Source organism: Cibotium barometz, chromosome 38, assembly GCF_041138505.1.
Source record: "Cibotium barometz isolate CiBa-2024 chromosome 38, ASM4113850v1, whole genome shotgun sequence".
NCBI classification, from domain to species: Eukaryota; Viridiplantae; Streptophyta; class Polypodiopsida; order Cyatheales; family Cibotiaceae; genus Cibotium; species Cibotium barometz.
In genome coordinates, this window is record NC_141083.1 from 265,602 (window position 1) to 337,690 (window position 72,089).

Here is a 72,089-nt window from a genome sequence, read left to right on the forward strand (position 1 = left end):
GGTCATATTAGGCCTTAGCTAGCCCACCTCAATTGAGTAGTTGCCCATAAAACCTTGAGAAAGACATTTGTGTGCCTACAAAACAATTGAGCCCCCTCAAATCACATTTATCTCATCATCTCCATCTCTTTTAAAGAAGATACGACTGGAATCTACAATAGAATATGTCACCCAACCATAATCACTTCCATAGTAGCAAAATAATCAACATATAAACAAATATGTAGATTACTACATTAAAAGAGGTTTTCACATTGGATATGTAAACAAATGAATAATTGATATTGAGGCTACTTGCACTTTTATACAAACATCATCATAGTTGATGAAAACTATACACCTTTCCCTTAAAAGTTATGATGTTTTCAAAAGACTTGATGTGTAGGCAGGCATGTCAAGGATAGGGCTCGAATAGCTAAAATAGATGGTAGACACTTTACCATCATAGGTGGTGTGACCTGTAGAGGCTAGTCAATTATGTTTCTACACACAACTCCACTACTAAAGGATGACAATAGCAAGGATGTGCTAATAAAGATCAATATAGATATGGTGATAAGTGCCAATAAAGATCAATATAGATATGGTGAGAAGTTCCTTGAACCTACCAGTTTTAATAATAACAACATTATAAGCTTACAAAGAAAGACAAACTGAATCCCACAATAATTAAAAGGGGATTTGAGATTGATATTTTGAAGCCAAAATATAAACTACTAAGAACATGAGCTCTCCATTTATTCATTATCATCTGATGTGTAGTGATTCCTTTCATGAGTATGATGTTAAGTCTGATTTTGGTATTATTATTGTAAGAATCTACCAATCAAATGTGCAATGATTCTTTTCATGAATGTGACATTAAGTATGATTTTGGTATTACCATTGTAAGAATCTACCAATCTGGTGTGCGCTGATTCCTTTCATGAATATGATGTTAAGTCTTCTTGATCATATTGTTTAATTACACAACACTGAGAGAGAGAGAGAGAGAGAGAGAGAGAGAGAGAGAGAGAGAGAGAGAAATTGTCAATTCTCCACGAGTGTAATTGCCTAGAAGATATATAGGTGATAGATGTTGCTATTTGGTGATTCTAACCTGATCCTCTCTAGGGAGGAGTAGACGGATGGTTGGTGAGCTAAACCTCAAGAGAGCATAATGAGCACCAAGTAACAAGGATGGGTGCTAGCTAGTCTTGAGGAAAAGCTTTACCGATGAAAGAACATCTACATTTTAGCAACTTTGATGGGGAAGAAAAATCATCATCAACAATAAGACGAAATAAGAAAAGCAAGAAAACTCTTTGAAAATGGAAAGGGAAGGTTTGTAATTATCCATTCATGATGTTAGAGTTCTATTGGGAGTCGTTTATTATTACAGTAGATTGTTGCCAGAGTAAGCATAAGTTACGGCTATGTTGGCATAAATAATTAGGGAGAATATAAGGAGTTAGTAGGTAGCTTTGAAAACTACATTATAAACTAGGACTAGATCTTTAGGAACAAGGAATAGGAGTATTAAAGAGAAATATAGCTAGATACAAGGAACGATACTAACTTCTTTAAAAAAGAGGTAAGAATATATGTGTGTAATAAGATTTCTGAAAAGATGCAAGGGGGGAGAGAGCTTGAGCTCTTGCAAGCACACACACACTCACACAAACCCTAGAAGAGAACACACAAGGTGAGAGGCTGAAAACTCTTCTTCTTCTTCACACAACAAAAGAGGTCTAACAAAGAATAAAGTGACTAACACACATAATAGAGTATATACAAGTGGTCCATAATGTGAACATGCTAAGAGGAGTGGGTAGATGTGGACTAGTCGGTGTAGTCCAACTGTAGAATCTCTCATGAAGATATGTCGGTGCCAGCTACCAAATCCACCAATGATGTAAATGTCGAACGGTCATATAGGCGCCTCGTGAGTGTTAGTTCATGTTGAGCTTGACATCTTAACACTCCCCCTTAATCTCAACTCCAGCTCATGAACTCCAAGCATATCTTGAAATCTATGCAGCTTCTTAGCTCCCAAGGCCTTCGCGTGAAGATGTCAGCTACATGATCCTGTGTGTGCTAACGTAGGCCAAGTTGATGTCACCTGCTAAGACTCTCCCCCTAATGAAGTGGTAATGTACCTTAATGTGTCTGTGCATGAAAAACTAGGTTCCTGGCCAACTGTATATTGCTATATGACAACCTTACTCTCCACATGCAACCCCAAATAAGCACAAGTAGTTTGCGTAACCAAGCAACCTCACATGCTACCATCGTAGCTCCTGTATGTACTCTACCTCTATACTTGACAAGGCAACTGTGGGATGCTCTTACTGCTCCATGTCACAACAGCACTCCCCAATGAAAACATAAATCCATTGGTCTGCGATGCTACCTGCCTAATATGCATCTATGTACCCATATAGCTCCAATGGTACACCTGCTGCATAAAATAATGCATAATCAACAATGGCCCTCAACTATCGAAGCATGTGTCACACACTGTCAAGATGTGGTTTGCGTGGAACCTGCATAAATTAGCTCTCTAAGCCAACAATGTAACTCAAATCTGGTTGCTGATTGTGACATAGATCAAACTCTCCACAATCTTCCTGTACATAGTGGGATCCTCCAACACATAACCTGCATCTACACTAAGCTAGCCATTTTGATCTAATGGCACCGAGGTTGGCTTGCAATCAGCCATCCTATACTTGGACAACATGTCCAATGCATACTATCTCTATGACAGGTAAATACTCTCAGGTGTGCGAATGACCTCAATTCCCAAAAAGTAGCGCAGATCTCCCAAATCCTTTATCTTAAACTTTCTTTTGAGAAGACTTTTTACATGCTAAATCTCATCCAAGTTGTCACCCCCAACAATAAGATCATCTACATAAATGGTGATGATCACAATACCCTTATCACTCTTACGCACATACAAGGAGTGATCTGCATCTGCCATATGAAAAACCAATAGTGGTGGCAAGATACTTAACAATCTTGGCATGCCATGCTTGTGGAGCTTGCTTTAGCCCATACAAGGCTTTACGAAGCTTACATACATACTTCAGGTGACCTGTATTCTCAAAACCTAGTGTGGCTGATCCATATACACCTCTTCTTGTAAGTCACCATGCAAGAACACATTTTTTACATCCATCTGATGTAAAAACCAGCCTTTAGCTGCAACCACCATAATTACAACTCTCACAGTTGCCATATTTGCAGCTTGGGAAAATGTCTCCTCATAATCAATCCCATGTGTTTGCACATATCCTTTGGCTACCAATCTAGCCTTGTACCTGCTTATGCTACCATCACTGTTATGTTTCACCTTATACACCTACTTACAGCCAATAGATTTCTTGCCTTCAGGCAATGGCACCAAATCCCAAATCTCATTTCCATACAATGCATCCATCTCCTCATTCATAGCTTTCTCCCAACACACATTTCTAATAGCCTCATGAAAACATGTGGGTTCTACAACCTGCACAACTTTTTCCATATAAGCATAGTGATGTGCCACACATAACCATCATAAGTCAACCTCTGCACAGGGTTTTTGACTCTTCTAGATCTTTGTAACTTTGCATTCATGGCTTCCATAGCCATCTTCACACTAGGTGTCCTCATTTGCTGGAACCCCAAGCTCCTCACATCAAGGCTCATCTTCGAGCCACTAGAATCTCCATCAACAAGAGAATGCCTTCAGAAATATCAGGCATACCAAGGGGCTTAACCACTTTCACTTTGCCTTTATGTGATACCAACTACATTTTCAGGAGTGGTATTATGACGTAGCCTGGCACTCCATGGTCTATCAATAGAATCGCTAGATGAGGACTCTCCTGGTCCACTCAATGACTGTGATTGCTAACTTGCATTCTGTGTAACCACATTTCCACTTACATCAGTCCCAACAACATCTTTTTCAGTACCATACCAACTACTCATCTCATCAAATACAACATCTCTGCTTACCCTCAATTCATGTCTACTAGGATTATAATAGCTATATCCCTTTTTCTCAAGGGAATACCCAATAAACACAAATTTTTTTTGCTTTTGGATCCTAGCTTAGTGCGCAACTCATTTGGCACATGCACATATGCAATACATCCAAAGACTTTCAAGTGGGACAAATCAGGTTTCTTGCCAGTAAACTTTTCCTCTGGCATTACATCATGTATGGTTACAGTAGGAGTCATGTATGGTTCATGATATAAACTATTATAGACACAGCCTCAGTCCAATTGACTATGTGGCATATTCTTCTCTACCATCAATGCTCATGCTATCTCTGTAATGTGGTTGTTTTTTTGCGTACTCCATTTTGATGTGGAGTGTATCTTCATGTAAGTTGTCTGTGAATGCCATTCTTTTGCAAGAATTCAAAGAACTCATTGGAGAAGTATTCTCCCCCTCCATCTGACCTTAGGCACTTCACGTGCTTCCCTGTATGTTTTTCAACCAACTCTGAAATTCTAAAAATGAGTGAACACTTCACTCTTCTACTTCATGAAATACACCCATACTTTTCTCATGTGATCATCAGAGTAAATGTTACGTAGTACCTATAACCACTCATAAACATAGTCTTACTTGGCCTAGATAAACTAAGCTAAACCTTGAATGAACAAGGTGGTGAAGCTTATTTATAAATGACCATATAAGGCTGACATTACTCAAAGTGCTTATGCACAAGGGCCCCCAAACAAACCTTCCTTTCAATTGCAATGTTTTAGAATCTTCTCTTTGTCTTGACATCCATGTCTTCCATGTCTTGACATCCATGTCTTTTAAGACTATACTGAAAAGGATCATATAGGCATTTATGGTGGTTGTCTCTTCATTATTCTAAGGTTATAAGGTTAGATTCCTCTATGAATTAGTCATGAAAACTAGCCTACAAATAGTCGATATCTATGCTAGATTCCCATGTTCTCAGTTTGAATCAATGTTAGAAACCTTATGGTGTATGGTGCACACTGGCACACCAGTGGAATGGAGTCAATTCCCAATAGGGCCAAACTTTGTATTTGCATCAACAAATGCACATAAATTTGCATTGTTTTCTACATTAAGTTGTAATCTACACTCAATCTTGTCCATGCTTTATCAAGACAACACATTTGTGATCTTGTTTGCTTAAACTTTCACAAGACTAACACTAATCTTTGGAGATTAGTATCAATCCACTTGATTACATTGTAAACAATCTAATTTGAGTATAATCTTCACAAATCACTGTAATTTAATATTTCTTTGTAAACATTTCTTGGTATTTTTAATTATTTCTTGATATTTCAATTGTTTCTTATAAGAGTTCAATAAGAGCTGTAACTAATAGCAAAGAGATGCAAAGAATGTGTAGGATTTTGATAAATATCACTCACACCTATGAATCTTTGCACCACTCTTGTTCTCTGCACGTGAATCTTTAATTTTACACTAATCTTAAAACAGGTCTTCATAAATCTTCAACTCTGCACTTGAATCTTTAACTCTACACTTGAATCTTTAACTCTGCACTTGAATCTTTAACTCTACACTTGAATCTTTAACTCTGCACTTGAAACAGCACAACAAACTATATTCTACAGAGCTGTATTCTACACACTTTCTTGAAATTACACCAAGATTCTGCACACTTTCTTGAAATTGCACTAAGATTCTGCACATTAATCTTCTTCTTACAATATTCCTTTATGCACTCAAAGATTTAGTAATCTGGGGTTTTAATCTTGAAGAAATGAGGGCTTAAAGGATTAATCTTTGAAAAAGTATGCTTAAGCAACGTAATGCAAGAAATCACTCAAACTAGTTTGCTGACATTTTTGTAAACCTTAATATCAAAAATTGGAAAATGTTTCAAAGAAAACAAGATCAAAAACATCAAAAAAATCAAGAAATTAAGTAGTAAAGTGGATTAGGGTTTCTAAAAATAGTGATTAATACAAATTCAAAAAGGATTAACACAAATTTCATTACTAATCTTCTCAAATCAAGAAATTAATAAATCTCAAAACTGTGTAAATTGGGCTATGGACGTGCCACGGAATCATGGTTGTTATAATTGAAATTTCATTTGTTTCCTAGTGTCAAGGATGGATGAAAATAATTCCTTGGTAATATAGTTAAAGCATTGACTTGCATGAAAACAATTGGAATGAGTGACATTTTCTATCACATGGATATGGCAATTTTTGGTTGAAGTGTGTACTTGGTTTGGTGAATGTCATGAGGATGGTATGACAATATGCATGAAAGAATGCTATGTATGGTTCCAATTATGAGGAAAGATTTAAGTTACTCTGTTGGTCGTTGATATGTTTTCTATCATGCATGGTTAAATTCAAACGGGAATTGTATTAAAAAGGACCATGAGGTTCACACTTATTAGATAGAGGCTCTTCCTCCTAATTAAAGTAATGGTGATTGTTTCATGAGGTCAAAGTAATGATGGTAATATTTCCCTTGTGGTATTGAGCTGGCAAGATGCATTTGACGGTGTCACTTGGGTAAAAAGAGGGTAGTCTACATGATTTATTAGTGTACCGATGAGGGTATTGAGGTCTGGTTAGTGCTTGTGAAAGAGGATCCTATTTCTTATATGGACTTCTAGAATGGTGGATGAGTGTACCACTTGAGTGGTGTTGCATGGGATGGATCCTTAGTAAATCATGCTTGTTGTTAATGCAGGCCTTACCTGCATTGAGTAAAGATGCTAGCCTCTGTAGTGACTAAGGCATCTAGAACTCTTGTAGAGTGTGCAAGAAGGTGTAGTGATGGTGGTCTGAAAGAGGTTTCCATGATATAGTAGTACTTGTCGAAGTGCTCAATTGAGTGACATAGTAAGAGCTGGAAGTAGGGATATTGTACCCAAGGAAACTAGGAATGCTCTGTCCTCAGTTGGTGGACATGTCTGAGAGGCAATTGAGGGAAGGGATGTGACTTGTATCACTATGTATGTGCAATGGACTGCTATGCGAATGATACTACAATGACGACTGGTTTCTCACCCTGCACAGTTAATGATGAAGACTTGGTGTCTGTGACCTTGAATGGTCTTGGAAAAGAATATGCACAGTTTCGCACATCTATTGGCATCCGCAAGAAATTTCCTAGTTTTCAAGAACTTGATTGATCTCTTGTTAAGTGAAGAGCAAAAAAATGGTGTTCCAGCCACCACAGGATCTTCTCAAGAGTCTGTTCTTTACTCGAATACAAGTAGAGGCAAAGGTAGACGAAGAGGCCTGTTTGGTGTCGAAGAGAAAATCAAAACCAACAGCAGCAAAATGATAACCATTCCTATGGAGGAGGACGTGGTAATTTTAGAGGCAGGGGGAGCTAGAGAGGACATGGCTCATGGTAAATAATCAGCACAATCAAATAGAAATATAGATTGCTATTATTGTGGAAAGCCTGGACATAAGGAAAAGGACCGCAACAAAAAGTAGAATGATATAAAGAATGGGAAGTTGCAACAAAGAAACTATGCTTTATCAAGCAATTATGGCGATGAAAGAAACGAGAAGCTTTTTGTTATGTATCATATGCTTAGCTCCATGCAAGGAGATGGTGAGGAATGCACCAATGTTTGTTAGTATCTTGATTCTGGGGCTTCAAACCACATGACTAGTCATGGTGAGTGGTTTTGTGAAGTCAAAAATTTGGATAGGCTAGGTTTTGTTAAAACAAGTGATGATAGCACTCATCTAATTATACAAGTTGATGAAGTGCCATTAGCTATGTAGGATGGCAAAATGAAGTACGCAGGTTTCTGTTGGATAAATGGTTGAGCAGGCGTTGAAGGTTCGATTTAATCTTGATGGATGCTTTATTGAAGACATGCAAAATCAGTGCCGTGTGGTTGCAAAAGGCAAGAAGAATGGGAGAATGTTCACCTTAGATGTTGACATGCCTGAGGTGGAAGCTGCTATGTTTGTGCATGGAAAAGGTGTTGTTTTAGATATAAAAATATGGCACAAGAGCATTGGGCATGTGAACATACAAAGGCTAAAATCTATGCAAATGCAGAACATTGTGGCAAGATTGCCTAGTTTAAAGTCAATGATATGCATAGAGCTTGTGAGGCCTATCAATTTGGAAAGCAGGCTAGACATCCATTTCCAAGGAGTGAATGAAGAAGTCAGAAACCCTTGCAGATTATACATTCAGATGTTTGGTCTACAAAGACACCATCTATGGAAGGCTGTAATTACAATGTCAGTTTCATTGATGACTATTCCAGGAAAATTTGGGTTTACTTTATGAAGGAGAAGAGTGAAGTGTTTGGACACTTTAAGAACTTCAAAGCTATGATTGAGAAAGAAACAGGGCTGCAAATTGGAATGCTGAGACTTGATGGAGGAGAAGAATATTTTTCAAATGAATTCAATGAATATTTGAAAGAACATGGTATTCAGAGAAAATACTCATGCAGGTCCACCCCTCACCAAAATGGGATTGCAGAAAGAAAGAACATGCATATTGCAAAGGTTGGGTGTGCATTGCTCAATGAAAAAAATATGCCAGATTATTATTGGGATGAAGTAGTAGCAACTGCTATGTACATTATGAACAAAACCCCCACTGCAAGCTGCCCATGGCATGATGCCTGAAGAGATGTTTATAGGCAGAAAACCAAACATCTCTTACTTGAAAGTGTTTGGTTGCATTACTTATGTTCATGTTCCTGAGATGAAAAGAGAACAAAGTTGCATCCAAAAGTAGAAAAGTGCATCTTTATTGGTTACTCTTTGTAGCAAAAAAGGTAAATTGCAAGTGAGCAGAGATGTGGTTTTTGATGAAATGAGTTGCTGGTACTCACTAGTAAAAAGAATAGAAGATGTAGATGCAAAAAATGGTAATGCTACTATAAATGGAGAGCAGCAATCACAAGAGTTGAGTGGACCTAGTGAGTCCCTTAGTAGTGGATCCAATGCATGGACAGGGAGATCGAGAAATAAAGGAGTGTCTCCGAGGAGTACAAATAGTAATGTGCAGGTATCACGCAAGGGAAAGGAAAAAGAGGATCGAGTGATAGGTCTAACATGGACCAGGCCAACGCCCACCATATCTCTCCAATTGAGAGATGGCTCGGTAGCTGCCGTGTAAGTGTAATGCTCAAGAAAAATGCAAAAAAAACCCTACCCAAAAAACCAATTAATGCTTTAGTGAAATGGAACTAGTGTGCATACCTCTCGTGTGGGCGTCAAAATCTCAGATGGACTATGTAGAGTCCAAAAATCAGTGATACACACATTAAGTGCACAGTCTATGTACAACCCATCCCAGTGTATGCATCAATACTAGTCCCTTTAGGCAGACTAGGACCCTCATGAGTTGTGTAACCCATGGTGACCCGACTAACCATACCAAACAAAACCACAGGCTACTGACCAACCCCTGCTACAAGCAACTATTGTAGCACACAATAGTGAAACACCTCAAAAATTTTAAAAAAATACGCAAATTAAAGAAAAATTAAAAAATCCAGCACTGCCAAGGCAACCCTAGCTACCACATAATTCTCCCCCAAGAGAATTTGCATCCCCATGAGTTTCCAAGGAAGTACACACCACACTGCATGGACTCATAGCAGTTCAGATGCAAACCAAGCAAGCATGAATACCATCAAGACTCAGAGGCAAAACACAATCCAAACTCAAGTCCACACGAAAAAAAACAACCAAACAATCAAAGGCATTCTAACACTTAAATATAAACACACAAAAATGAGAAAACAAGTAGAGAAAGAAGGAATATATCTGATGAAGTCATAACGTCCCTTGTAGCTTAGAGAATAGAATATACAGATCGAAACCGAGGCCCGCTAAAAGTTACCTTTTATACCCTCCTCCACATTAAGCAATTGATCACAAAGGTGGTGATATGCAGGAGGTGGATCATCCCAGGTTGCACACCTCAAATCCTCCCGTCTCAATGAAGCTGACGCTGCCAAATTTCTATACGGCATAGGCACTATAGGCAAGTTATGTCTCTAATCAACTCTTCAGGCACAATGGATTTAAATGCCTCCCGCTTGACTAAATCGGCAGCACGAAGATGAAAAAATCTAGAGAAGAAATGGATTGGAGTGGCACTTCCTCCATAGTCGTATTTATGCGAACAAAAAATTCCATTTATAATCATGGGTATACAGAGCAAGAAGACCCATTTTCTCATCCCTCAAAGTATGCCCAAACATCACATTCAAGCACATACTTGAAATCAGAGTCGAAACTATAGAGGTCAGATAAATCAGTGATTTCCTTGATAGGTTTTTTGTCAAGCCAAAATGACTCGTCCTCTACTACCCATTTCCCTCTCCTTGACTGTGTACTTGCGTCACCATTTTCATGGCACCCACAAATTTACAAAATAAGAAATAAAAGAAAAAAAAATGAAAACTCACTCACCACACTGTACGCATAACAAGCCACTATCTAGTGATGTGATTGATTTTTTCCAAAAATGAGGAATCGATGTAAAGCACTCTATATGTGATATTTTTTCAACCGCGCTCCATTTACTCATGTTGTTAACATTTGTGCATCAAGGTCTGCAAGCTGCTTTGAACCATTAGAAAACACCTCCAGCACCCAATAAGGTCCTAGCCATCTCATCTTGAGTTTGCTTGGGCGACGTCTATAGCAGCTATCATAGAGTAGTACCAAGTCACCTTCTTCAAAAGATTTTCTCTTATCCTTCAAGTGACGATTGTACCATTCCTTACGCCATTTTTGAAATACTTCTCGATTTTGGAAAGCCATTAACCTTGCTTCATCCAACTCATTTAGCATGATGAACGCATTCATACATACACATCCACATTCCGTATCTACATCCATACATCCACATCCACATTCATACATCTATCTGATTCCTATCACATCTATTTTTATAGAATGTAAGAGAATTCTAATTTTTTAATATAAAGATTCTTTACGCATCTAATTAGGCATAAAGACAACTTTAGTAGGAATAACACTTTTATATTAAAAAAATTAACATCTATTTAGGCATAAATTCAATTTTAAGAAAAATAACACTTTTGAATTAAAAATAAACCTTTTATGCATTTTACTATGCATAAATTCCATTTTAATGAGAATAACACTTTTCAAAATAAAATTAAATCTTTTATGCATCTTCCTATGCATAAATTCAATTTAATTGAGAATGACACTTTAGAATTAAAAATCAATCTTTTATGCATCTTCCTATGCATAAAATCAAAATTGATGAAAATAACTCTTTTGAACTAAAAATAGATTTCTTTATGCATCATTCTATGTATAAAATCAAAATTGATGAGAATAACACTTTTGGAATAAAATAAATTCTTTATGTATCTTTCCATGCATAAATCCAATTTAGTAGGAATTACACTTTAAGAATAAAAGAACTTCTCTTATGCATCTAATTTATGCATGATGAAAATCACGCTTTTAATATAAAAAAACATCTTTTATGCATATATTTATGCATACAAATCATTTATGATAAAAATCACTCTTTTAATATAAAAGAATTTCTTTTATGCATCCATTTATGCATAAAAATTATTTATGATGAAAATCACACTTTTAATATTAAAAAATATCCTTTATGCATATGTTCATGCATACAAATCATTTATGATGAAAATCAATTTCTTTTATGCATCTAATTTATGCATAAAATTATTTATGATGAAAATCACACTTTTAATATAAAAAAATCTTTTATGCATACAAACCATTTATGATAAAAATCACTCTTTTAATATAAAAGAATTTCTTTCATGCATCTAATTTATGTATAAAAATCATTTATGATAAAAATCACACTTTTAATATAAAAAATTATCTTTTATGCATATGTTTATGCTGCATACAAATGAAAATCACTCTTTTAATATAAAAGAATTTCTTTTATGCATCTAATTTATGCATAAAAATCATTTATGATAAAAATCACACTTTTAATATAAAAAATATCTTTTATGCATATGTTTATGCTGCATACAAATGAAAATCACTCTTTTAATATAAAAGAATTTCTTTTATGCATCTAATTTATGCATAAAACCATTTATGATGAAAATCACACTTTTAATATAAAAAAATATCTTTTATGCATATGTTTATGCATACAAATCATTTATGATAAAAATCACTCTTTTAATATAAAAGAATTTCTTTTATGCATCTAATTTATGCATAAAAAGCATTTATGATGAAAATCACACTTTTAATATAAAAAATGTCTTTTATGCATATGTTTATACATACAAATCATTTATGATGAAAATCACTCTTTTAATATAAAAAATATCTTTTATGCATATGTTTATGCATACAAATCATTTATGATAAAAATCACTCTTTTATAATCAAAATAATAATTTCACTATGCTTCCTTCTATGCATAGAATTTAATTCTAAAGAAAGTAATACTTTTTTAATAAAATATTTTTAGTATGTATTTTCTTATACCTAGGATGAAAATTAACACTTTAAGAATACATATACAGTGGGAATTACTCTTTTTAAATAAAAAAAAGTAAAACCTATTTTACACAATTTTAGAAAATTTTGCCATAACCTCCTTTGTATGGCTGACTATTTTTTAATTTTTAATTCTCTAAAATTAATTAGAAGTTCACCAAGAGTATTTAAATCATTCTAATGTAAACATTTTCTACTTATCAAAGAGAAACATTATGAAAAAATTGATTTTATCCATTAATCATTCATCTAGGATAAAGAATGGTTGGATTTACTAAAGAAGAGAGGGGAATGCCTTTTTTCAATGAGGCATAACATCATAATCATTTTAGAGAAGACAAAAATCATAAAAACCATTAAAATTAAGCATAAATAAAAATTTATGTATTTCCTTACTACCATTCATCAATTAACTTCAATAGCATTAAAAAGCCATTCCAATTAAGCTTCTCAAGCTCGAGAGGGGTTGAGAAGAGAGAAACATTGAGAAATTATAGAAAAAGATAAAAATTCACCCTTACCCTTACAATTTGCTTGATTCTTTGATCACGGTCCAACCAATCAATTGGTTTGGTGTGTTGATGGAGCCACCAATGGAGATTGAAGAAGTAGGGAAGCTACAATTTCTTCAATTTGGAGAGAATTTTAGAGAATAGTAAAAATTATCATTATTTCAGCATAATTCTGGCATAGTATAGTTCTCTTATTTTTTTTACAAAGGGCTCAGGTTCTATTTATAGGAGGAGAGGGAGGCTCTAACCAAGACCAACTGATTTCTAGAATTTTTTAGATTCAGTTTGGTTGAATTTGGACCAGATTTGGACCTAGTTTGGTTCCTTTTTTATTCGATTTTGATTCGGTTTGATCCAAGAGAGAGGAGAGATAAAAATATCACATTATTTTTGAGTTTAAAACTCATTTAAGCATGTGAAGTAGGCGTCTCCTTGAAGGGACTCCCCTTCCTTACACATGTGTCAAAATAGAATCATTATACCCAAAATATCTCATTTTTTTAGTAATACTCATAGTTTTTTACTAATAACCCTTGTACATAGTCAACTCTTTATCTTATGTGAGAATTTACTCATTTTTGGGTATTTTTCTTTTACAAATTGGATTTATCTCCTCCCCACACATGGATTGATCTTATTGGCCCATAGGAACCTTAATTTAAAATTTCGAAAAAATCTTAACCCTTCAGGATAAGGCCTCTTGAACAGATTATACTTGATTTCTAATGCACCTTCTGAAAATCTTTTTGAACTTTTATTTTGGGGAAACTTATTTTAATAAGAAGAGATACTTTTCCATCCAAAAATATTTAAAAACTGAATTATCACTCTCTAGAAGATTTTCTCTCTCTAGGCCAAAACTGGTAGAAACAAGATCCTTTATATTTCTAAAGAGGGATTTGACTACAGGGAAAGATATTGGACATCCTGAGAGGCTGGGGAGGAATCTTACAATTGGGATGATAGCTTCTTGTCCGTAGACCAATCTAAATGACGTGGCATTAGTGGTGACTGTGTGCCGTACGATAAGCCTACAACGCTCAATGCAACCTCTTATCCCAGTCTGTACAATGTAGATTGCAAGTCTTCGTAAGGATGTCACATATGATTTTGTTGACTCGTTCAACTTGACCATTTGTCTGTAGATGATAGGGTGTACTTTTGCGGTGTTTAATGTTGTAGGTTTCTATCAGGGCTTTAATTGCCTCATTGATGAAATGGGTTCCTCTATCTAACACCAACTGAATTGGACATCCAAATCACACAATAATATTCTCATATAAAAATGTAGCCACATTCTTGGCATTGTCCGCTCTGAATGCACGAGCTTCGGCCCATTTGATCACATAGTCCCACGGCTACAAGTATATATTCATTGCGAGCACATTTTGTTGATTGGACCAATGAAATAAATCCCCCATTTCTCAAATGGCCTAAGAGGAATGATGGCATGCATCACCATATTATCACAAAGACCAGGCTTACCAAGTCGTTGACACACATCACAACATTTAACATAAGCCTTACAATCCTTAAACACTTGTGGCCACCAAAATCTTGCTTGAAGTACTTTTCTACCATTGCTAAGCCTTGCAAAATGTCCACCACAAACATCATCATGACAAATTTTGATGATCTGACACACCTCATGAGGCATTACACATCGCCTAAGCACTTGGTCTTGACACAATTTATACATCATGCCTCCAATGATAGTAAATGATGCAGCTTGAATGATAAGCCTTTTCCTTGCAGCTCCCATGATACCCGTGGAAAGATACTTTGTAATTCCAAAATACCACTTAGGTACTGCATCGACAATGAATAACATGGCATCAGGGAATTCATCATTAACACCTTCATGTGAGTCTTGTTCTCAATGCGTGACATGTGATCAGCCGACAAATGGCTCCTTCTCGCTTTAAGCACAATTTAAAAGTCAAATTCTTGCAAGAGAAGTAAGCATCACATTATCCTTATGGTTAAACAAGGCTTAACAATGCCGCACGTCAAAGGGCGTTCCAATCGGAGGTGGTGCACTCTTGCAACAACCTGGACTCCCATGAGTTCTTCCAGTGGAAAGATACTTTGTAATTCCAAAATACCACTTAGGTACTGCATCGACAATGAATAACATGGCATCAGGCAAAACATCAATAACACCTTCATCTGAGTCTTGTTCTCAATGCGTGACATGTGATCAGCCGACAAATGGCTCCTTCCCGCTTTAAGCACAATTTAAAAGTCAAATTCTTGCAAGAGAAGTAAGCATCACATTATCCTTATGGCTAAACAAGGCTTAACAATGCCGCACGTCAAAGGGCGTTCCAATCGGAGGTGGTGCACTCTTGCAACAACCTGGACTGTGTCGCTTGAAGAGATTTCCCACAAAACTCGAAGAAGAGAAGAACACAAGTCCTCTTACCCAAATCCTTATTCGTAGAGCTCCTCACCTCAAACAAGGCTCTCATACCATGTAAAGAATGTGAGGGAGAGAGAGTGAGGGCTGATTTTTGCAACTTGATTCACACACAAGAGAGGGGAGACACAAGAGGTGGAGGCTGAAAGCTTCTTCTTCTTACTTGAGAAAACCAAATGAGATAAGATACATAACAAAAACAAGTGAATCCTAAAGTAGTCCACAAAACCCAACCAACTCAAACTAGAGTTACATGCTACACACGCCATCGACTACAATACCTAAAGGAGATAGATATGGTGCATGTACCAACCGCACCTACTACACATAACCACGGCGGTGACATCAATGCTCAACAGTCACCCCGGCATATCACATGTATCATGTTGTGGTGAGCTTGATATGCTAACAAATCCAACTTCTAGAAGTTTGTCAATCTCAGCCTTGAATTTCAATGAGTAATTTGGATTCAAATGGCATGGCCTTTGACAGAGAGGTTTGGCGCTAGAGTCCAAATATATATGGTGTTCTCCCAGATGAGTAGTGTAGAAGGCTAGGGCTAGCCAAGCCTAGACCACACAAACAAGCCAGGGTCTTGAAGGGGGGAAAATATATCCCACTGATGCAAACTAAACTGTCCACTGTCGTCATAGTACTCTTCCCGCCACCACATATTGTGAGCATTACACAACTACCACTTACCAATTAAACCCACTCCAGTAACTACCTAAACCATGTAATCAATCGAGATCTTTCTAAATCAGCATAACATTGGGGTAGGATCCTCTGTTCCACTTCCTCTTTTCAACCTAGGTAAGCCTCATTCCCCAAGGGCTTAGATCAAACAAGAGTTCAAGATGTATGGAAATGTAAATCCCATCTAGCATCTACAGATTCTTGCGAAATCAAGAGAACAATGTTAACTTCCAATCCACCTCATAGGAATCCCACACTCAATGGTCAATAAAAGAGATTCAAAGCTAAGTCCATCACCATCTCGAACATAATTGGCATTGTAGCGAGATAAGTACACCCATCAACATAATGCAAATCTTAGGAAAGGACAATTGTGGTGCACCTTACATGGCAGTTGGAACATACTAAGAATAGACACTGTAGAAATATGGTAAGGGTCGCACACTCACTGTCTATCCCAAAAAAAGAAGAAGCTTCTTAACCACTCATTCCTAGAAGGTGTGTCGTCCATAAGATTGTCTAGGGATAGATCACCCATTCAAGCAATTCTCTTGCTCCTTGTCTTACATAAATGTAGTTAGACTAGAGATCCCATACTTTCCCCCAAAAAAATGTTAAGACCTATCTTTATAAGAGAATGACTATCCTCATAACATCTTATCGTAAAAAGCTAAGAGCTTAACATCAAGTATTGAGGCCACTAGTCCTCATGCACAACCAAGAAGACCACTAGTAAAGATGGGGGAATCACAACGTGAGATAGTCGCTAAATTCCCGTTGGACTCGAGTTGCTATGCTCCTGAAATCTAGTTCACTATGAAAGGGATGCCTTCTTCTAAAAAAAACCTTTTGCCACTTGCATATACACCGTATGGCTCTTCACCACAAACCATTTTCACCAATTGAAGAACCACCCTTCCGCTCTTGGCTTGATTTGAGCCCATGCAACAACCCGCCCCCCCTCCCCCCCCCCCTCCCCCCCCGCGGGTGTCTTGAATTTACAACTATAAAGATTAACATTTGGTGGCTGCGTTTGATGACCCTTGCCTAAGATCCATGATCTTTTAGAGCTGAAATGGACAGCATATGGCTGTAATTACAACCTTTGACTGAGTATGGTGACTCTATGGCTGAATATGGCGTTATGGAGCTGAAAATCACCACTCATAGCTGTGATTTACGAGTTCATGGGTGAGGTGGGCAGCCTGTTGCTGTGTATTATCCCTTGATAGCTGAGAATGGCGACTTGGGCTGAGATGTCCAGCTTATAACAGAGAATTTCGAGACATTATAGGTGTTAACGGCAGCTTATGTTTGCTAATTGTAACTTACAGCTGTGATTACCATTCCATGGCTGGAAATGACGACTTGTGACTGAACGGGAAAGCTGGATATATGAATTACCAACTGTATATGAGATTTGAGATTTATGGGCTGAGAATGGCGACTTGGCAATTTAGAGGGGAGTCATGGGCCTAAAAAAAATGTCGCTCATGCTATTGCAGTCATAAAACATAGTCTTGTCCTCTAACTGAAGCAATCCAAGGTCCTACAAGAAGATAATACACTGCATCCAGTCAAGAAGATGACAATTTCCTATAGCAACAACATGAAATGAAGTTTCTCTTATAAAAGGCTTTACCAGGACTGATAGAAGATCCACTTGAGAGCTATTCCCGTGAGTTTAGGCTGAGTGCAAGCCTCCCACTATGGCTGGTTGCACCTCTGCTGCAGATCTTCCCCCTTTTTTCAAAACCACCTCTCATCCACCAAACCACCCAATCCTCCCAAATACCACTTGGGATATCACCCAATCCTCCTTGACCACTCTCCCTCTGCCATGTGGACACCCCTATCCACTCTTTTTTAGCCCTCTCCACCTCCCCCTAAGGATCACCAAACTGTCGCATTTCTCCCATTTTCTTTTTTGCCCCAAATGAATTGCAGTGCCATCCCCAAGCCTCTGCCACAGGCATCCGGCTATCATGACCAAGCATACAACCCATCATAGGTATAAATACTGGCGGAAATCCGTAGACTCGATCCACAATGTGTCATAACCACTAGCTTCAGTTATCACTTGTAGCATCACAACTAGCATGCAACCGGTAACAAATCACAATATCATCTATGGCATCATGATCCCAAATGTCATCATGCAATCCATCATATGTGACACTCTTGGCACCAGCATCTCATAACATGGCATACTCACAACATCAAATCATCAAGAAGTGCCCATAGTCAATATCAGTATAGCATAACATCCTAACTGCATGAACCATCATCCAATAAAGTCCAAGTACCAACATTGCATCCTCATAGCCCAACATCATCTCATCAACAAGAAAGTCATCAGCTGCATAAGCAAAGCACCACATACCTCTGTCCAAATGCAAAACCGTGCTACAACATTAAAAAAACATCCATGCAAGGCCTACAAATGACATAGGTCCACCATATCCATCCCTACATCCATCAAAGACCATGGTACTACCAACTGTCATCAGTAGATCATCCACAAAGGTCGACATGTAACACCCTGTCATGCCGGCATGTGATACCAAATGGCTAGCATGAATGACCAGGAAGCACTAAGCAATGCTACCGAAATGACTAACATGCCTATGCATGTCCACTGGTACAAGAGTCCATAATGGCCTATCAAACCGCAGCAACATCCGGAGTAGTCGGTGATACCACCGCAGCATAGCATCAATGTCGACATCTGGGTCCATATCAACAATACTGAAGGTCTCTTGCAACTGCAGATAGGCAAAACAATACACCATAGAGCCTCCAGTATGCTGGCAAGTGGATACCACATCCAACCCAATCTAGGATTAGGTAAACTAGTACCTGGAAAAGAAAAAGAAAACCCCAAACCAACTGGAAATGCAACCTATAAATACATATGCAGTGTCCCCTGAACCACATGAGAGTGTAATGCCCCGCCAAATGATAGCAAAAAACCCAGAGCATGCGGTGACATATGCATAATATCATGAAGCACGTAGGAGATGACATGTAGTCACATGCAGCAGTGTCTAATGCAGAATGTATAAGTGAGTACAAATGCAACATGGAAGATATCATCACTGACAATGTGGTCCACTCCACTCATCTGACCCGCTCAGGTTGCATATGTGCAAGGGATGTCTCCAGTTCTCAGACCGCCCACTTACCACACTCAAGCTAGTAGGTTGCGGCACCCATAACCTCACAATCCCACAGCTCAATGTCTCATTCAGGCGAGACGGGACCCCTTCGACAAATGTATCAAATCCAAAGGAACAACAAAATTAAAAATAGTGTATATGAAAACTGGTGAGTGCACATGGCATAGGTGACTGCTAGGTGATAGGTCTAACATGGACCAGGCCTAGGCCCACCATGTCTCTCCCATCCAGGGATGTCCAAGCAGCTGCCGTGCAAGTGAAGTGCACAAAGAAAATGCATAAAAAACCCATCCAAAATACCCCTGTGGATGCCTTAGTGCAATGGAAGCCAGTGTGCATCCCACCCGTGTCGGCATCAAATCTCGGATGGACTATGCAGAGTCCATAATCAGTGTAGTAAGTGTGAAGTGCGGTGACTCTGTGTACAGCCCATCCTTGTGTGTGCATCACTACTAGTCCATTCAGGCAGACTAGGACCCTCATGAGTTGTGTAACCCACGGCAAACCCACTCATCACACCACACAAAACCACATGCTACTGACAAATCTCTAATACAAGCAACTCATGCAGCATCTAACACTGTAACACATCAAAAATTTCAAAAAATTATGCAAATTAAAGAAAATTAAAAAAATACAGCGTAGCTAAGACAACCCTAGCTACCACAAGTAGGAATTCCCTTCATATCCTTGTACGACCACACGATGACATATTTGAAACCGCCCTCATAGTATGATCCATGAAAAACTTGGGATATTTATTTTCATTACCTAGCACCTCCACTTCACTTGTTTTTGACTGAGTTTTACCCGATTTTTTTCCCTTCTTTTTGACCTTGCTTTTTGACTCTACCTGGGTCATACTCACCAAAACATCAATGCCGGTTGTGCAGAAGCTTCCTTTGACTTGGCACCACTTAAAGTCTTCATCCTCGATGACCAAACTCAACCAGTCATTAATCTTGAATGGTTGATGTCCCTTTTGGTTGTTGCCAATTGCCTTGGAGGACATGGCTTCACCAATATGCATCATGGACTCTACAATTTTGGTTGGTCTCTTTTCAGGACAAGACACCTAGGGCACTATAAGGCAACAATTCGTGCGAGGAATGTGGTTGGCTTCTACAAGATCGTGACAACTTGAATAACATAGAACCACATTTCTGTCAAACACTAGACTGAGAAAGTATTCACTCAACACTCACACGCAAACCCAAATGTGCACACAGTCACTTTCATTTTTGGTTTTGTTTTGTTTTCATTTTGTTCCTGGTTTTCTTTTATACAACTATACACCGAATGGTGTCTCTCTGAACTACAATCCTTTGCTAGCCTCAGTATGAACATCTTTGTTTCCTGTTGGTCATAACACACTAATGACCGTCAATATGCCAAAACTTCCAGCAACACTTTTCAATTCATCCATGTTTGTGGGAGGTATCAACTTTTCAAAGGTCTCAACTCCACTAGGTACCAAGGGGTTTTGCATATATTGCTCAGCTTGCACATGAGGATTGGCAATAGTCATTGCTAGCGGTTACACCATTGGTGGCATTGCACTTGCAATTCCCAAATTACCTACCATTGGCATTGACAACATGCCATTGACATAAATATGGTTGGATTTCCAGTATTCCCTGGCCGAAAAGGGTCAACAGGCATGAGTGTTGAGTGCAAAAACATGGTTTGATTTGCCATCATAGCCGCATAGGGTGACATGTATGGTTGCATGCCCATTCCTTCATAGGGAATTCCCCTCTTTGCAATTTCCCAGTTACTTGCAGTTGATGTGGCCGCATCCAAAGTTGCTGGCCGCTGCATCTTCACAAAAAATCTCACTTCAATGGGGAACCCCTTGAAGAACCACCCTACCTGATCCTGAGGGTCTGTGGGTTGATCCCTCTTACTGATCAACCACTTAACCTTGTTTGCATACATTTGCAAAGTTTCGGAGGGTAAGAATTGAACATTCTCCAACTCTTCAAGTATGCATTCCGTATAACCAATAGGAGCTGTGTACTTGGATTCACTTGTTGGGAAGATACACTTCTGCTACCAATAAACAGACTAGTGCTAAGGTCCAGACTCCGGTCTACAATAGGGTCTATTGAAAGTATTATCCCAACTAGCACTTGTTCAAAGTCACTCTCTCTATGGTGCGGGAGCACTCCTTGAATCTTCCGATCAGAACTACTATCACTTACTGAACTCGGTTTCTTTCCTTGTCTTTTACGGGCTCTCTCGTCCCTATGTCTGCCTTGACTAGCCTTCAACTCTTTAGGCATAGGTCAACAGGAGCACGGATCGTCATCATGCTCCTACGGCCTACCGCACTCGACCTAAATCACTAACACTTAAGACTTTCGAATTCTAGCACCTTCGAGATACCAACCTTCGATTTATCTAGCTTGAGTCACCCTACCAAAGCCATATTACATCACCTAATCCTTTCCGAAGCTATAACCTACGACTGACATCCACACGCAAGCATTCACATTGCCTCACACACTTGGAGTCCTTGCAATCCTTCCTCGGCAATGGTGCCAAAAAATATGTGGAAGGCTAGGCTAGCCAAAACTACCAAAACAATTGTCATTGTAGTATCTGTGGTAGCTAGGGTTGTCTTGGATTTTTTTATTTTTCTTTAATTTGCATAATTTTTTGAAATTTTTGACGTGTGTCACTGTTCTTTCGATTTGATACATTTGTCGAAGGGGTCCCGTCTCGCCTGAATGAGACACTTAGCCGTGGGATTAAGAGATTATGGGTGCCGCAACCTACTAGCTGAGTGGTAAGTGGGTGGGCTGAGATACGGAGTTATCCTGTGGACATATGCAGCCTAGTAGGTCAGATGCGTAGAGTGGTTTACCTTGACATCTTTTATGTGTTGCATTGCACTCACTGAACCCGCCATTTTTGCATTAGGCACAGATGTGTGCGGCTGCATTTCATTTCCCTTGTGTTGGCATATTACTTCTGCATGTTACACCGCATTCCTATGGGTTTTTCCTCATTTGGCTAGGCATGACATTATCATTTGTTCAGAAAAAATTACATAGGTATGTATAGACTGCATCATCGGGATTTCAGTTTTATTTTTCTTTGACAGGTGGATGCAGTATTTGGCCTCTTACCAGGATGTTCTTAGGCGGCGGATGGCGGATGAGTCATGGATACCATGATTCTTTGTAGGATTGAGATACTTCAAGTATCTTCTGATGCACTGATGCGGACCTCTGATATATATCAGGAGGCATGGGCTTGACTTGGATTGCACTGGGATACCCTGGGCAGTTGGTTTATGGTGTATTATGGCAGCATGCCAGTCATGTATTTTTTTTTAATATGTTAGGATGATGGTATTGGGTATTATATGGAGGATTCATGTACATTTGGCTTTGGCCAGGTTGATCTGGTGACATTGTATTGGATTAGTATGGACTACATCGATTTTTTACTGTTTTTAGTTTTTTTTTTCTTTTTGGGTGATTTCCATGGCAGATGGATGTATTTCATGGGACTTTTTTGATAGGCTTGTGGAGCATGCCGAGGGCATCATTTTTCATGTTTACTGCATTTGGATCAGAGCTGGTGGTATGGAGATTTGCTGGGAATTGTGTGCGGTAGAGGCTTGGCCATATTTAGCAGATCTCTGATTTTGAGGCACTTGGGCAGTTGCTATCATGTTGCTTTTATGGCAATGCTCTAGGAACACTTGAGGGTTACACCTTTGCTTTTGACGGCACTGCAATCTGAGCTATGGTGACCAAGATCCAGGGGGATTTGTACATGGTGATGATTTGCTATTTTTAGCAGATCCTTGATTTGGCAGTGTGTGGCAGTGCTGTATAGGGGGCTTTTGTGACAGTTCCTTAAGTCATGACTAGAGCTACATTTTTGCTTTTTGTCCCGTGCCGATTGGTGATATCTTTAGAGATTTGTGTGAATTTGCCACATACTATTTTTGGCATATGCAGGGATTGCTGAAAGCAGTCCAGTTGCTCTTGTGACCATCATGGAGAGTATGATGAGGCAGACATTTTCTCTTTTGACCATGCTTTGATTTGACCTATGATGAGGCAGATATGGTGCGATTTGTCGCGGAAAATGGTGCCGCGACCATGATTGCCGTACCAGTGGTTCCAGTGATGTTGCAGGGGACGGTCCAATTTTCATCAGGTGCGTTCCTCATTCCCCTATTTTTCCTCATTTTTTGAGTAAGGATATTTTGGTGTGTGGATTTGTTTTGTCATTGGATTGTGGTTTGCCTCTGAGTCTTGATGGTGGTCATGCTTGCTGGTTTGCCTCTGAACTGCCATGAGTCCATGCAGTGTGGTGTGTATTCGCTTTGTAATTCGCGGGGATGCGAATTCTCTTGGGGCAGAATTATGTGGTAGCTAGGGTTGTCTTACCTGCGCTGGATTTTTTTATTTTTCTTTAATTTGCATAATTTTTAGAAATTTTGGATGTGTGTCAGTGTTGTGTGCTGCATGAGTGGCATGTATTAGGGATTTGTCAGTAGCATGTGGTTTTGTGTGGTGTGATGAGTGGGTTTGCTGTGGGTTACACAACTCATGAGGGTCCCAGTCCCCGCCTGAATGGACTAGTAGTGATGCACACACAAGGATGGGCTGTACACAGAGTCACCACACTTCACACTTATTACACTAATTTTGGACTCTGCATAGTCCATCCGAGATTTGATGCCAACAAGGATGGGATGCACATTGGCTTCCATTGCACTAAGGCATCCACAGGGTTGTTCTGGATGGGTTTTTTCCGCATTTTCTTTGTGCACTGCACTTGCACGGCAGCTGCATGGACATCTCTGGATGGGAGAGACATGGTGGGCCAAGGCCTGGTCCATGTTAGACCTATCACCAAGCAGTCACCTATGCCATATGTGCACTCACAAGTTTTCACATGCACTATTTTTATTTTTGTTATTTCTTTCGATTTGATACATTTGTCGAAGGGGTCCCGTCTCGCCTGAATGAGACACTGAGCCATGGGATTGAGAGGTTATGGGTGCCGCAACCTACTAGCTGAGTGGTCAGTGGGTGGGATGAGATCCGGAGTTATCCCTAGGACATATGCAGCCGAGTGGGTCAGATGAGTAGAGTGGTTTACCTTGACATCTTTTATGTGCTGCATTGCACTCACTGAACCCGCCATTTTTGCATTAGGCACAGATGTGTGCGGCTGCATTTCATTTCCCATGTGTTGGCATATTACTTCTGCATGTTACACCGCATTCCTATGGGTTTTTCCTCATTTGGCTGGGCATGACATTATCATTTGTTCAGGGAAAATTGCATAGGTATGTATAGACTGCATCATTGGGATTTCGGTTTTATTTTTCTTTGACAGGTGGATGCAGTATTTCGCCTCTTACCAGGATGTTCTTAGGCGGCAGATGGCGGATGAGTCATGGATACCATGATTCTTTGCAGGACTGAGATACTTCGAGTATCTTCTGATGCACTGATGCGGACCTCTGATATATATAAGGAGGCATGGGTTTGACTTGGATCTCCGGGATGCTATTGTATTGCACTGGGATACCCTGGGCAGTTGGTTTATGGTGTATTCAGACATGTATTTTTTTTTATATGTTAGGATGATGGTATTGGGTATTATATGGAGGATTCATGTACATTTGGCTTTGGCCAGGTGTGATCTGGTGACATTGTATATGGAGTACATGGATTTTTTTACTATTTTTAGTAGGTTTTTTTTGGGTGATTTTCATGGCAGATGGATGTATTTCATGGGACTTTTTTGATAGGCTTGTGGAGCATGCCGAGGGCATCATTTTTCATGTTTACTGCATTTGGATCAGAGTTGGTGGTATGGAGTTTTGCTGGGATTTGTGTGCGGTAGAGGCTTGGCCATATTTAGCAGATCTCTGATTTTGAGGCACTTGGGCAGTTGCTATCATGTTGCTTTTATGGCAGTGCTCTAGGGACACTTGAGGGTTACACCTTTGCTTTTGACAGCACTGCAATCTGAGCTATGGTGACCGAGATCCAGGGGGATTTGTACATGGTGATGATTTGCTATTTTTAGCAGATCCTTTATTTGGCAGTATGTGGCAGTGCTATATAGGGGGCTTTTGTGACAGTTCCTTGAGTCATGACTAGAGCTACATTTTTGCTTTTTGTCCCGTGCCGATTGGATCTACGATTGGTGATATTTTTAGAGATTTGTGTGGATTTGCCATATACTATTTTTGGCATATGCAGGGATTTGGGGGCATTTGCTGAAAGCACTTGTGACCATCATGGAGAGTATGATGAGGCAGACATTTTCTCTTTTGACCATGCTTTGATTTGACCTATATTGAGGCAGATATGGTGGGATTTGTAGCGGAAAATGGTGCCGCGACCATGATTTTTTTGTGCGGCAGTGGTGGGATTATTGCCGTACCAGTGGTTCCAGTGATGTGGCTTTCATGATAGCGGTCTAGTGCATGCAGAGCACTAGGGATTTCCTTTTGACAGCATCTCGATCCGAGCTACGGTTCTTATATTGCGACTAGATCTTCCGGGCCTGAGGCATACATGTCAACTCTTGATTTACCACTAGTGGTTTTCCGCATTCGAATGCTTGCGGGATTGGCAGTGATTACTCATGTTCACACTGGTTACCGGGGTGGATAAGGGGGCAAAAAGAGAGAGGATAAGGGATAAGGTGGGTAGGTGGAGAGGATGACAAGTGTCAATCAATGGTTGGACCCCAACATGAGTGGTTTTGGTTGGTGGTTTTGGGCATTTGTAGGTGGTTTTTGGGAGTGGTTTTCTACACAGTACTGCTGCTGCTTCATCAGAGGACGATTTTGGGGAGGAGGAGAGGCATGAGGGCTTGCTGATGGACTCCAGCTCTTGATCTAGCTTTACTCGGTAGTTCAGGGTAGTGTGTAGCTAGCCGGGGTGATTGCAATGAGTCCATGGGCACTTCTCCTATGGGTGTAGCTACAGTTTGACGATTTTGGGGGGAGCTTTCAGCTTGGGAAGCTTCTATGGATCTTCCAGGGAGTGCAAAGCATGGCCATGGAGCTTCTATGGTGTCTTGGGTGGAGGAGCAATTCCGAAATGCATGAAGAGGCTAACTGTGGCCAAGTGGCAAAGCTTGTATTTCATTTGGACGATCTTGGAGTGTGCTTCACCTTTGAGGTAGATATGGACACTTGGTGTTGTGACTTCTTGCTTCTTTCATGGGCCTGAAGCCAAGTTTGAAGTGCTCATGTGATAGCTTTTGGCTCTGCAAGCTTCAATTTCATCATACATGAAGAGAAGCGTCAATTCTTTTGTAATTACGTAATCTGTGGGTTAGTAGTGCACTAATGATCATTAAGGCTGATAAGATTAGGCCTTAATGTGGTCTTCATCCATGGATTATCTTTATGGACTATATGTGAAGGTATTTGGCCTTCCATTGCATGGATTTGTACCCCTATTTGTGGGTAGTTTGTAGGCTGAATTGTGCATGGATTTGTGTGGTATGCAGCCCCGATTTGAGTCTTAGAATTGAAGCACGGGCATGATCGTCATAGAGGTTGAATTCTGAAATTTTTATTATGAAGTATGCCATTGATAGTTAGACATGATGAAAAGCTTTTATTTGTTGGATTTGGTGACATAGACATGGTAAGGCTTTTGATATGAAAGAGTTTATGGGCATTGATATCATCATGTTATTTGATTTTCTTCATGGATGTGAATGCTTTATTACTCGGGTACTTATCATGACATGGGCTTAAAAGCATGAATACAAGGGTGTCATGTATGATTGTCAGATTTGTAAATGCCCAAAGGTGTACTCTTTTGAGTTTTGACATGATTCAAAGCGGGAAAATTATCGAAATTCCATGGTAAATGAACTTGATTGTTAGAGGGATATTCCATGTTGATTGGGCAATTGTGACTTCTCATTAGTGAGAAGGGGATGAGCAAGGATATCTTTGCTTGTTGACTTCAATTCTAAATCTCTTTTAATGGATGATATTGTAGGGTTCCTATGATAAGAGATGGGGTTTTACAGCATTCATTTGGTGTTAGAATGTGTGTATGGAGCCTAGTTGAACAAGAGTGTTACCCCCTTGAACCTTATCACTTATTCTGGATCTCTTATAGGGCCTAGTCTCCTTGACCAAGGGTAGTGGAGGGGAAGTTTTTACCATCCAGTTGTGGTAAATCTTAAGGAACATTAAGTGAGTACTGAGTAGTTCTCTAGAAGTGAATGATTGTGAGTGCACAAAGGGAAGACTGGATTGGATTGTACATGTGATGGCTTGGTGGCTTGTGAACTGAAGGGTGCCCTGGGTATTAGGGTGTGTATAGTGCAATGAGGAGAGTTCCTCATTTCTTATGAGAATTCCTTAGAGTTTAGATGGGTGTGCCATCTGAGTGGGTGTATATTGGATAGCTTTCTTGTGAATTGTGCTTGCCAATGTGGATCTTACTTTCCTTGAGTAAGGATGCTAGCCCTGAGTAGTGACTGAGCCAATTGGAACTCCTATAGAAGTGTACATGAAGGTTTAGTGATGTCGATTGGATGTGGTTGCCATAATGCTATGTTACATTAGCCCTTATCAATGTTCTCAGTTAAGTGGACTACCCAGTGTTGTAATCTTGTCTACTGTACTAAAGTGAACTAGGAAGTTAGGACCTCAAATAGTGGATATGATGGTATCAGGAGGGACAGCTGAGTGAGGGGCTGTGATTGTTGCCAATGTGTCTTGTGCAATTGTGTGCTGGTGGGAATAGGACTACAATGACCATTTGTTTTTTACCTTGCATCTGTGGGATATACTTTCCCCCCTTCAAGAACCCGCCTTGTACTTATGTGGTTCCGGTTTTGCTAACCCTAACCTTCCACATAAATTTTGGTGCCGTTGCCGGGGATGGAATGCAAGGGGTTCCAAGTGTGTGAGGCAATGTGGATGCCTGAGTATGGATGTCCGTGGTAGGTTATAGCTTCGGTCAGGATTAGGTGATGCAATGTGGAATCGGTAGGGTGACTCAAGCTAGACGAGTTGAAGGTTAGTGTCTTGAAGGTGCTGGAATCTGAAAGTCTTAAGTGTTAGGGATTTAGGTTGAGTGCGGTAGGCCGTAGGAGCATGATGATGATCCGTGCTCCTGCTAACCTATGTCTGGAGAGTTGAAGGCTAGTCAAGCCAGGGATAGGGACGAGAGAGCCCGTAAAAGACAAGGAAAGAAAGCAAGTTCAGTAGATGATAGTGGTTCTGATCAGAAGAGTCAAGGAGCACCCCCAGCATCATAGAGATAGTGGCCCTGAGGAAGTGCTAGCTGAGATAGTACCTTCAGTGGACCCTATTGTAGACCCAAGTCCTAACCTTAGCTCTAGTTTGTCCGTTGGCACGGGAAGTGTCTCTTCACCACAAGTGAATCCAAGTACGCGGTTGCTTGGCAGTGGTGTTACTGTTGTACCAAACATGGCCAATCCAGTGTCCACAGTACGACACAATGTTTTTCGAGGAATGGGAGAGGACCCTGATGTGCATGTGAATCGCTTTAACACGGTGGCTCAAGCCAACAACCAGGCCGCTGATGCTGATAAATTAAGGGTCTTTCCTGCCACGTTGGATGGTTTTGCTAGTGATTGGTATGCCCAATTCCCAGCAGGACATTTTGCCACTTGGGATGGTTTGAGAACTGCATTTCTTACTACCTTTTGTCCCATTGGTTACTCGGAATGCATACGTGAAGAGCTGGATAATGTGCGTTTGCTACGAAACGAAACCTTGCAAATGTATGCCAACAAGGTCAAGTGGTTAATCAGTAAGCGTACCCAACCGTCGGGTCCTCAAGATCAAGTCGGATGGTTTGTCAAAGGACTACCAAGTGAGGTACGTTTTTTTGTGAAGATGCAGTAGCCAGCAACCTTGGATGCAGCAATAGCAACTGCCAGTAATTGGGAGATTGCGAAAAGAGGACTCTCCTATGAGGGAATAGGCATGCAACCGTACATGTCACCTTGTGCCTCAATGATGGCAAATCAGCACATGTTTCCACAGTCAACACCCATGTCCACTGATCCCTTTTGGCCAGGAAATGTTGGCAATCCAACTATGTTTATACCAGGCACAAGCAATGCCATGTGGTCAATGCCAATGGTAGGACACACGGGAACTACAAATGCAATGCCACCAATGGTGCAACCGTTAGCAATCGCTGCTTCAAACACTCACGCACAAACTGGGCAGTACATGCAGAATCCATTGGTACCTAGTCAGGCTGCCTATAGTGTTTCACCGAGCCATCCGTTGCAATCTATGAATCTGCCACAAGTGGCTGCAATCCCACAAACAAATGCCTTGGCGATTCTGCCTACTCAACCTACGTCAATGGCTCAATGAGTTTGCCCGCAATGCAGCCAAGTGCTTCCATTCCTGTGACTCAACCAACTCCTCAACCAATTGTTGTGAGTGCCAAAGAATAAACTGGATGCTCTAATCAAGCAGATGACGGAGTTGCAGCTGAATCTGATCAAGGGTCAGGACAAGGCGCAACCAAAGAATGAAAGGTCGAATGTGGTGTGTCTACGATGCAAGGGCTACGGTCATTATCAAAATGAGTGTCCAACACCACAGGACATACCCAAGCCAAAAGCACCACCTAAATACCGTGCTGTTTGCAACATGAACAATCATGATACGGCACAATGTAGGAGACGTAACGCTAACCCAGTTAATCCACCTTCTATGGCGGAACCTCAACCACAAATGCCAGTACAGATGGTTGCATACAGTCTAACGGGTAATGACTACCAAACTTTTATGATGGCTCCATTTGTAGGAAACCCTCAGCAACATGGTACTCCTGCCGTACCCCAAGTCATGGCAGTTACGCCGCAACCAGCACATAGTGCAGGAATGCCCAACAACCCAAGGCCTAGGCGGCAAATTACTTGTTACCGGTGTGGAGAGCCTGGACACATTTCGACCAACTGTCCTAATCCTAGGAAGTCTATGGATTATATTCCAATATGTGGAACGTGCAAAGAGCAAGGTCATGTCAGTGAAGATTGTCCACCAAGGATGATGCCACCGATTCGTAACTTTGGATCCAATGAGGCATCTATTTCCAAACAGAAGAACTTGATTGAAACTGAGATGTTGAACCCCAATTCTACTCACCCATTGGTAGGAGCTGTGACTCGATCTACGAACTATGGGAAGCGGTCACCAGAGTTAGGCCAAGGGGAATTAGAGACTGACTCGAGTAGTAACATGAGTGATTCCAGTAGTGGTACAGTGCCAGGGATAGTGCCATTAAATCAAGCTTCTAAGAAATGGCAAAAGAAGGTCACTTTCTCGGCAAAGCAACCTGAAGTCATCAACACTCCCCAGTCCAATGAGTCGAATGGTCAAGGACAATCTTCTATTTTCCCTGCAGATAAGTCCAATGAGTCGAATGGTCAAGGACAATCTTCTATTTTCCCTGCAGATAAGGCCGGTGATGAACTATCTGGAAAATCAACAAAGTCTAGGAGAGCAAGGCGGAAACATAAGAGAGTTTCAAAGTTGGCCAAGCAGACTGAGCCATATGATTTGTTAGGGACCTTGGTAACATGCATCCTAACATCACGATCAATCAACTATTGACTGTCTCCTCAATGTCGCAAGGTACTGACCTCAGCATTGGTGGGCCGCAAGGAAATCGAGCTGCAATTAGTTGCGTCAATGACACCTCAGGTGGTAGATCTCGGTGCACCAACTTTGGAAGTAGAGGTGGATGATTATTTCATCTCTGAAGTCCTCATTGATGGTGGATCTGGAGTGAACATCATGACGTATGAGACAATGAAAAAGTTGGGGCTATCTGCGCTTGAACCAACGCCGTTTGTGAATCAAAGGAGGATCAAGCCGGTGGGAATTTTGCGTGCAGTTAGGACAGTCATTGCTGGACTAGAATTCTTTGTGGATTATGTGGTGTTGCGCACATTGGCTGCAGCCAATGCGTATCCACTTTTGTTGGGTAGGCCATGGTTATTTCAAGCTCGAGCAGTGCATGATCGGCGCAAAGGGACCATAAAGATTTCCAATGGACCAGAGCACTGAAGGTTAAACTCAATGTGCATGCGATTCCATATGCTTCGGAGGGCCATTCTGATACCTATTCAGAGGCAATTGGGACGCAGAGTGATGCGACATCCTACACAGAGCAGACCGACTCTATGGGAGTGGATGCGTCTAGATGCTTTGAAAATCCAAAAGATACAGTGCAGTCTTCCTGTTTGGCGGTCAGCAACAGAAGGTTCCGACGGTCACTAGGAAGTACACATGGGAGGAGAAGGGGAAACAAAAGTTGGACAATAATGCTACATTCAGTCCTGAGGAGGTTAATGTGGTCGCTAAGTCTAGGCAAAACGGTGGCAAGGATCACATTGTTTTGCAGATTGATGAGGACAAGGAACCAGGTGTGTTACAAGTGGATTATAGTGATGCCGAAGATTCAGATCAAGCAATCTTGGATTGGCTTGGTGTGTTCCCTGATTTCGAGGTCAATATGGTACAGGTGGAGTGTGATGTGTCGGAGCTTGTTGTTATACAAAATAGTGGTGATGAGATGCGACAGATTAGTGACTTACCGACCCTGGTGAGCCTCAACCCAGCATTGGTTCCTAATGTGCATCGACATAAACACTTTCATCATTGTCATCAGCTAGGACACATCAAAAAACATTGCCCTCAAAAAGAGCAGTTAGCTGCGACACTATGTGAATCTTATGGTTCGCATCATCAAATGATTCGACCAAGAAATTCTATAACACAACAAGTTGAGAATCGGAAGACACGGGAGATGCGAGTAGAAGGCAGTGGTCCAACAACAGTGATGGGACTGCCACTCCTCTTGAATCTTCAAGCACCATCTAAGGTAGAAGAATTAAGGATTTTTCTGGGATACTTGCAGTATTGGCGAAAATTTGCTAGCTTTGATGTCAATCAGATCTTGGTTCTCACCAGGTTGCTGCGAAGGGACGTGTATAAATTTTTGCTTGTTGAAAAAAAAATGGTTTCAGTTGGTTCAAATGAATGCGAGGTTGCATTTTACCGAGTTAAGCAAGCGCTGTTGCAGGCTTATTACCTACGTGAATATTATGACATTGCAACCAAGAATACCACACTTCCAAACAGCAATGTGCACGGTGAGGGTAGCAACGGAGTGTAGTTCAGAGATATACCAACCTGCGTACATTTGCACAAACAGAAAAAACAAAAACCAAAAACAAAGTGAGGGTGTGTATGTATTTTCAATTACGTAAGAGTGATGAGTGACTGACTCTCAGCTTAGTGTCTTAGAGGTATGATTCTGTGTGATTCAGGTTGTCATGATCTGGTAGGAGCCAACCACATTCCTTGGGGAGAACTTGTGACTTTCTAGTGTCTAGTTATCTCATCCTGCGAACAGACTAGAAGAAAGGTTGAGTCAATAATGTCTAGCAATGAGCATATGTCTTTTCACGCAAGTGGCAGGAACTAAAGGGGGCATCAGTCATACAAAATTACTGACTGGTTGAGTTTGGTCATTGAGGGTGAAGACTTCGAATGGTGTCAAGTACTGCACAACTGGCATTGATGTTTTGGTGGGTATGACACAGGTAGAATCAAAGGGTAAGGTCAAAAAGAAGGGTAAAAAACCTGACACAACTCAGTCAGAACCACCAGAAGTGGAAGTGTTAGGTAATGAAAACAATTATCCCAAGTTTTTCATGGATCACACTGTTAGGGAGGTTAAGATGTTGGAAAGACCAGCCCATGCGAAGGGAAAAATTATGTTAGACCCTTTAGAAGTGGACTACTCTGTAGATCCACCTGTACAAGAACTAAATCTGAGTACCGACGATTCACCCCGAAAGGTCAACATTGGAACGCAATTAACACCGAAGATTCTGAAGGAATATTTGTCGCTTTTTGAAGAATTCACGGATGTGATAGCGTGGTCGTACAAGGACAAGGACATGAAGGGAATTCCAACTCATTTGGGACAACACCGAATATATTTGGAACCTAGTGCTAAACCTGTTTGCCAAAGGCCATACCGCTTGAATCCAAATTATTCATTGAAAGTCAAGGCCAAGATTGACAAGCTACTAGAAGCCGGGTTCATATACCCCATTGAAAATAGTGAGTGGGTGTCACCGATTGTCATTGTTCTAAAAAAGAATGGTGAAATCAGGGTATGTGTGGACTATAGGAAACTTAACGCAGCCACAAAAAAGGATCATTTTCCTTTGCCATTTATTGATACAGTTTTAGATAATGTTGCGGGCAAGGAACTCTATTCTTTTCTTGATGGATTGAGTGGCTACAATCAAGTTAGCATCCACCCTGATGATAGAATGGGGTACCTATGCTTACAGAGTCATGCCTTTTGGATTGTGCAATGCCCCTGCAACATTTCAACAAGTGGTTACTCAAGCATTCCGTGATTATTTATGTGATTTTATGGAGGTTTTCTTAGACGACTTTTGTGTCGATAGCTGGGAGAAGAACCATTTGGAATACTTGAGAAAATGTCTACTCAAGTGTCGAGAGTATAGCATGTCGCTTAATTCCAAGAAATGCATTTTCGCTGTACCATATGGATTGTTATTGGGATATGTGGTATCCAAAAAGGGCTTAATGTGACTGACGTGAGAAAGGTCGAAAAGATTCAACAGTTGGAGCCACCAAAGATAGTTACCGAGTTGCAATCCTTTTTTTAAATCATGTGGGGTTTTACCGTCGATTCATACGACACTATGTTGACAAAGCTGCACCTATGACCAAATTGCTTAGGAAAGATGCTCAGTGTACCAATGGACATATGAGTGTGAACAAGCTTTCAGGGAGCTGAAGAAGGCACTCACAGAAGCTCCAATACTGGCTATGCTAAATATTCCATGTACATGTCGATGCTTCTTCCATTGCAGTAGGTGCAGTGTTGTGCCAACCAGATGAGAAGAGCTTTGATCATCCAATTTACTATGCTAGTAGGCAATTATCTGCTGTCGAGAGGAAATATAACACCACGGAAAGAGAAGCTCTTGGTATGATTTTTTCAGTGTAGAAATTTCGTCACTACTTACTTTAGCAAACAAGTTTGTGTTTTATGTTGATCATCAAGCTCTAAAGTATCTTATTGTAAAGCCTTGTCTGACTAGAAGAATCACGCGTTGGTTACTTCTCTTACAAGAGTTTGACTTTCAGATTGTGCTTAAAGCGGGAAAGAGCCATTTGCCAGCTGATCACATGCTGCGCATCGAGCAAGAGGGCTCGGATGAGGGTGTTGATGATGATTTCCCTGATGCCATGCTGTTCATTGTGGATGCAGCACCTGAATGGTATGTTGGAATTGCAGAGTATCTTTCTACGAGAAGGACTCCTAGGAATATCACAGGAGCTGCAAGGAAGAAACTCATCATTAAAGCTGCATCGTTTACTATCATTGGGGGTATGTTGTATAAATTGTGCCGAGATCTAGTGCTTCGACGATGTGTAATGCCTCACGAGGTACGGCAGATTATCAAAAGTTGCTATGATGATGTTTGTGGTGGACACTTTGCGGGGCTTAGCACCGGTAGAAAAGTGCTTCAAGCAGGATTTTGGTGGCTGCAAGTATTTAAGGATTGTAAGGCTTATGTTAAATGTTGTGATGTGTGTCAACGAGTTGGTAAGCCTAGTCCTCGTGATAACATGGTTATGCATGCCATCATCCCGCTAAGGCCATTTGAGAAATGGGGGATTGATTTTGTTGGTCCCGTCATTCCACCAACAAAAGGGGCTCGTAATGAATATATCCTTGTAGCTGTGGATTATGTGACCAAATAGGCTGAAGCTCGTGCATTCCGGGCCTGATAGTGCCAAAAATGTGGCCACTTTTCTATATGAGAATATCATTGTGCGGTTTGGATGCCCGATTGAGCTTGTGTCTGATAGAGGAACCCATTTCGTTAATGATGCAATTGAAGCCCTGACAGACACCTACAATATAAAGCATCGCTTATCGCAGGCCAATGGTCAAGTTGAACGGGTCAACAAGATCATTTGTGACATTCTTACGAAGACTTGCAATCTACATCGTAGAGATTGGGATAAAAAGCTGCATTCAGCGTTGTGGGTTATCGTACAGCACACAAGGTTACAACAAATGCCACGCCATTCCGATTAGTCTATGGACAGGAAGCTATCATCCCAGTTGAATTGGAACTGTAGTCTTTACGAGTCGCGGCACAATTGAGGATGCCATTGGATGAATCGACTAAACATCGACTAATAACGCTTAATGAGTTGGAGGAGGCTAGATTGATGGCTTTCCAGACTCGGGAAGTGATTCAGAAGCGGCGCAAGGAATGGTACGATCGTCACTTGAGGGATAAACACAAGGCTTTTAAAGAAGGTGACCTGGTACTGCTATACGATAGCCGCTATAGACGTCATCCAGGCAAGCTTAAATGGGTGGTTAGGACCTTATTGGGTGGTGGAAGTGTTTCCCAATGGGTCAGTTCAACTTGCAGATCTCGAGGCGCAAATGTTGACGACAAGAGTGAACGTCAAAAAATACCATACCGAGAATTCTTTACATCAACCCCAGAACCTTGGAAAGAAATCAGTCACTAGGTTACAGTTGTTATGTGTGCAATAGGGTGGGGTGTGTTTTTATTTTTGTTTTTGTAAAATTTGTGTTGTCAGGACGATGGCGTCGCGCAGGTACACTGCAAAACAAAAAGGGAAGTGGGTAGTAGAAGACGAGTCATTATGGATAGAAAAGAAACCCTACAAAGAAATAACCAATGTATCTGACCTGTACAGCTCTGATTCTGAGTCCGAGTACGTACCTGAATGTGATGTTTGGGAGTATGGATCTTCTTGTTCTGTGGCCGCCGCGGTTATATATGGAATATTTTTTTGCGTGGAAATATGACAAGGAGGGGACAACCACGCCTATCCATTTCTTCTCTGGTTTCCTACATCTACCATCAAATCTACTCATCAGGGAAGAAACTGAGGCCATTGTGCCAGAAGGGTATACTAGGAAATACAAGAATAGATACAATGGCTGTAAGGTGGAATTAGGGCTAGATGCGACGGTGTATATCATACACCCGAACGACGAATTCTTTCTCTGCCATTCCCACAATCTAGAGCTACGAGACTACCCTAACATGCAGCAGGATATCCAATTGTACAATGAGACCCTCACAACAGAACGTGTCCGTAGTGCTTATTTAGAACTCTGATCGAGTGATGTGATGCCTTGGATGTGTGTAGTCAAAAACCTGAAAAAACCAACACACAAAAACATAGAAAATACCAAAAACCAACACACAAAAACCTGAAAAAACCAACACACAAAAACATAGAAAATACCAAAAACAGTTTGTTTGTTTCTTGATGTGATTTACTGTGTGCTGTGCATTGATGTGTTGTGTGTATCTGTGCTAGTTAGAAGGAAGGGATGACCCAAGTGTGAGGGAGTTCTCCCAAGCATGTTATGGTGACCACCACATACCAGGATCTAGTAGGGATTCCTGGCAGTCTAGATTATGGTTTCTGTGTGGTTGATTTATTTTCTTTGAGAGGTGTGTTTGAAATTTCATGTTGTTAAAAATGTGGTTGTGATGGATTGGGGATGGGTAGATGGATTTTACGTGGCCTTATCAGAATTCACCCATCGAGGATGAGGATAGTTCGGATCTTTACCATGATGGTCCCTATAGTATCCCTCCTTTACAGACCCACTCTAGGTATCTGTATGCTAGATGTGGTGAGCTATGCTATGTGGACGAGTTTCCCACAGTGTTTGCTATTAATGCAATTTCACCCAGATGAACTCTGTTTGATGTGTGAGCTTATTATGCTGCATTCAATTTGTGAATTGTGTTGGAAATGTCGCACCTATTTCCGTCGTTACGGAAATAGTCGAGTCCAAACTCTGGTGGGAGTCACCTACCAGCGGCATGATGCAGATAGTCTGTATTTGCCGCAGAGAGGTACCGACCAGCAGAGGGTGAGTGGTGCGGAAAATGGGGCCAACAATAGAAGAAGGGCACGTATGTTCGAATTATTCGACATGGATTTTGACGAAAACTGTGATTTCCATCGTATGTTCAGTAGATGGGTGTCATCTACACCAAATCTATTGAGTAATTTACCCATACTTTCTATGCCTTACTACAATGTGGCAGCATCAGCTCCACTAAGACCAGAGGATTTGCGATATGCAACTTGGGATGATCCATCTCCTGTATATCAATGTCTATGTGATCAATTGCTTAACGTGGAGGAAGGAGTGAGAGGTAATTTTTAAAAGGGCTCGGTTTTGATCTGTATATTCTATTCTCTATGTTGCAGGGGACGGTCCAATTTTCATCAGGTGCATTCCTCATTCCCCTATTTTTTCTCATTTTTTGAGTAAGGATATTTTGGTGTGTGGATTTGTTTTGTCATTGGATTGTGGTTTGCCTCTGAGTCTTGATGGTGGTCATGCTTGCTGGTTTGCCTCTGAACTGCCATGAGTCCATGCAGTGTGGTGTGTATTTGCGCGGGGATGCGAATTCTCTTGGGGGAGAATTATGTGGGTAGCTAGGGTTGTCTTAGCTGCGCTGGATTTTTTTATTTTTCTTTAATTTGCATAATTTTTTGAAATTTTTGATGTGTGTCACTGTTGTGTGCTGCATGAGTGGCTTGTATTAGAGATTTGTCAGTAGCATGTGGTTTTGTGTGGTGTGATGAGTGGGTTTGCTGTGGGTTACACAACTCATGAGGGTCCCAGTCCGCCTGAATGGACTAGTAGTGATGCACACACAAGGATGGGCTGTACACAGAGTCACCACACTTCACACTTATTACACTAATTTTGGACTCTGCATAGTCCATCCGAGATTTGATGCCGACAAGAATGGGATGCACATTGGCTTCCATTGCACTAAGGCATCCACAGGGTTGTTTTGGATGGGTTTTTTTCGCATTTTCTTTGTGCACTGCACTTGCACGGCAGCTGCATGGACATCTCTGGATGGGAGAGACATGGTGGGCCTAGGCCTGGTCCATGTTAGACCTATCACCAAGCAGTCACCTATGCCATATGTGCACTCACAAGTTTTCACATGCACTATTTTTATTTTTGTTATTTCTTTCGATTTGATACACTTGTCGAAGGGGTCCCGTCTCGCCTGAATGAGACACTGAGCCGTGGGATTGAGAGGTTATGGGTGCCGCAACCTACCTGAGTGGTAAGAGGGTGGGCTGAGATCCGGAGTTATCCCTTGGACATATGCAGCGGAGTGGGTCAGATGAGTAGAGTTGTTGCATTGCACTCACTGAACCCGCCATTTTTGCATTAGGCACAGATGTGTGCGGCTGCATTTCATTTCCCTTGTGTTGGCATATTACTTCTGCATGTTACACCGCATTCCTATGGGTTTTTCCTCATTTGGCTGGGCATGACATTATCATTTGTTCAGGGAAAATTGCATAGGTATGTATAGACTGCATCATTGGGATTTCGGTTTTATTTTTCTTTGACAGGTGGATGCAGTATTTCGCCTCTTACCAGGATGTTCTTAGGCGGCAGATGGCGGATGAGTCATGGATACCATGATTCTTTGCAGGATTGAGATACTTCGAGTATCTTCTGATGCACTGATGCGGACCTCTGATATATATAAGGAGGCATGGGTTTGACTTGGATCTCCGGGATGCTATTGTATTGCACTGGGATACCCTGGGCAGTTGGTTTATGGTGTATTATGGCAGCATGCCAGACATGTATTTTTTTTTAATATGTTAGGATGATGGTATTGGGTATTATATGGAGGATTCATGTACATTTGGCTTTGGCCAGGTGTGATCTGGTGACATTGTATATGGAGTACATGGATTTTTTTACTATTTTTAGTAGGTTTTTTTGGGTGATTTCCATGGCAGATGGATGTATTTCATGGGACTTTTTTGATAGGCTTGTGGAGCATGCCGAGGGCATCATTTTTCATGTTTACTGCATTTGGATCAGAGTTGGTGGTATGGAGTTTTGCTGGGATTTGTGTGCGGTAGAGACTTGGCCATATTTAGCAGATCTCTGATTTTGAGGCACTTGGAAGTTGGGCAGTTGCTATCTTGTTGCTTTTATGGCAATGCTCTAGGGACACTTGAGGGTTACACCTTTGCTTTTGACAGCACTGCAATCTGAGCTATGGTGACCGAGATCCAGGGGGATTTGTACATGGTGATGATTTGCTATTTTTAGCAGATCCTTTATTTGGCAGTATGTGGCAATGCTATATAGGGGCTTTTGTGACAGTTCCTTGAGTCATGACTAGAGCTACATTTTTGCTTTTTGTCCCGTGCCGATTGGATCTACGATTGGTGATATTTTTAGAGATTTGTGTGGATTTGCCATATACTATTTTTGGCATATGCAGGGATTTGGGGGCATTTGCTGAAAGCACTTGTGACCATCATGGAGAGTATGATGAGGCAGACATTTTCTCTTTTGACCATGCTTTGATTTGACCTACATTGAGGCAGATATGGTATGATGGTGGGATTTGTAGCGGAAAATGGTGCCGCGACCATGATTTTTTTGTACGGCAGTGGTGGGATTATTGCCGTACCAGTGGTTCCAGTGATGTGGCTTTCATGATAGCGGTCTAGTGCATGCAGAGCACTAGGGATTTCCTTTTGACAGCATCTCGATCCGAGCTACGGTTCTTATAATGCGACTAGATCTTCCGGGCCTGCGGCATACATGTCAACTCTTGATTTACCACTAGTGGTTTTCCGCATTCGAATGCTTGCGGGATTGGCAGTGATTACTCATGTTCACACTGGTTACCGGGGTGGATAAGGGGGCAAAAAGAGAGAGGATAAGGGATAAGGTGGGTAGGTGGAGAGGATGACAAGTGTCAATCAATGGTTGGACCCCAACATGAGTGGTTTTGGTTGGTGGTTTTGGGCATTTGTAGGTGGTTTTTGGGAGTGGTTTTCTACACAGTACTGCTGCTGCTTCATCAGAGGACGATTTTGGGGAGGAGGAGAGGCATGAGGGCTTGCTGATGGACTCCAGCTCTTGATCTAGCTTTACTCGGTAGTTCAGGGTAGTGTGTAGCTAGCCGGGGTGATTGCAATGAGTCCATGGGCACTTCTCCTATGGGTGTAGCTACAGTTTGACGATTTTGGGGGGAGCTTTCAGCTTGGGAAGCTTCTATGGATCTTCCAGGGAGTGCAAAGCATGGCCATGGAGCTTCTATGGTGTCTTGGGTGGAGGAGCAATTCCGAAATGCATGAAGAGGCTAACTGTGGCCAAGTGGCAAAGCTTGTATTTCATTTGGACGATCTTGGAGTGTGCTTCACCTTTGAGGTAGATATGGACACTTGGTGTTGTGACTTCTTGCTTCTTTCATGGGCCTGAAGCCAAGTTTGAAGTGCTCATGTGATAGCTTTTGGCTCTGCAAGCTTCAATTTCATCATACATGAAGAGAAGCGTCAATTCTTTTGTAATTACGTAATCTGTGGGTTAGTAGTGCACTAATGATCATTAAGGCTGATAAGATTAGGCCTTAATGTGGTCTTCATCCATGGATTATCTTTATGGACTATATGTGAAGGTATTTGGCCTTCCATTGCATGGATTTGTACCCCTATTTGTGGGTAGTTTGTAGGCTGAATTGTGCATGGATTTGTGTGGTATGCAGCCCCGATTTGAGTCTTAGAATTGAAGCACGGGCATGATCGTCATAGAGGTTGAATTCTGAAATTTTTATTATGAAGTATGCCATTGATAGTTAGACATGATGAAAAGCTTTTATTTGTTGGATTTGGTGACATAGACATGGTAAGGCTTTTGATATGAAAGAGTTTATGGGCATTGATATCATCATGTTATTTGATTTTCTTCATGGATGTGAATGCTTTATTACTCGGGTACTTATCATGACATGGGCTTAAAAGCATGAATACAAGGGTGTCATGTATGATTGTCAGATTTGTAAATGCCCAAAGGTGTACTCTTTTGAGTTTTGACATGATTGTTTTATGCAATTGGGTTCCAAAGCGGGAAAGTTATAGAAGTTCCATGGTAAATGAACTTGATTGCTAGAGGGATGTTCCATGTTGATTGGGCAATTGTGACTTCTCATTAGTGAGAAGGGGATGAGCAAGGATATCTTTGCTTGTTGACTTCAATTCTAAATCTCTTTTAATTGTTGATATTGTTGGGTTCCTCTGATAATAGAAGGGGTTTTACATCATTCATTTGGTGTTAGAATGTGTGTATGGAGCCTAGTTGAACAAGAGTGTTACCCCCTTGAACCTTATCACTTATTTTGGATCTCTTATAGGGTCAGTTTCCTTGACCAAGGGTAGTGGAGGGGAAGTTTTTACCATCCAGTTGTGGTAAATCTTAAGGAACATTAAGTGAGTACTGAATGAGTAGTTCTCTAGAAGTGAATGATTGTGAGTGCACAAAGGGAAGACTGGATTGTACATGCGATGGCTTGGAGGCTTGTGAACTGAAGGGTGCCCCGGGTATTAGGGTGTGGATAGTGCAATGAGGAGAGTTCCTCATTTCTTATGAGAATTCCTTATCAGAGTTTAGATGGGTGTGCCATCTGAGTGGGTGTTGATTGGATAGCTTTTTTGTGAATCGTGCTTTGCCAATGTGGATCTTACTTTCCTTGAGCAAGGATGCTAGCCCTGAGTAGTGACTGAGCCAATTGGAACTCCTATAGAAGTGTACATGAAGGTTTAGTGATGTCGGTTGGATGTGGTTGCCATAATGCTATGTTACATTAGCCCTTATCAATGTTCTCAGTTAAGTGGACTACCCAGTGTTGTAATCTTGTCTACTGTACTAAAGGGAACTAGGAAGTTAGGACCTCAAATTGTGGAGGACATCTATCCATGCCGCTATCACATTGAGTCTCTAACAGTTCAAACGCCCAGCCCATAGCAACACAACATCTCATGAGTGCCTAAAACCTTCAACAAGCCACCCAAGCACCATTCTACACAACCCACTTAACACATACAATAATGTGGTGCTAATCCAGTGCATAGCTCTCTTTCTCCCTTCCATTACATAAACAAGCATGTCATATTTCATGTTTGGAACTCCAAAACGATGGCACCACATAATGTATTTGAAATTGAGCAAGCTGTACCTCCGTCTTCTTTACAAACAAGCTACACCTTTCACAAGGAAAAAAAGTCGTCATACTACATGCTTTCTCAGCTAGCAAGCAATAGAACTAAGATTTCATGACTAAAACAAGTGTACATTCTGCCCATTGAAGCTCCATACTTTTCACTTCACAAGGATGTAGTACTTGCTTCCATCTCTACCGGACTGCCCAAGTATGCTTTCTCCCCTCCTCAAGAATATGCTCATGTAATGCCCCGCCAAAAGATAGAAAAAAAAACCCAAAGCATGCGGTGAAATATGAATGAGATCATGAAGCACATAGGGAATGACATGCAGTCACATGCGACTGTGTCTAATGCAGAATGTATCAGTGAGTGAAAATGCAATATGGAAGATATCACCACTAGCAATGTGGCCCACTCCACTCATTTGACCCGCTCAGGTTGCATATCTGAAAGGAATGTCTCCAGAGATCAGCCCACCCGCTTACCACACTCAACCTAGCAAGTTGCGGCACCCAAGACCTCATAATCCCACGGCTTGGTGTCTCATTCAAGCGAGATGGAACCCCTTTGCCAACGAGTTTCTCCAGATAAGAGTGTAGCTCAGAAAAGTAACAAAAGTGCATCTCAGACAGGTGCGTTCAAAAGGCAAATTGACTACCGAGTGATAGGTCCAGGCCAAGGCCCACCAATGTCTCTCCCATTCAGAGATGGCTCGGCAGCTGTCATGCAAGTGCAGTGCTCAAGAAAAATGCTGAAAAAACCCAACCCAGAAAACCAGTGTATGCCTTAGTGCAATGGAACCAATGTGCATACCTCCTGTGTTGGCATCAAAATCTTGGATGGACTATGCAAAGTCCAAAAATCAGTGATACACACGTGAAGTGCACAGTCTGTGTACAACCCACCCTAGTGTATGCATCAATACTAGTCCCTTCAGTTGGACTGGGACCCGCATCAGAATCTTTTTTAGTTACGTACATACTATCGTTGTGAAGTGTTCTTCCTCATTAGTACACTTATAACACTTGAGCATTGTTTTATTAGGGTTTGTCACCACTTGACTCATTTTGTAAATCTAAATAGTTTGTTATGTTTTTCACTCTTTCAAAGGTCAATGCATGTTTTAAAGAAGGATTATTGTGTAAAATTGTTCTTCTCCATACAAAGGCACATGTTGCACTACATACATTCACATTTCCTCTCTCTCATTGATCCTTTCAAAGGACTATTTTTGTATCAAGACGTGTCAAAGGTTAGTGGGTTAAACGAATGGAGTTCCCTTGTTGAATAGATGAAAGTCATCCCATTGTTGCTTAGCCTTGGCTTTGAATTAGGAGGTAGGAAATCATTGTTCTCAAATTTGTAAAATATTTGCAAACATGTGGTTATCTACCACTTTTTTTTAATGCACTTAACCATAAAGTAGCACTCTCTACCAAGTGATTAGTAATGTAATTACCTTTATCTTACATAAATAATTTTTTTCTTGAAGAAATACTCATCAAATTGAGTAAGCCATGTTGCATCTTTTTTGTGCTCTCAAGTTTTCTTTCTAAATTTTTAGTATGCTCTTGGTCTTGTCACAATTGTTCATGCAAGACATCTTATTGCTCTTGCCAAGTTGACGAACATAAGAATATTTCTAGAATTAATGATGAATATGGCATGGAAAATAAAAATAAAAATGAGTATGACATGGCTCGAGACAACCTTCTAGGTCTCTTTTTCCACCAAAGAGGTCATGTATCTCTCAAATAACTTTGCAATTCTCTTGCAGTTGGAACTTAGGAGTGGAATTATAAGAGCTTGTCCTTTAAATACAACACCTCAGTACTCAATTATAGATGGGTTAAGAATAGAATTGAGAAATTTTGGAATAATGAAGCCCAAGTCTTAATGACAACAAGTGACTCCTTTTTTTGGGCACTTGAAGACTCCAAACAAGTAATAAAGGCTTGTGGAAGGGAAGTGGCAAGCAGCAAAAGGAAGAAAAGTGCCTTAGACTTAGAAACAAAGAAGATAAAAAATGAAGGAGTTCAAGGAAGAGAGAATGGATGCTTAGCAAGAACTCTTATCTTTTTAAGCTTAAGCAAGGAAGTGGGAAAACATAAGATCTCTAAGAAAAAGATCTCCGCTAAGAATTTTTAGGGTGGTAAAGTACAAAGACCAGTTAAATAAGTCTTTAAATCCCTAAAGTCTAAATCTAGAAAGGACTCCCTACATCTAATCAAAGACAAAGACATACTTTCAACAAGGGACACAGGGGAAAATATAAGGCTACTGGAGAGTAATCTTACAAAAATAATTGGCACAACTCAATCCAAGAGGCAGGTCACACAAAGTCAAAAAGTATGTTTAGAACAAGACCAAGAACACGTTCAAGATACTTAAGCAATAAGCTTGATGAATCATTGACCATAGAAGAGCTCTAGCTAATCTTCAGTGCAAAATGTCCTCCATAACTGCCTTCATGATTAGCTTCCAAAATTTTGTATATTTCCTCTTTCTATGGAACTCTTCTCATCACAAAATCTTCACCTTTCATGAATAAAGCATCAAACATACCTTGTTGCCTTTCTTATGAAAGCATGCTTTCGTGATTTCTCCACCCTTGTGGGCAAATCTCATGTTAAAAAAAAGTTATCTTCCTTTCTTGAAGTTTCCTGCTAGCATATAAAGTAGAATCAAATTCAATAAGAAAGATAGAGGAAACCTATTGTTGTGCTACTGCTGCATGAGCCTCTTCATTCTTTGGTTCGTTCCATGTTTCATTGCCCATGCCTCAAATTTTCCTAGCAACCTCTTCACCTTGTTGCATAGGTGCCTCAAAGCCAGATTTTTGCTCTACCAAATGCCCAAGACTTGTCTTACCAACAAAGCATCACCCCTAATCTTAACCTTCTTAAAGCCCATATCCAAAACAAATCCCAACTCTTTTTCCAAAGACATGTATTCTGCTTTATTGTGCCTGTTAGCATGTAATGACACTCCATTGAGCTATTCTTTTTTTTTGCACAATCACAGAAAATAATTCCCCTTGAAGCTTGATTATGTGCCATATAGTAACAACCATAAAAAATTTGGTAAAAGCATCATCCCCATCATGAATTTCTTCCTTACCACCCTCTTGTGGTTTGACTTGCTTCACATGAATAGGGCCTTCACAAAAGGTGAGGATGTCAGCCAAGCTAGACTGTGTTGAAGTTTCCACCAAAAAAATAAACTCAAACTCCTATAGCTCAATGATCCATTTCATCATCAAAGATAGTGGGAGAGAGAGAGAGTCTCACTTGCAGCACATACACAAAGGAGGAGTACACAAGCAGTGGAGGCTTGAAACTTATCTTCCTTAGTTGCAAATAGCACACAACAACCTACAAAAGGAGAGGGGTATACCCCCAAAATGTCTAACCCTAGAAATACATGGTTCATGTGTGAACCCAATCCAAAACATACATGCCTATCTAACTACGCCACAAATACAACTAACCAAAGTCGATGACATAAATGATTGCCACCTTGGAGTTACAATAGGGCTAAGCTTGATATCTCCACACTCCCCCTCAAGCTCATGTCCATCTCAAGTACACCAAGAAAGCTTCTGAATTTGCGAAGCTTCTCTGTACCCACCAGTGCCTTTGTAAAAATATCAACTACCTACTCCTCGGTGCTGGCATACACAAGATTAACATCACTTGCTAGAACCTTCTCCCTCACAAAGTGATAATGCACCTCAATGTGCTTCGTTCTAGCGTGATGAATTGGATTATTAGCAAGCATGATGCTGCTAATGTTGTCACAATATATGACAACTGGTCCATGCACTTACTGACCCATATCTACAAGTAGCTTCTGTAACCAAGCTACCTCACAAGCAGCCATAGTTGCACCCCTGTACTCGGACTTTGTGCTCAACAAGGCAACTGTGGGCTATTTCTTGCTACTCCAACTGACTACAACACTCCCAAGTGAAAACATGAAACCACTCGTAGATCTCCTATCAGAGATACCAACCCAATTAGCATATGTGTACCCATGTAGGTCAATCAGGCTCCTAACCTCATAGAAAAGTCCATACTGTAATGTGGACTTCACATACCTCAAAATGCGCCTAGGAGCATCGACATCCTTTTTGTTGGTTTGGTTTATTTTTTATACATATTGATAGGCAACAACATGAGCTAGTTAGATGGAGTATAATGGACAACTTTATATAAAGGCATCACCAATACACTAGGCAGTGTGCAACGTGAACACAATGCTACGACAATACATGATAGGGATACCTAGCAATCCAATGGTGCAATTTAAAGCATGTTAAAGTTTGAATGATTGGTCTTAAGGAATCAACACCACCACAAGGGCAACAACATGAGCGCATAGTTGGATCACTAACAATACCTTTTATAAAATTTTATTGATTTGTTGCATAGCATCGCATACCCCAATGGGTATCAATGAGAGTCAACATCATTACTAGCAATGTTGCAATCAAGTAAGTAAATATGAAAATGGATCATCCATCAAATCTCTCTCTCTCTCTCTCTCTCTCTCTCTCTCTCTCTCTCTCTATATATATATATATATATATATATATATATATATATATATATATATAGAGAGAGAGAGAGAGAGAGATATATATATATATATAGAGAGAGAGAGATATATATATATATATATATAGAGAGAGAGAGAGAGAGAGATATATATATATATAGAGAGAGAGAGAGAGAGATATATATATATATATAGAGAGAGAGAGAGAGAGAGAGAGAGATTCGATGGATGATCCATTTTCATATTTACTTACTTGATTGCAACATTGCTAGTAATGATGTTGACTCTCAGTGATACCCATTGGGGTATGCGATGCTATGCAACAAATCAATAAAATTATATATATATATATATATATATATATATATATCTATATATATATATCTCTTTCTCTCTCTCTATATATATATATTAATATCTCTCTCTCTCTCTCTCTCTCTCTCTCTCTCTCTATATATATATATATATATATATATATATATATATATCTCTATATATATATATATATATAGAGAGATATATATATAGAGAGAGAGAGAGAGAGAGAGTCAACATCATTACTAGCAATGTTGCAATCAAGTAAGTAAATATGAAAATGGATCATCCATCGAATCTCTCTCTATACAGAGAGAGAGAGAGAGAGAGAGAGAGAGAGAGAGAGAGAGAGAGAGAGAGAGTCAATCATCTCCAATTGCATCACAAGGCAACAAAGCCATTTTGAATTAAAAACAACTCTTGCAAAGGGGGATTAGAGAGGAGGAGGGACTACTAATTATGCGAAAATGAAGTGAGTAGGAACAAAGAGTAGGGGGCTACAAGTGGAGAAGCAAGAGGAATTGAGGAAGGCCACGATGATTGAGCCGAAAATAGGCTTTTATCTACCATGATTGACAAGCTCAAAGTTCTCGGATTCACACAATTCCTATGGGAAGAATTCTCCCTCTTCTTGGTTTCCAACCATGTGCAATAAAAAATAGATACCATAGAAGTTTTGGCATAGATAGCTCACATAAAAAGGCACAATTGGTGTCACCATTATTGGTGGAGGTGCCCTTCTCTTATATATGAGTGAGGGAAAACTTTGTATTGGAAGTTGCTAAAAATAATGTATCCATGCAAGGAAGTAGGGGACAATTGTATAGCAAGATAGAAGTGCCCTAAGGCAAGGTTCACATCACATGATCGTGAAAAACTAGACAACATGGTGCATAGCAATGTAGATATCCTCAAGATGTTTGGCATTGGAGCCATTTAGGTTTGAGCTAGGAGAGCCGGTATAACCATCATGAGAGAGAAGATTAGGCAGGTCATTGAATTGGCCATCCAGTGAAGGGGCAATGGTAGTAATGAGGTCATTTGATACTATGATAGAATACTAGCATGAGGTAAGATGCCTAAAGCTACTAAGCAAAAAATTTATAGATTACACCAAAATCATGAGGGAAGGACACGAGACAGACAAAGTTGATTGTCAATTATACATCTGATATAGGATTTGTAGTTGGGTGATTGTTTGCTAAAGACTAGATTACATGAAATCATTGTGTGTCAATGTAAACTAATCACATTTAGTTTACATCTTATCTATTCCAATAGACCTTGAAACTCTGATAAATCACCCAATTGAACGAACATTTGCTTCACACTCTTGCCCAACATAACCCAAGTAGACTATACCCAATTGCAATGAGAGAAAAATGGCAACAAGGAATAAAACATAGAGGGTATAGGTTTAAGTTGGGAAGAGAAAAATCCGACTCCGAAATAGCCAAAGTTGGCAAGGAAGAGATATTGGACGAGAGATAATGGCAAGATTATGCAAAATTATTGAAGAAGATGGCCCTACTACTCCAACGTCATGGTGGAAAAGAAGATCCTTCCACCAAAGAAGAATTCATCTAGTTTCCCCCTTGCTACCTATGTTGTCTTCCTACTCATCTTTGTCCATTGTTGCTATCATGTACATCGCGGGTTGCATCTATACCAAATGTGGACTCACTAATGGCAAGGTTATGAAACATGTACTCCTATTACATAATTGCCTTAAGTTACTCACAAATTCTATTTATGCATCACATTTAGATCCACATTCATCATTTCTATCGCTCTGAATTTCGTACTTGCATTTGGTGTCAAAATGTGAAAGGACTTCTCGCTAGCCCAAATTGATGTTGACCAAGTTATTGTTATCAATAGCTTCCTTCAACATATCACCAACTTCTTTCTCATTAGGATAGAAGGAACAATGATTTAAATACTTAGCTACACCTTTGTCTTGTCCAAGGGTGGAGCTAAGGCTGAGGTCTAGGAAATAGGGCAAGAGGGGTAGATAAGTTAAAGGATTTGACCATAACAAGAAGGATGTGGATCAAGTGGGAGGGTAGGAAAGGAGCTACTAGAGGGTGCAAATAGTTGTACTACGAGGAGATTGTGGTTGCAGTGATATCTAAATGTTGTTACCAAGGGTGTTTAGCAAATTGCAATTGTCTTATTTGTGAGGTGCCAATGGGTACTTTGAGAGAAGTGTCACATGGTGCCCTCTCCTTGCAATGTCTCCTATCCACATGGGACGTCTTGGGCATGCATTGGTTAACCAACCTACATTCAAGCCTTGCCTCTAGCACTCTCCTTGCAACCTCTCCTATCCACATGGGATGGCTAGGGCATGCAATGGCCAACCAACCCTACATTCAAGCCCTGCCTCTAGCACTCATATATTTTTATTACTTTATGGTTCATATTTTCATGAAATCCTTAGCAACATTAGAGAAATGATGCTTATTTGTGGCCTCAATAAGAGCAAAGCAATCCATTGTGAGACTCTGAAAATGTTGTCGGTGTGTAGAATGTGCATGGTAGGATCATCATGTTTGACATTATATATCATTCCATCAAGTAGTTGATGCTTAGGAAATGTGTGGAAAAGGTGAATATGACTTGACCCTATAGACTCAAAAAAAGTCAACCGCACATCATGGTACAATTGTCATCTTTGACATTATATGTTAGTTGGTGAAAACATGTATAGGTTTTTACCCTATACAAGAACTCAAAAGAAGTGAATCTCAAAGCATTTATGCTCATGGAATGCGATTTTGGCCCATCGCTTGCTATGTTCTTAGTGGTGCTCCTACATGAATTAAGGCAAGAAATGAAGAGATCTTTGAATGTTTAGCTCTACATGTTGGTGAGTGGATTAGAATCAAAGATGTTATAGAGAGAATTTTAATGCCACCACATAAAGTTTGATTTGGTACTCATCTCAATAATATTTAGCTTAGATCATGCGCATTACAAGTGAACACCATGCGAAAATTCCAAGTTGTTGGCAACAAAAAAATCAAAAGGAGAAAGGTGTACAAAAAGAGTAAGAGCATTAAGAATGAGGTCATTTGATACTACAATAGAATAGTGCTAGGAGGAAAATGCCTAAAACAATGAAGCAAGAAATTGATCGTTAATTCCACAAGCATGAGGGAAGGAGACAGGATACACATTGTCAATTGTATTTCTCTTGTAGTAGTTACATTTTATAGAGGATTTGTGGTTGAATGATCGATTACCAAGGACTAGATTAGACCATATATTAATTTTCATGTAAAAGTAGTGTGAAGACTTTGCATTTTATCCATTACGATACACCATATAGCTCTGATCAATCAACCAATTACACTAGCATCAACTTAATGCTCTTCCACAACATAACCTTGGTATACTATACCCAATTTCAAGCAAAGCAAAAGGGAAACCAAGAATAAAATATAGAGGTAGAGATTGAAGGCCCAAAAGAGAAAAATCCAACTCTGATTCAACAAGTAAACTATTAGATATCAATGCCCCACTCTTATGTAACTACGTGGGAACCAACTCACTCTACTTGTGAGCCCCCCATTATGAGGAGAAGGCAATTGAGTAGCTAGGTACCCGGTAGGTCCTAGTTTGAATACCAGATGGAGGCCTAGTGTGGCCTGATGGTGGCTGGACAACTTCAGATAGAGTTGGCACACCGCTAACGAGGCTACATGCAAGTGCGGGAAGGCATCTCATGACATACCGCACAGAGAGAATGCGAAGCTTTTCTTGAGGTAGCCCACTCTAGAGTTGCGGGGCCCGTTTGGGGCCCTAGATGATCCCGAATAGCTTTGGGCCGAACGGCGACCATAGGTCAGTTTGATCTTTACTATGCCATCCATCTGTCTAACGAGTGGTCGGAGGCCTATTTGGAGACCGACTTCCAGTCGGCCATTCTGGGCAGATTAAGTCGGAGACCGACTTCCAGTCGGCCATTCTGGGCAGATTAAGTCGGTATCCGACTAGGTTCAGCCGACCACTTCTAGTGGCTATATAAGAGCAAGTCCGTGAGGCTTATATCATCACTTGCTACTGCAACTTGTGAGTACCTCAGCATACAGTCTCTCTCCTCAACTGTTTCCAGTAGGCTATCGAAGCTTCTTCTCACAGGAGCACACGGCTGGGAGGCTTCGCTATCATTGTACTTGAGATACAGTAAGGGTTTTTTTTTTTAAATTCTCCATACTGTCAGTTCTACTATCTTGTATTCTGTTGCGCACAGAGTTGTAATCTTTTCTTACATAAACTTAGCAAGGAAGAGACTAAACGAGAGAAAAGTTGATGCAAACCACGAATGAAGATGGCCTTCCTATCAAAAACAAATATCTTTCCATCAAAGAGCAATCCGCCTCAGCTTCCTCCTTGCTATGTACATTGTCTTCGTACTCATCTTTCCTCCATTCTATTGTTGGTAACATTGTACCTTGTAGCTTGCATTTATTACCCCATGGACCCCTACTTGAAAGTAGGGGCAAAAGACCACTTTCTGTATGTTTCGTATTTTTTAACATGTTGATTACGAACCCACCATAGATATCTAGTTTGCATTTCCAACCTTCCTCATGAAAAGACTCTTCCCAAGTCTAAGAAAATGCTTGACTAATGAGGCCACCTTCAAAGAAAAGGTTTCACTGATTAGTCAATTAATGGCATCACCTTGCTAAAGGGAGGAGGTTTTCACAAGTACCACAAAAGAAGCTCACCTTCAAAGGAAAGGTTTGGCTAATTCGTCCTTCACTTGCATAGTATTGCTTAAAGGAGAGGAGATGAAAGTTCTTGTGCTTGGTCCTAGATACATAGTTTTTTGGTACTTGTGAGTGTGAAAAAGGGCGCCAAAAATAACCAAATGCATGAGGACAAGGAAGCAAAAAAGAAGTTTTTAAATTCAATCTCTTTAACAACTCGCCTCCTTTCATCAATTTGTTAAGAAACACAAGTGAATGCCTTGCCTTGGGGCGGGGAGGTCTTACTAAAGGTTCTAGTTCTTGCGAAAGGGAAAAATAGGGATTTTATGATTTTATCGGCTATTGCATTTTGCTTTCAATGCATGCATTTCTTCCATTAGCTAGAGCCTGGTGGGGGCATCTATGGGCTTTTCTAGGTTCCCTACGTGTTGTGCATTCATGTTTCTGGTTCCAGTGAATTTACTATGCCACTCTTGGTCCCTTCTCCCTTCTCTCCGCCACATTCCTCCTTTGTTTCATCTCCTTGGCTCATGGGTCATGCTTTTCTAGCTTTCCTTTTCCTAAAGGTGGCAAATAGCATCAACATCATTGTAGTGAATTTACTAATTGTCCTTCTTGGTCAGTCCTCATCAATGCTCTTCATCTTTGTTCATCTTTTGTCACTTGTTTAATTAAGGTAAAGTAGAAGGTATAGGTATACCCTACCATGGTTGACAAGATGCACCAATACATTGCCCAAGCCTAGGCTTGTTCGAAGCACTACATACTCTTGGCTTGTGCTTGGAAAAGTCTTCTTGTAGCGTGCTGCCCAGCTACTAGACCCGTTCACAAAAAACTTGAGTTTAATGTAATGTGACCTCCATTTTTTTCAATTTGAAGTCCAAAATTTTAAAAAGAAGGGTTTTTAGTGTCAAAATTGGGAGGCCATTTTAGCTATATTTTAATGAAAACACTTAGACTTGGAAAAGAATAGTAAAATTTAAAATTAAAAGTTTTTGTACATGTTCCCACAAATATTTTCTCTAGTGACTGCTCATAGCAACCAGGAGGGTGACCCATCACATCAAAAAGGAAGCTAACAATGAGCTCAGCTCAAAGCTGTGACTTTGTGAGTATTGAACTGATGAGTCAACACGACACGAGACTCTAGTGTGTTGCCAAGCCAACGATTTCTTTTGTTCACGTGCCTTTGGCTATGAGGTCTCGCTATCGGGCCTCCAAAATAAACAAGCCGGTCCCCACACGGCTTGACCCAGCACTAACATATTTTCTCGAGAAATCTTATTCACTCTCACGAGACTGGCGGAAACGGTCCCGCGACGCCTTTGTCGCACGCGGCCTTCCGCGATCCATGCTTCATGAAACGGCTCCATCGGCCCGTCAAGCGTGTCTCGCGCGTTTCCTTGTGGGTCTCACTGATCACTTGCGTTCGTGCCTGGCTCGGCTCCCTCGGCCTCGTCTCGGGTCTTGCCTCCCATCCATGATCCGTCGGCCAGGCCGCGTCTCGGCCCGTCGGCACAGCACGGCTCGCCGGTCGACTCTTTTCCACCGTTTTTGGTTCCGACTCCACGTTCGGCCCGATCAACGTCAAGATGGGAAGGGCAACCCCCGGGGCACTCGGCACCCACGGAACCTCACCCGCACCCGGGAAGGCCTAACGTGTCTACCCGGTGCGTGAGTGCGTTCCTAAGGTGCCTACCATGGGTCCGTGCTTTGCCTCTCCTTGCACCTCCTCCCCATATAGAGGCAAACTATTCGGGGCGGGCTAGCATACCCTCAAGGCACCATGTCCCTTCGGATAGAAATCCCACCTCACATACACCCCCCCTTTATAGAATTGACGCCCTCGCGTCAATTACTTTTGAAACCAAAGGTTGAGTGCATGAGCCTCATAGAATGCTCTATGTGCATAGTGATAGATAGTAATTACCCGCGGGAGGTCTTTACCCTGCTTTATAGCCATTAGCAAGGTCAGTGTCTAACCCGTTATTACAAATAAAAAACGGTGCATATTTTTCTATTTTTTTCTTTTCATCTAAATGGCCCGGACTTTAAGCCCTTGCTTGAGAGTCCCCCAATCCCCACAAAACTGGCGAGGTGACTGCGTGGTCTCGCCGTGGCTCTTGTCTGAGCTGAGTAAGAGTGATTACCTGAGGCACTGCAATGTTGCCCGGAATGCGCGGCCTTCCACGATCCATGCTTCATGAAACGGCTCCATCGGCCCGTCGAGCGCATCTCGCGCGTTTTCTTTGTGGGTCTCACCGATCACTTGCGTTCGTGCCCGGCTTGGCTCCCTCGGGGGCCTTGTCTCGGGTCTTGCCTTCCATCCATGATCCGCCGGCCCGGCCGCGTCTCGGCCCGTCGGCACAGCACGGCTCGCCAGTCGGCCGTTTCCACTGTTTTTGGTCCCAACTCCACGTTCGGCCCGATCACCGTCAAGGCGGGGAGGGCAACCCCCGGGGCACTCGACACCCACGGAACCTCACCCGCACCCGGGAAGGCCTAACGTGCCTACCCGGTGCGTGAGTGTGTTCCTAAGGTGCCTACCATGGGTCCGTGCTTTGCCTCTCCTTGCACCTCCTCCCCATATAGAGGCAGATTCGGGGCGGGCTAGCATACCCTCAAGACACCATGTCCCTTTGGATAGAAATCCCACCTCACATTCACTGCAGTTGCATATGCAAACCAGGTACATGCGTAACGCGTTGCCCTCCCCTCTATCTTATCCGCAAAAGACTCAAAGTGTAGAAGCAAACCTGGTTCACGTTCAGCATTGTTCCCACATGCACATTTTGGATGTCTACCTATGCTGGTAGTTTCTAACTAGCTTAGGCCAGTTTGGGATGTTTTCTTGTTTGTGTGCAGACCTGAAATTGCATCTTAGATCGGCCACATGAAACACTTTCTATTGCAATCTATTATGGTTGGAGTAATCAGAATCATGGGCACATGCAAGGTAAAGTTGGGTGGAAGCTTCTTGGACCTTGCTATAATTAGGGGCATATGTTCAAACTACAATCCGATTGTGTGGTTTTCTATTTTTATTGGATACCCCGTGTTATTAGATCTTACATGAATGTGCAATCTTGGCATATGTTCAAATTACAATCTGATTGTGTGGTTCTCTATTTTTATTGGATACCCCGTGCTATTAGACCTTACCTCAGTGTGCAATCTGTTTGCATTCATCAGGCATGCGATTGAAATCTATTAGGCATCCTTGCTTGAACCTTGCTTGAAACTTGTCAAAAGGGCTCCATGTGCCAAAGGTGAGGTTAGTTGCCTCCTCATCCCCTCCTTGAAGTAGGGCATTTGGTGCCTAACACAAAAGCCATCAGTGCAAGGGCTACCTCTCATGTAAACTCCTGAGATTGCAACCAATTTTTCAGAAAATTGCCCTCACAAGGACCAACTCTTAGTTACCTCATGAGAATGAGCTCATGAGGCAAGCAACTTGTTTGCCCATATTGCACATCCAACCAACATGCTTGAATAGCTTGCTAAGAAACTGGATTGTCCTAGTTGCCCCTATGCATGAGCACTCTCTTGATTTGCACCTAGGTTGGATGCCTAGTTCACCATCTTCTTATTTCTTCCTTTGATTACATGGAGATAGGTGTCACTAGAGTACAACCCATAAATATTGATATTATCATGCTTTCATCTCACATCCACCATCATGACCTCTTTCAATCTCGTAGCACTTTCTCACTATTAAGAAAGGACTGCTTAGTTTGTAAGAGAAGCGAGTGACAATACACCGTAAGAAAATCAATTATAATTCTACAATATAAGGATAATAAAGCAATGCTAGAGAACTTGATTAGTTAAAGTACATGAGTTTGAGGAACATGTTGCAAGGTTGAGATCAATAAAGTTTTTTTCAGTGCAGCACATATCTATTCTTGCTTTTTTGTGCTATCTTTGTACATAGAATTCTCAGCATTCTCAGTAGTCTCAACATTCTCGATATTCAGGACTCGCAGCATTCTCAGTAGTCTTAGGATTCTCAGTATTATTCTTATAGCATTGATTTCAGTATTGTCATCATTTTTGTGGCATCATTCTTAGTATTCTCAATATTCTCACCATTCATGTCACATCATTCTTACGGTTTGGATCATTCTAATCAAATTTCTTAGTGTTGTTAGCATTTTCACAATAGTATTCTTAGTGTTGTAAGCATTTAAAGATTGTATCATCCATATTGTTGTCAACATTTTTATAATAGCAATGTTCAAGTTATCAACTTGTAACATTCTTAGTGTTGTTTGCATTTAGTATTGTAGCATTCTTAGTGTTGTCAACATTTTGTAATAGCATTTTGCTTGCCATTGAAAGATACGAAAGTGCTATAGGAATTCAACCATTCAAACGCATGCAAAGCTCCCATTGTGTATCTCTTTTAATTCGCAAATGCTAGTTGGTAGAGCTTGTATGTCGTGCACTAGCTAGTGGACTGAATGGATGCACTAGCCCCCCATACACACGAACTAAGGGCAACACCTTAACAATTGTGGCATCTCAAGAGAGGATGAACAGACTATTTGAGCTTGACTTTAAGTAGACTTCATCTACAAAAGGATAAGAGAGACATACTTGACCAAGGCCATGAAGTGCACATAATAGAGTAGACTGTAGTAGAAGAGCCACATTTATTTGACCGAGCGAGCATGCATTTGATAACATCTACTTGAACAAGCTTGTGTTCATCCATGCTTGTAGATAGGAAGTTGCCTCAGAGTTGGGAGGATAAGATAAATATGACAAATGGGATCCCTAGAGAGACAAACGGTATCAATCACTTTAGGTAAAATAAAAAATTTCCAACATTTCCTTTTTTGTTGTTTTGGATATGTTACTACGATGTCAATCTGTAAATGGTGATTATGACACAAGTGTGCAGGCTCTCAAACCATCTTGGTTTATCATGGGTTCATATACATACGTTGATATTCTCGTAGTAGATTAGGGAGTACTTGTTGACTAGCCTGACTTATAAGTAAAAAAATATATGGATAACGCTCGAACCTCATGTTATTGAGTGTAACACTCATAGCTATCTATGTGAAAATTATTGGGTGATAATTTGTGCTTGACATGTTTATAGGATATTGGATTTTTAAAGGAAAGTAAATGCCCATAACCTCTCACACAACAATTTCTTGAGTGTGGAGGGTTTCTAACTAGTATGGATAGACTTTCCTAATGGCATGGCAATTGACCTTATTGAGGATGTAGACATTCCCCCCTTGGAATGTGGCTCAAGAGACTTGGTAGTGCTAGTGGCAAATCTTGTTGCGTGAGGTTTACTATACATAAGGGATGGTACATCACTCATGCTAGTGCATCATTGTCCACCAACATGCAAAGAAGCCAAGCCTTGTCCTAGATAGGACATCACAATCCTTATAGAGCAAGTTATTGCTATGACAATGCTAGAACCATAAGCAAAGTAAATGATCTTCTTGTATGTATGTTGCATAGATATATTATAATGAGATTGATCTAAAATGTTCTAATGGTGAAATTCATTAGTAAGGGCATTATTGATGGGTGTGTTTGAGCATCACGTAGTGAGTGAGACACCCAAGATGGACAAGCAGCAAGGATAGGTGTTATCATCTCAATTTTTTGGAAATTGATGTGAGAGGCAAGTGCAAGATTGCCTTTGGTCGCACCATGCTCAACAACTCACATGCTCATGGGGGATGATCAAGTCACTTTTACAAGTAAGTTGAATACTTGCTATTATTTTTGTGATACATTGCTTTCATTTGCACTAGATACAATCCCAATGTTATTATTCTACTCAAGTGGCTAGTACATACATTCATGGAGCTTGGAGATGTAGTTACTGATGTATTTGCTGGTACAAGTGGACTTGGCTAATAGGCTAGATCATGTTGCATCATTATTTAGGCATAGATAATGAAATTGGCTTAGAGGGTATATTAAGAGATATTTTAGATGCAGAGTAGGATGTGACATTACTAAGAACATATTCTGAAAATACATATTTGGATATAGACTAGTTTCTATATGCTTTGGCTTGTGAAAAACAATGTTTTTTGAGTTACAATGATTTTAATTTTGAAGATTTTCAGCATTTTGATGGTTTTACTTATGTGTGAAGATCACCTTTCATGTGACATTACTAACAACATATTTTGAGAATACATATTTGGATATAGACTAGTTTCTATATGCTTTGGCTTGTGAAAAACAATGTTTTTTGAGTTAAATTGATTTTAATTGTGAAGATTTTCAGCATTTTGATGGTTTTACTTATGTGTGAAGATCACCTTTCATGTCTAGTTACAATGCATTTGTTGATATTTTATTCCGTCCTTGTTTGTGCTTCAACATCTAAATCCTCCTCACTACCACTCATCAAACGAGTATCTAAACTCTCCTCCCTTGAATCCTCATGATTACCACTATGCTTCTTGCTCTTAGAAGAACTCTTTTCCCCTTTTGCTTGGATGATTTTTGGCACTTACCCAGTTGGGCTTACAATGATTCCCCACCATGGACTACTTGCACAATTGTTTGACAATGTGGTGTTCACCTAGTCTGTAGTCGCCATTGTAGCTTATTGTTGCTGAGATAATCTTGAGATAATGTAGTCATTTAACATCTCCATTACATGCTACTGTGCCTAAGGAAGTCCCTACAAAAAGCTGTCTAAATTGACCCACATAGTCTTTTGCATCTTTCTCGCCCTTATTTAGTAGTTGCAACCCCGCCAAGGTTTACAAAATTGTCTCCTTATGCAATCAATGCAAGAATGCAATCTTGATTCATCAAAAGCATCAAATTTGCCCACTTCCTATTTTGCTAGCTAGTGTGTGTCCTTCCCTTCAAAAGTGGATTTAAAAATGGCTTCTTTGTGGGATTACCTTTATAATTTTTAGTGCGTGGACCTTATCGAATTGACACACATATGCATCCAACTCATGTTTAGGTTTACTTGCATATTTAGTATACATGTGCCATTGGGACCATTGCCACATCATGGCCCAAAGAGCTTGCTTCATCTCTTATGCTTGAGTACTCACATATGTGGATGAAATCTAAATGAACAAACATTGGAAAAATTTTAACCACTTCTTTCCTTTAAATAATCTTTCAATTTATTGTAGTTTACATGCCAAACCCTCCTATGCCATAATTCAGTGTTACATTTAAAGAATCACAGTGTACAACTGTGAGAGTTTTCCCTCTTTCTTTCCTTTAGAAATCAACCTTCCAGACCTTCCATTCTTGAAATAACCATACTTGGTGAAGGTCATGTCTTGGTCAACCATATGCCCAATGAAAGATAATTTTTTAGTAATGGTTTGGTACACGCAACACGTCCCCAAGCTTGTTCTCAACATCATACTTGGTTGAACATTTTCATGTTTTGGTCAACCATTAGTAGCCAAATGGAAGCTAAATTTTTAGTAGCGGTTGGTACACACAACACATCTCCAAGCTTGTTCTCAGCATCATAATTGGTCAAACATATGCATGTGGGTCAATGCAAGAATGAGTGTAGCCATTTTTGGTGAGATTCATGTCATTTTTTGTATATAGGTAACTTGCTTGACCTATAACTTATGCATTGCTCTCATTAGAATTCGATAAAAGTGGTATCCAAGCAATCGTACACATTCCAATATTGAATATGAGACCCCAAAAAATCAAAACCATTGATCATTAAATTGTTACAAGTTCTATTAGGCATGTGAGACATGTGTTCTAACTTGCATATGCAAAAACATCAAAAATTTGTTCTACACATCATGCAACCAAGTAATCGCTCTAAAGTACACTACGTGAGCTTCTCCTCAACCATAGGACACATCAAATTGAGATTATTTGGTATGGTTTAAGAGGCCTCTAATGTTGGTATGGTTTAAGAGGCCTCTAATGTTGTGTTAAAATTTTGCATACCCATTTGAGGGCACGCCCCATAACCTTTTTTTGGTTTCTTGAAAACCAAAATGGATTGACAAAATGGAATCCACACTAGTGGGACTAATGCATTGTGGTCTTAAAACATGTTAGTTGTTGATATTTATGTCTTTGATTCATAGTAGAATAGAAGAATTTGAAAAAAAAAGCAATTTTTGCATGTGCAAAGATCTAATAATAACTCTATCACTATTTATAATTTTGCATTGCTTCTTTTACAGTGCAATTCCTTGCTATGTGGCTCATAAGCATACCAAAGGTCATAACAAAAAGGACTCGGCTTTTGTAAGCCAAGGCAAGGGCAAAGGCAAAGGCAAGGGGAATGATCAACGCAAAGGCTCTAATTCCAATGCTAAAGATTCTTCAACCAAAGGCGACAAGGACAAATCAAAGGATTCTTCCAAGGAGTGCACTTTCTGTGGTTGTAGTGGCCATACGGAGGATCGTTGTTTTGCTAAGAAGGCGGCATCCAAGAAGGTAAAAGCTGAACTTGAATCCAAATCTAAGGGTTCTTCTACATCAACATCTTCTCATGACAAAGACAAGGACAAGAAGGAAGACGGTAACGCCAAGGTTGCATATGTTGCTATGTCTTCTACTTCTTCATGTGACACATCACTTGTGGTAATCAAAGATCTTGATACGCATACTGCGGATGAGTGGATTGCCGACAGTGGTGCTACCTCTCACATGACGAATAGTTCTTCCTTATTGGAAAACTATAAGTCTATCTCTTCATCAGTACACATTGGTGATGCTTCGTCTCTCCCTGTGATTGGTATTGGTGATGTTTCTTTTAGAGATGCTATCTTACATGATGTTTTGCATGTGCCTAAGATGTCTACCAACTTATTTTCTATCTCTAAGGCTACTTCTAAAGGTCTTGGGGTTTACTTTGATGATGAAGTGATTGAAATCATTGATAGACAGTCACTTTCTTGTGTGGCACATGGTTATCAAAATGCTGGGCTTTATCATATAAGCTCTTTTATAGCACAGTTGCCACCACATGAGTCTCATCTTCATCAACTATTTGCTTCTCCTAAAGCACTTGTTTCTAATGAAGATAGTGATCTATGGCATTTCCGCTTTGGCCATGTTCCTCTTGCTACTTTGCAACATCTTGTCTCACATGACATGGTTACAGGTCTACCAAAGCATCAGAAACCTCGCCATCACATTTGTTCTTCTTATGCTCAAGGAAAGCAACATCGGGCTTCTTTTCCAGAGGAGGCTACTCATAGGGCCACACGCATACTTGAGCTTATTCATGCTGTTCTTGCAGGACCTATGGAAGTACAATCGCTTGGTGGATCCAAGTATTATGTGCTTATTGTGGATAATGATATATGCATTCTTGTGCTTTATGTGGATGATTTGACACTCACTGGCTCTAATTTGGACCTACTCAAATGGGTTCAAACTCAACTCACAACATCGTTTGCCATGACTAATCTTGGACTACTCCACTATTTTCTTGGTTTAGAAGTGTGGCAATTTGCTTCTGGCATCTTTCTTTGTCAAAAGAAGTATACTTTAAGGTTGCTTGAGAAATATGGCATGCATGATTGTGCATCACTCACTTGTCCCATGGATCCTAATTCCAAATTATCCAAAGATGATGATTCCCCTGAGGTTGATTCTACAGAGTATCGCCAACTTATTGGTTCTCTACTTTATTTGGTTAACACTCGGCCAAATCTCTCCTATGATATGAGTATTCTCGGCCAATTCTCTTCACAGCCTCGTCGATCTCATTGGCAGGCAGCTTTGAGGGTTCTTCGATATCTTCATGGAACTCGAGTATGGTATTTCTTATGCAGGTGGAGATACATTTATTGGTTACTCAGATTCTGATTGGGCAGGGTGTATTGATACTAGGCATTCCATGTCAGGCTATTGTTTTATGCTTGGTAAAGGACTTGTTTCTTGGAAATGTCAAAAGCAGCGAATTACTTCTTCTTCATCGACCGAAGCAGAGTACAAGTCATATCTTGGTGCCACTTCTGAAGCACTTTGGCTTCAGCAAATTCTGAATCACCTTGGATGTTCATCTACTCCGACACTCATCTACTCAGATTCACAGAGTGCTATTGCTTTAGCCAAAAATCCAGTTATTCGAGGACGATCCAAACACATTGATGTTCATTTTCATTTTGTTCGTGATTGGATTTCTGAAGGTCGCATTCAGCTTGAGTATTGTCCTACCAAAGATAATGTTGCTGATTTGTTTACTAAGCCTCTTCCTCGACCTACCTTGGATTATCTTCTTCAGCGCGTTGGCATTGGTCCTCCCATCTGGACTTGAAGAGGAGGTGTTGGATAGGTGTCATCTCCAGATCGTGTCACGCTAGTGGCACACTCTTTAGCCTCTAGGCATTTTTGGGATTTATAGCATTCATTTCCATTTTTCGTCGGCCACCTCGCTGCCATCCACGCGTTCCTGCTGGTGCCGCCTATGCTCAGGCGTCCAGGGCGGCCTGCACCTAGGCTTGGCCGCCTGCACAGGCATGGTCGATAGGCGCCCCGCCAGCCTGGTCGCCTGGCTGCGTAGGCCTAGGCGCCCGCCTTTCTAACCGCCTGTGACTTCCGGTGGCCCACGTCCAGTACGCCAACGCTCGCCAGCTTTCACACCTCTCGGACGCTCTCTCTCAAGTTCAACAAAAAAAAATGAACATGCTTTTTTTTCTGTTTTCTCTCAACAGTTCATGCGATTGCACAAGCACGAATCTAGCCTTCTTCTTGCAAAACAAATCAACCCTACTAGACCACCTTCTCCATCACGGGTTCTTTGATGAAAAAGCACATACTATCTGAAAAAACAGTCGCATGCATAAACAAAACAACAAGCTTCTTCAACACATACCTTTCTTCGACCTCATCTTCTCTACCTACCGACTTGCTCATTCACGAGGCACGCTCTGATACCACTGTCAAATCCCCACCGGATCTCCTCGTGGAACGCTCCCGGTACGAGACTCAAAACCTGCAAACAAACCAAACAAACAAGAAGGGGGTGCAGGCCTGACTCACCACCCAACCATGGACAGCCATGGGTAAGTCCACAATCTTGGCTGTCCCCACCGAGCCACGAGCTGAGCTAACTAGGTTGACGTACCGACCAATCCCCACCTCGCGACGTCCCATACCGCCACGAAGCTACCCTCGTGGGCCTCGAGATTGCTGCCGGCGCCTCGGCTGCGTAAAGCAAGTGCACATCTACACTAGATCCAGGCTCCAGACCATAGAGCTCTCAGGAATCACGCGAGACTCTATATGACTAATAACTAACCTTGGCCACCCTTTTATAGGATCTTGGCCGGTCATCGAGCGTCCACACTTGGGTGCCCACCCGTCCATACTTGGGTGCCTGTTAGTCTATCCCTAACTCAGCTCGCCAATCAGCCTGCCTAGCTCCAAGCTTCCCCAAACCTCGAAGCTAGTCGTGTGTGCGTGTAGCACACGGTAGATACACACTGTGCACATGACAGAAGGTCGCGACTGTTGTATGCTGCTGGTCGTGTATGCTGGCCGGGTACAGTTGTATTGCCGGCTGTTGTAGGCGCAGGCGTATAGGCGCCCACGCCTACGCAGGCAGGCAACCAGGCCTACACCGGCATGTGGCCAAGCCTCCGCAAGGGCCATGCCGTGCGCAGGCGGCCAAGCCTAGGCGCAGAGACAACCATGGCCACCCGGGTGAAGACAGCGCTGGCAGCAAGGTAGGCCGGCATCGCTAATTCCAAGAGGGGAGAGAAAAAAAAACAGTAAAAGCATTGAAACGCCGAATTCAACTGCTTTCGTTTTTTTAAGAGTTTAAAGACCTCCTTAAGGTTTAAAGGTGTTTTTTTTAAGAAAACAGAATATATATATATATATATATATATATATATATATATATAAACACAAAAGCAAAAGCTCAAGTTGCTTTTGGGGAAGATTATATAAACCCCTTAAGTGGGCTTCTTGCCACACATCTCTCAAGTTTTCAGGCTCTGAAGCTCTCAAGTTCTCTAGCACTTTCTTGTGCAAGATCGAATTTTCTCTCTACTTGCCCTCTTCACGATGTCGACCCAAGAATCCGAGTTGGAGCCCTTTATCGAACGCGAAAGCTTGCCGGCTACTACGGAAGATACCGATGCCGATCTTTTTGACGATTATGTGTCCAAATCAAATTTCTAAGAGTTCAAAGTTACTCTCGAAGCTTCTTCTTCGAAACGTCAGGCACAAATCGTCGCGCAGATGCAAGCTTTGCAGAATTCCATCTCTCTTTTGACCACTACCCTATCTACTCTTTCGGGTATGGATACCTTGGCCTTTGCTTTAGGCCCCAATGTTACTCTAGAACAGTTTGGGGGCGAGCAAAAGCAGCGTACCAAAGAGATCGTGGACACTTGGCTACATAAGTGGCAAGTCCATTTTCACTTTTATCCATATGATGATGGAAAAAAGATCCAGTTAGCAGCAGGTTTCCTCTCAAGCAAAGCTTTGCTTTGGTGGAAAGAACTCAACCCTAAGCCAATGACTTGGACACAATTCGAAGAGGTCTTCAAGAAGGAATTCCTCAAGAAAGAGGATGATTATGATGTTGTTGCCCGGTTTACAGCTTTGACCATGACCTTGCAGCACCTAAGTTATGAGGTCTACCTCCAGAAGTTCAGGGACTTGCAGATGAAAGCTACAAAGATGGATCCCACTGGTTCTTCGTAGCCGGTTTACCAGACTCATACCGTTGGGACAAGTTAAAAATAACAAATGCAAAACTTTGGACGAGGCCATTCATTCAGCTCGCATCTATGATGATACAATGGTGTCTTCCAAGTCTAAACCCGTTACATCGAGCAGGGGAACAAGCACAAAAGAAAGATCTCCGCACCAATGGCTAACACGACTGAAAGAAAGTCTTCAAACCAACCTTCGAAGAATTCAAGTTCAACACCAGCGAAGAAGAAACGACTCCTTAAGGCTTTGAAGCTCAAGAAAGAGGGACGCTGTTTTATCTGCGAAGAAAAAGGACACATGAGTAACGAGTTCCCGAAGAAGATAAGTTGGCTAAACAACTCGAAGATTATCTGAGGAGATGGGCCAGATCCGTCCAAATAAATCACCTTGGGGTGCACCTGTGTTGCTTAGGAGAAAGAAGAACAACTCCTCAAGAATGTGTATAGATTACAAGAGATTGAACAAGCTGACAAAGGCAAGTCGAACGAACCGCCTTTCAGACTAGGTATAGCCATTACGAGTTTCTCGTATTACCTTTTGGATTAACCAATGCTCCAGCCACTTTCCAGCAAATGATGGACGATCTTTTTTGTGAACATTTGGAAAAATTTGTGGTGGTGTTCCTGGATGATATTTTGATATATAGTCGTACTCTTGAGGATCATGTTAGACACCTCATGATTATCTTATCTATTTTAAGACAGAATCGACTATATGCAAAGTTAAGTAAATGTGAGTTTTTTATGAGACAGACATCATTTACTTGGGACACAAGATCACTAGAGATGGATTGAGCATTGACTATGACTGAGTTCAGAAGATTCTAGACTGGCCTATACCAAGAACAGTGAAACAACTTCGTTCTTCTCGGTTTTGTTGTTTTTCTTCAGAAATCTGTGCGGGAGTACTCTCAGCTCACACTACCGATGACCGACTTGTTGAAAGGTTGTGGACGTAAGTCAAATCAGCCTATCACTTGGAATAACGATTTGGATATGGCCTTCAGACTTTTGAAAGATAAAGTTAAGGAAGCACCTATCTTAGCATTACCCGATCCTAGTCGGCCTTATGTTCTTGAAACTGATGCCAGTGACTATGCCATCGGGGCTGCTCTATTTCAAGATGGTAGACCTGTTGCTTTTGAAAGTAAAAAGTTAAACGACACTCAATCTCGTTGGCCAACCCTTGAGAAGGAGCTTTATGCTGTGATTCATGCTCTCAAGGTTTGGAGAAATTATTTATATGGCTCCAAGTTTGTGATATTGACTGATCATCAGTCAATCAAGTATGTGTGTAATGCGGATGATTTGAGAGGAACGAAAGCTCGTTGGGCTGAGTTAATGCAAAATTTTGATTTTGAGATTCGTTATCGAAAAGGGTCCATGAATAGTGTTACAGATGCGCTTAGTCAAATTAGAGAGGTGAATACTTTGTCGTTCATCGAGATTTCTACTGACTTATTTCAGTTATTGAGAGGACTTTGCAGGATTGATAGTTATGTTGGTCCATTTTAGTATAAGATTCAAGACGGGAGCTTACCAAGACTCAATGACTGAACAGCCTACCATTCAGGCTGCTCGTCAGGCGGCCAATGGATGATTCGAAATGGTTTACTATTCCATAATGAAAAAATTTATGTACCACTGACCCCGGATATTAGGTCCAAGTTTCTTAAGGAGTGTCACGATGCCCCTTCTGCTGGACACCCTGGGATACACAGGACGCTATCGTTAGTGAAACACACTTTTTATTGGCAAGATGAAAGGGTATGTAGAAGATTATGTTCTCAAGTGTCAAGTTTGTCAAGCAAATAAAGCTGAACGCTTTAGACAGACTGGGTTGTTGCATCCTTTGCAAATCCCAAGTAATAAATGGGAAAGTATTTCCATGGATTTTATTACCGGATTGCCAAGAACACATCAAGGCCACGATTCTATTTGGGTTGTGGTAGATCGCTTGACAAAAATGGCTAGATTCTTACCGACCCGAAAGACTATTATAGCTACGCAATTAGCAAGGCAGTTTATCGAGCAATTGTTTAGACTGTACGGATTACCGCAGGACATAGTCAGTGATAGGGACTCTAAAATTACGAGTGATTTTTGGAAACTAGTTTTTGAGAAGTTGGAAACAACTTTGAATTTGAGTTCCTCAGATCATCCTCAATCTGATAGCGAGACTGAAAGAGTGTATCAGATTTTGGAGGATATACTTTGAGCATATATATCCAAAAGACAGAGTTCATGGGAGGATTATCTTCCTATGTTAGAATTTGCATATAACAATAGTAAGCATACGAGTACATGTTTTAGTCCTTTCATGCTTCTGTATGGTTTTCAACCTAGATCACCTGTTACAATAGAATTCTCAAGACTTCAGCATGATGCAGCACGTAATTTTTTGCAAGATATGCAAGAATGTTTACAAGTTGCAAAGGAATCTATTAGAAGTGCTCAAGACAGAGACAGATTTTATTCTAATAGACATCGTTCACCCAGAGAGTTCTCTGAAAGAACGATGGTGTATTTGCGAGTTCCGAAAGATTCGAGACTTTACGGACAGGTCGATCTCCGAAATTATCCCCTAGATACTGTGGACCATTTCGTATTACACGACGGATTGGTTCAGTTGCATACGAACTGGATTTGCCTTTTAATGTGAAAGTTCATCTTGTATTTCATTCAACAACGAAACAGTGCTCCTCTAGAAATCAGATTCATATAGCCATGAAATTTCTCTTAACTCCCTCTCTTGAAACCCACTAGACTATGGAAACCATATTAAACAATCCAAGGAGTTAACAAGTGGACTGGTTTACCACTATCCTAAAAACCCTTCATGATACCCTTCTCTAATCATGCTTAAAAATCATGACATGGTGTGAGTACCAAAGGAACTGAAGCATCCCCATCCATGTAAAACAAAGAAACTCCTTTTCTAAAATAGCATGAGTATATCAATTCATGGCAAGAACATTCTCATGGCTAAAGCATAGAATCCATCAATGACCACCTCTCATCATGACCAACCATTGAAAGTACACTTTATAATAAAAAAAAATATGCAGAATTAAGACCCTACCCATGGCTCAATCCAAGTACAACAAAAAGAGTTGCATGACTTATCACATGATAACTCCACATGTCCACCATAACATGAACTAGCAACCATAGATAGGAACATCATTCATACCTTCAGCCCGAAAGAAAACATTTCAACACTTGATTGCCAACCTTTGTCAGTAAAGAGATACCCAAATGTTTGTCTTAAGATGAGGCAGTTCCTAACCTCTTCCAAGCTCTACTTCAGCCTTCATCATGGCCTTGGAGCCACCATTAGCTGAGTCTCACACTTCCTATTGTAGCTTCCCATAACCATGGTGCAGTCTTTCTCTTAGGGATCTCATGCAGAATCTTACACAAATACCTGCATCCTCAGTTGCCTCACCCTTCTCTGGTTCAAATATCAAACCCAATTGAGTTGATCCTAGTGCATAGCTCTCGATGCTAGTGCAATGCACAGGTATTAGACTGCTTTAGTTATAATCATAGAAGAGATTCTATCCCTTGGACTGTTCCACATGGTTTTCCAAAGTCCACAAGATGGATGTTTTTACCAAGACCCCATGCTGCCCATATCAAGGTTGCTACACACTTGTAGAAGTGGATTTCTGCATGAGTTGCAACTACCTATTGCTCTATTTCTAGAGAAGTCATACTAGCACTATACTGCTCCTCATAGCACTCTCCTACAAGAGGAAAATCCCTATATGTCACTTATGTTTGTGGCCATAGCATTAGCTCAAATCCACCATTAAGGTTGACTCTACAGTAACTTCTAAGCCCATGAATCATTGAGTGTTCAGCCCAACCTTTGTGTGGTTGCTACCATCAAGCTTAGTTACCTTTATGGGGCTGAATAGCAAGCACCTATAGGTATGGTGCATATGCAAGGCACTAATAGCATTAGCTTTGTCAAGAGTCAGCCTCAACCTTGCTAAATCCATGGAAAACCCAAGAAACACATATGAAATAGCGCCGTATCTATGAAATGCTTGCAAATGATGCCCAGAGATCATCAAGTTTCTTTTGAAGATAGTGTTTTGGTCCAATAAACTGCATCATATACTATGAATGCAATTTGCCCCCACGAAAACCATCATACAAGCCTTGGGTAGAGGTGTTAATCGTCACACACATTGAATGAGAATTCAGCCCATGTAATTGTCATACAAGCTCAAGACCATGAATGCTTTCCTACACTTCATCATATATTGCTACCACAAAGAGTTTCCTCCTTTTAGATCATCCTATATGCCTCCCATGAAGTTGATTGCCCAAGTATAGCGCCATATCCATGAAATGCTTGCCCAATGCATGCTTTTGTCATTCTGTCATCACTCACTCAAGGTAAACAATGCCCATGAAAGTGCTAGATGTACATCTGAGTATCCATACATGCTCAAACACAGTTAAACGCTCCTCATAGCAGCTCTCAGCAACCCAAGCATCTATCATCTGCCTAAAGACAAAAAAATGGCGATTTTCCTTCCTCCTACCTCAAGAAGAGCCCGCCAGGGATGGATTCTTTGCACCGGTCTCCCCCAAGGATGCCCAAACCTCCCCACAGATGCACTTGACTAATGGCTTGAGGATGGTAGCTCCAGCAGTGCTCCAAGCGTCTCTGAATCCTCCATACACAGTTGGTTCTTCCCGAAACCACCCACTAATCCATAAAACGACCTACCTTAAACCACCATCCAGGGGTCCAATGGATTTGTGCCACATGGCACCTGCCTTATCCATTTTATCCTAGCCTTTTAGCCCTCTCATCAACCACTGCTACAAAAAATGTATGGTCACTCCACTTCCGCAAGTACCAAGAACACGGAAAATCCATCACCGACAAACCACCACTTACATGCATGCCACATGCTTCAAAAATCCGGTCACAACCTAGGAACCATGGGCCGGATCGAGATCTCGTAAATCAAGAATCTTTAGTGCTCTGCATGCACAAGACTGCTACCATAAAAGCCCCATCCCTGGAACCACTGGTACAGCAATAATCCCACCGCTAACACATAAAAAAATCATGGTTGTGGCACCATTTTTTGCTACAAATCTCACTATATCTGTCTCACCACAGTTCAAATCAGGGCACGGTAGAAAAAAATGTCTGCCTCATCATGCTCTCAATGATGATCACAGACACTGGACTGCTGTCGGCGAATGCCCCCAAATTCCCACATATGCCAAAAATAGTATGTGGCAGATCCACACAAATCTCTAAAAATATCACCAACCGTAGATCCAATCGGCACGGGACAAAAAGCAAAAATATAGCTCTAATCATGACTCAAACAGTTGTCATAAAAGCCCCATACATGGCAATGTCACATGCTCCAAAATCAAGGATTTGCCAAAAATAGCAAATCATAGCCGCATATAAATCGGTATGCATGTCGGTCACAATAGTTCAGATCGCAATGCCGTCAAAAGCATAGATGTAACCCTCAAGAGTCTTTAGAGCACTGCCATAAAAGCAACATGACAGTAGCTACCCAAGCGCCTCAAAATCAGAGATCTACTAAATTTGGCCAGGCTTCTACCGCACACAAATCACAGCAAATCTCCATACCCGGATCTGAATGCAATAAACCTACAAAATGATCCCCTCGGCATGCTCCACAAGAAAGTCCCATAAAATAAATCCCTCTGCCATGGAAATTATCCAAAAATCCTACTAAAAATAGTAAAAAACCCTTGTAATCCAGACTAATCTGATACAATGTCACCAAATCACACGTAGCTGAAGCAACATATACAAGAACCATCCACAATACAACTCAATACCGTCATCACAACTAATCCAGACTAATATGATATAATGTCACCAAATCACACATAATTGAAGCAACACAAGAACCATCCACAATACAACTCAATACCGTCATCACGGCATGTACAAGAGAATATGCATCTGGCATGCTACCATAACGCACCGTAAAAACACCTATCATGAGCATCATAGTGCCACATAATAGCATATCAAAGAACCCACAACAACCCTTTACATCATGATATAGATCATAAATCCACATTGATACATCAGAGTGCAACTCAAAGTATCTAGATCTTGGAAAGAATCATAGCATCCATGACTCAATTGCCAGTTACCGCCTGAAACCATCCTGGCAAGTAGCCAACAACTTCACCACCTGTCAAAGAAAAATAAAATCCCAACCCCTAGATGATTCACCTATCCACACATATGCCGGCTCCCCTGAACAAGTATGAAAGTGTAATGCCCAGCCAAATGATAACAAAAACCCCAAGGCATGCTGTGAAATATGCATGATATCATGAAGCACATAGGAAATGACATGCAATCACATGCAGCAGTGCCTAATGCAAAAATGTATAAGTGAGTGCAAATGCAACATGAAAGATATCAACACTGATCATATGGCCCACTCCACTCATTTGACCCGCTCAGGTTGCATATGTGCAAGGGATTGAAGGAGCTATGGAAGCTCAGCTGTAGAGAGTTAGGGTTTCATGTGGGAGACACACACAGAGAAGAAGGGAGAGAGAGAGAGAGAGAGAGACATGTGGGGATAAGTCAACTCACAGTATGAGTGTGTGACTCCCCTATCACACAGAGAAGAAGGGAGAGAGAGAGAGACATGTGGGGATAAGTCAACTCACAGTATGAGTGTGTGACTCCCCTATCACACATGTATATTTGCTCTAGTACACATAGTGCACTTAGTACATTAAAAGTACTAAGTGTACTATGTACTATAAAACTTATGCGCTAGTACACACTATAAGGGTGGGCATAATGCCTTTACCCCAACAACCTCCCACTTAAAGGCAAAGTGCCCTTAAATGAAGGAAAAGAAAAAATCAGCATGTACATGATAATATACAAGGCCATATCAAGGCTGAAACTGGCCTCATCCATCAAGTGTCTGCAATGAGCAAACCGCTCTGGAGGCAAACTCTTTGTCAACAAATCAGTCGGGTTGTCATCTGTATGAATCTTGACAAGCTGAATTTGCTTGTTCTCTATCACCTCTCTGATGAAGTGATACTTCACATCCACATGCTTCATCTTTGCATGAAAGACAGGGTTCTTTGCCAACTGGATGGCACTCTGACTGTCACAATGCAACAATGGAATATCCCCTGTATAACCCAAATCAACCACTAACCGAGATAGCCATAATGCCTCCTTGCAAGCCTCTGTGGCTGCAATATACTCGGCCTCTATAGTAGATAAGGCAGTGCACTTCTGCATCCTGGATATCCATGACACAGCACCTCCTGTGAATGTAAACACA

At 40.9% G+C, this 72,089-nt stretch overlaps 2 protein-coding genes across 7 annotated transcripts; both read left to right on the forward strand.

The window, feature by feature from the left end:
* Positions 1-21,995: 21,995 nt before the first annotated feature.
* LOC147616207 (uncharacterized) lies at positions 21,996-39,759 on the forward strand. Of its 6 annotated transcripts, XM_086777225.1 has the most exons (5): positions 21,996-22,100; positions 22,419-23,488; positions 24,680-26,484; positions 37,671-37,692; positions 38,847-39,759. In XM_086777225.1, the coding sequence occupies exons 3-5, from the start codon at positions 26,356-26,358 to the stop codon at positions 38,933-38,935; spliced, it is 240 nt and encodes a 79-aa protein (XP_086633351.1). In that variant the 5' UTR covers positions 21,996-22,100; positions 22,419-23,488; positions 24,680-26,355; the 3' UTR covers positions 38,936-39,759. The 6 variants fall into 6 exon arrangements, 4 of the variants coding, with proteins under 4 accessions (XP_086633351.1, XP_086633352.1, XP_086633353.1 ...); XM_086777226.1 differs by lacking the exons at positions 37,671-37,692; positions 38,847-39,759 and having other exon boundaries at positions 24,680-27,000; XM_086777227.1 differs by lacking the exons at positions 37,671-37,692; positions 38,847-39,759 and having other exon boundaries at positions 25,555-27,000.
* Positions 27,222-29,207, forward strand: LOC147616208 (uncharacterized). The gene has a single exon (XM_086777228.1). The coding sequence runs from the start codon at positions 28,545-28,547 to the stop codon at positions 29,205-29,207; it is 663 nt and encodes a 220-aa protein (XP_086633354.1). The 5' UTR covers positions 27,222-28,544.
* Positions 39,760-72,089: the final 32,330 nt, after the last annotated feature.

Bases quoted from the DNA above. Each gene is read 5' to 3' on its own strand.
- LOC147616207 (XM_086777223.1), top strand. From the start codon at position 36,949: ATGGGTAGATGGATTTTACGTGGCCTTATCAGAATTCACCCATCGAGG. The intron at 37,616-38,846 runs GTAATTTTTAAA...TTTCTTTGACAG, and splicing joins CGTGGAGGAAGGAGTGAGAG to GTGGATGCAGTATTTCGCCT.
- LOC147616208 (XM_086777228.1), top strand. From the start codon at position 28,545: ATGATAGTGGTTCTGATCAGAAGAGTCAAGGAGCACCCCCAGCATCAT.